The sequence below is a fragment of the Rhinolophus hipposideros genome (genome assembly GCF_964194185.1).
Source record: "Rhinolophus hipposideros genome assembly, chromosome: 2".
Lineage (NCBI taxonomy): Eukaryota > Metazoa > Chordata > Mammalia > Chiroptera > Rhinolophidae > Rhinolophus > Rhinolophus hipposideros.
The window spans coordinates 47,036,427-47,097,374 of record NC_138048.1 but is presented as its reverse complement, the minus strand read 5'-3'; the positions used below and the strand labels follow the sequence as shown (position 1 = coordinate 47,097,374).

Below are 60,948 nucleotides of genomic sequence, written 5' to 3'. Positions count from 1 at the left end.
AACCACTCCAAAGCCTAGTAGCGTATTTGCTCCCAACTCTGTGGGTCAGCAGTTTGGACTAGGTGTAGCGGGCGGTTCTGCTGGTCTCACCTGCGGTCACTCATGTGTCTGCAGTCATCTGGCAGCCAGAACACCTCATTCGCAAGCCTGGCAGTCAGTGCTGGGCTATTGCCTTAACCACTCTCTCCATGTGGTCTCTCATTCTCAAGGAGGCTAGCCCAGCTCCTTTGCATGGTGGCCTCAAGTACCAAAAAATGGACAAATCCTAAGGCACAAGCACTTTTCAAGCCTCTTCTTCTGTCATGTTTGCTATTAGTCAAAGTAAGATTCAAGAAGGTTAAAAAACAAAACAAAACACCATCTCTTGATAAGAGGAACAGCAAAGTCACATTGCGTACAAGGATGGGAGGAAAGTAGGGGCATTTTTTGCTGTCTGCCCCAGTGGGTTTATTCATTCACTCATTTACTTATTCATTCATTTGTTCTAGTTGCCAATGTTTATAACTTGGAGCATCATGTATAAGTCTCATCTGGAAAAATCACCTAGCCCACTTAACCATTTACATTTCCTGCTCCGTCTATGGCACTTGAGTTTGTGATAATAAAGACTAATTTACCAGATTGCTTTTGTGAAATTAAATGAAGGAATGTCTGTGGAAATTTGCATGTCTAGCTGGAGTAGGCATTCGATGTATGGTTTCTTCCTTCCTAAATACAATTAGCCTTGAAGCTGATACCTGAGCAGGGCTAAGAAGAATAGCCAAGATGGACAAGAAAGTTATGGAAAGGTGGCTGGAAAGTAATCCCTTGGTTTCTTTTTAGAGAAATAAAGGCATTAGGAAACAAGATTCTTAAAAAATTTATAAGAATTTAAGAAATGAATTAAGAGGAGAATAGTAAACATCCCAGTTTGTTTTAAATGAAGTACTTCAAGCTTCCATTCACCCAGCTCATCCCTGGGAAGCACCTATGGAGAGCTGTCTAGACCTGGTCCCCGTTACTGGCAGCTATGTGTAAACACCTGTGTCACAGCACAGTTAATTTTCTCACTGCTCTTCAGAGAGTGAACACTCTTTTCTACTCCTTCCCAACCTGAGTCAGAATTGAGTGGAGGAGCCTCGGCCACACCAAGCAGGAACTAACTACCACAGGTCCTTTCTTAGGGAGCTTTCAATTCTCTGCCTGTAGTAATAAGCCTCCGTCTTTTAAACAGAACAAATAATTAGGCAATCTTTACCTCTAGTGAAAAGGAGACCGGCCTCTGCAAACTTTTCCAGAAACAGCCTGGGGTTAGTAATAAACAAAGGCAATTGTGTAAGCAGTTAGTTACAAATAAGCATGCTGGACTTTCTCCCTACTTTATCAGTTAGGCAATTCTTGTGACTAGTTTGCAGGACCTGCTGAGCAGTCAGCACAGAGAAGTGGTGGGAATAAGAACATTCAGAGAGTGGTTTGAAGGAGCAGCAGAAGCATTTCGTCTTCATACTCTCTATGCGCTTGGGTTTCTTGAATTCATCACACCTGCAGCAGACAGAAAATGGCCACATTGAAGGTAAGGAACTATCTGGCAAGTTTGACATGGCTTCTTCAGCCAGAACTTATGGAAGCTTCTGAGAATTCCAGAGCATCAGAGTTAGAAAGGATTTCGAGAGGCCCTGGTCCAAACCCCTGTCTTAAGAGGCTTCACTATGCTATCTGTATCTATAGGCATGGCTGGGGCTGTGGGGATGATGGAGAGATGATAAAGAGAGAGAGAGAGAGAAAGAAAGAGAGAGAGAGAGAGAGAGAGAGAGAGAGGATGCTCTTACTGTCCATGCCTTGCCTTTGTTCATTTCAGATATTGTCTTGGGAATCTGCAGATATCATAAGAGCTCCCTCCCACTGTGGGCAGGCACATTTCTCACTATGTCCATTTCCCAGCCCCTACTCTCTGACACCTGCCTGTGGCTGTGGTTTCCTGGATTGACTCTAGCTAACCAATTAGATATGTTTAATCTACTCAGTTATTTTGAGGCTCACAGTCAGCCCTTGGCCAGCAGAAGTCCCAGCACTTCCTCTAGGAAATAACTCCTTTTTATCATTTATGTACAATTGAAGATTATGTGTGGGTAATGTGGCTATTAATGAATTGACTCATATTGTAATTGCAGGGCTGTAAAAACATACTTTCCTCCTACCTTCTAAGTTCTTCTAGCTGGGCTAATGATCAAACTAACAGACACAGATTAACAGGAGACAGTGTCCAAAGTTTATTATGTAGACATACATTCAGGAGTCCATAAGAATGTGACCCAAAACACACTAAGCAGTTGGGGCTTATATGCCAGGCTGGACAAAGGAGAAGAGGGGACGGAGTCTGAGATTTCAAAGGGGAAATGGGTATTTCACAGGTAGAGGAGAAAGAGGGAACACATGGCTACCAAATTCCTAGGCAACCCAGGAACAAGGGGACATAGTGGGGAGTCCAGTAGGACAAGCTTTTGCCAGGATTCTTCCTGTCTACCATACTTTATTCAACATTTCAAGGTGAATAGGCTAAAGTCCCCTTCCTGGAGTAGGCCTTTCCATCTGAATTCCCTTTAGGAGGAAAAGGGGATGGTCAAAGGTTTTTCTGAGTCTTTTGTTTTTTAATAACCAGCTTTAATCAATAGTACAAAAGGCTCATTTTGTGATGGCAAAACTTTGGTTCCCCTCAGAATCATCAAAAATTTGGGATGCAGGCACTCTTGTTTCTATTTAAACAGTACGGGAAGTAGAGAGATTAAGTGATGTGCTCAAGGTGATGGAGATTTTATTAGAAGCTGGGTTTTTCTGAATCCAAAGCCCAGGTTCCAAAAGGAGCCTTAGGAATCTACCAGATTCCAAAAGGAATCTATCAGACTGAGTGCCTTAAGACCAGGGAAAGGGAGTGTGTCCCTAGTGTCTAAAACCGTGCCTGATGTCCAGCCCAGGCTTTCGTGAGTGCCCAACACATGCATATGGAACTTCCCAGAACCTTGACTCAAACCATGTGGGCCAGACTCCAGGCTTCTTTCCAGAATGCAGGGTTTGAGTACCTCCCTAATGCCCTTCAACTGATGCTGAGTTTGATGAATCAAGAATCTCCCTAATTGACAGGGATCCTGAAAACACTCAATAGAAAAGTAAAAGTTGTTTTCCTTATCTTTGTGCCTGATCAAGAATTAGAAAAGTTGAGAAAACTCTCATTCTGTCATTCAGCAAAAATTGTGTTAGTATGTGATGTCACAGATCAATATAGGAGAGGAACTGAATCTGGGCTCGGTGGGGTCAAGAGAAACTTCGTGAAGGAGGCTATTTCTGAGCTGAGTCTTAAGAGAGACGTGGAAATGACAAGGTGAAAAGGGATGGGTGCCAGAGGCAGCCCCGTGTATTCTGGGGTCCAAAAGTGGTCCAGCTCAATTTGAGTTGCTGCAGGGACAGCCAAATTGAAATTCCCAGGAGATGGTCAGATGTATGGATCTGGATCTCAGAGCAGCAAGTAGGGGTAGGAGAATATTGGGAGGTCATTATATTAAAGGTAGTAGTTGAAGTTTTGGAAGAGGAGGAGTACACAAAAAACTGTGTTCCTGATGAAAATCCTATGGGAGAGCTCAGCAGGGGTTGGAAACATCCTTACCATTTATAAATAAATTATGTCTAAAATCCCTTCTGAAATTTTTAAGCAACTTATTATGCGCAGCCCCAGCACACCACTGTAAATTGCATGCTGGTCTTTGTTCTCAGTTTCAAAGGGATTCTTCCTAGCCTGCTGTCTAATCTCCACAAGGAAAGGTTAGCTCTAGAGATCGGATATCCAAACACAGAATGCCAGATTGCATCATTCTAATCAATAAGCATTATATAAGCTAAAAAATGTATTTCTCAGCTTTTATTTTTTCATTTTAATGGATATGTTAACACCAAGCTTCAGATGAAATCACATTTACATGAAAGCAGCACAACTGGAGGAAGAAAATTCAAAAGATAAAATAAGAAAATTAAATTTAAAATAGACCACCCTGTGTTCTTCTTGCTTTACTTCTACATGTCTTGATTTCCTCATGACTTGATTTCTAAAATGAAGAGCAGTTTCATATGCAGGCTTAGCGAACCAAACATTTTCATTCACTAGGTCCGGCTCTGAATTTAACAAACTTCTGGGGTGATTCTAATGATTAGCCAAAAATGGGTCCCACGGGCCTACGTAATTATTGTATTAGTTTCCTGTTTCTGCTGTAACAAATTACCACAAATTTAGCAGCTTGAAACAACACATATTTATTCTCTTACAGGTCTGGAGGTCAGAACTCCAAAATCAGTTTCATTAGGCTAATGTCAAGGTGTTGGCAAGGCTGCTTCTGCTGGGAGACTCATTTCCCTGCCTTTCCCAGCTTCTAGACGCTGCCCACATTCCTTGCCTTGTGACCCCTTTCTCCACCTTCAAAGTGTATCACTCCAATCTCTGCTTCCATCAACATATCACCTTTTCCTCTTCTGGAGTCAAATCTCCCTCCACCTCACTCTAGTAAGGATACTTGTGATTACATTTAGGGCACACTCCAAAAAGTCAAACTATCTCCGTATTTCAAGATCCTTAACTTAATCACATCTACAACATAAGATAGGCAAAAATCACATCTCTTTTGCTATATAAGGTAACACGCACAAATTCCAGGGATTAAGGCATAAATATCTTTGAGGATCATTATTCAGCCCACCACAATATTCTGCAAGTTCCCCTAACAGTCTGTATTCTATGTTTCCAATAAGGTTGATGAGAAATACTGGACTCTTTCCAGAGGAAAAATGGTAGCTGTAGCTGCATCTCTACCCTGATTTGTCTCTCTTTCCTTCATTCCCAATAAAAGGAAGTGAGATGCACCATCCGCTCAGGGTGTTACTCAGAATCAGAGTCAGGAGAAAACACCTCATAAAACTACTCTTGACAAATAAATCATATCCTGAGGACCAGGTGAGAATTTAAAAACTGTGTACTAGGGAGCCGCCAAAGAACTGATGGCAGTGAACTTACACGGAGCTCCGTCATTTGTTCTTTTATTTTAAAAGGATGCGGACAATTCTCTTGGAAAGAAACGAAATCATACTTTTATGTGAAATCAAATTATTCAGAAATCTGGACTGAAGAAAATATACAAACACACTTGCTAAATGTTAGGGGGGTTGCTTTTTGTTTTTTGTGTTGTTGTTGTATAAGGTAATTTGTACATAGTCACTGAATCAGCTGGAGTTGAAGGCTTGGATTTTTCACAGCAGATATAGGAGAGTTCAGATTCTGTCCTTGATCTCAAAGCCTTGGGAAAGCAGCTTCAGAATACTGCTTCCTTAATTCAAATACCATCAGCAGTGAGGGACATGGCATTTTAAAGCTCTAACAAACTCATCTGTAATTTTTCTCTCAGAGCGCTATGAAAACCAACTGATGTGAGGGTGACTCAGCAGTTTCCACCCTCCTCTTCAGCCACTGCACCACAGCTAAGATTGAGACACCAATTCAGGACTCACACCAGTCCCAGAGCTGGGTGACTCCTTTCCAAATAACCAGCTTCCTTTTCTATTTTTTAAAGCAGTCTGAAGCAAATGCTTCAGAACTCCATATACTCTAACCTATAACCTTGGCCTCTGTTTTGAGGCCAGCAGTTGCAAAGAATAGGGATAGCTCAGCTGCATTCCTCCTCACTCACCTCCCTGCCTCCTGCAGAGAGAAACAACCCAGCAGTTGAACAAAGTGAAGGCACTATAACCCTCAGTGGCTTCAGTCACAGATTGGTCTAAAATTCTATTTCACAGAATTGAAGATAATTGGGGTCATTACCATTTCTCAGCATCTCAAATTCAATATTGTCGATGGTGAGTAAGAACTTCATTTAGAGAGAAGAAAATTTTGTTCAGTGGAGAGTCAGAATGCTGGATGGTCTCTGCCATTTCCCCAAAGAAATCATTCCAAACTGCATGCCACTGCTGTTAACCAATCTGTATATAATAGAACTCGATGTTTTTAATGCTGATAGATTTTCAAATATACCAAGAAAATTGTGTCTGGAGGCAAAAAGAATCATTTCCCTTCCATTGCTTGCTCGGTCATAACATTTCACATTTGATATTCCTTCCAAATATAGACAGCTGTTGGTTTGACCATCACTCACACATGCAGGCGTGTTGCACCCAGCTCATTCTTCTCCATGCGGCTGAGAACTCTGGAGGGCTTACCCTCCACCCACTGACAGTCTTCTTGTATCTCTTAAAGACATGTGCTCAGATGGTAGGAGTGAAGCTGCACTTTCATTATCCTGGGCTAAAATTAAGTACTTTTATTAGGATCAGCGATGGAGGGAAATGACCATTTGTTTTGATGATTAAGTTAAAAAAAAAGGGTTGCAGGTTCTAATCCGACAGCACCAAAAATAGACTCACATTAGGATAAAATCGAAGTGAAAACGAAATCAGACAATGGATATCTATTGAGCACCTTCTATAAACCAGGCACAGGGCACATAGATGTATACAAGACTGCCATAGTTTCAGACTTCATGGAGCTTACAAACTGGCAGAGAAGTCTGACAGTGAACAAAAATTCAGAGGTGTGTTAGTGTTGTAACAATAAGTTTCACCGGTTCCACATACTTTCCTTTCTTGAGAAACCCCCCCGACTTTATTTTCTCTGGGTGTAAAGTAAACAGATGGCAATCAAAATAGACACCGTTTTGCCACTGTGGACAGATTCTGGTCTGGCACTTCTCCTGAAAGCCATCCATACCTTCAAACTTCCTTTTTATATGTATAATCCATAAATGAGCCAGATAATGTAGGCTTCTGCCTAAAGTTAGGCTAATTTGGAGAACTTTCTCTCAAGGGTTTTGGTCTAAGACTGAATCCACATGCCTCTTTACAGTTATTTGTTTTAGGGTATGGATGGGGAATGGAGCCCCAAACTCAGGGAGGTTTCGATCTAGGCCCAGCAAAATCCTACTAATCTGGAGTTGAGGTGATGCCTGAGACATCTCCCCTCTCAGAAACTCGCTGAAGGAACCAGAATTAAAGAACCTGTTCTTGGAGTGAGATAATTAAGGACAAGCCTATAAATCGACTAAGTGCAGCGAAAGGTGGAGAGTCTACGCAATATCCAGCACTCTTCTCCCAACTAATTGATGGCCTTTAAAATTCACACAGAACATATTATCTTTCCTAAATGGTTCACATGCCAAGACATAGCAAAGACATTATGTATGGAATGTCATACAGTAGCACATGTCCATACAAAGATTTTTACTTTCGTAGACTGTCAGTGTTATGAAATCTCTTTAAATCTCATTAATGGTGGCCTTTGTGTCTTTGTCACGTGCAGTACATTTCCGGATTCGGGAACGAGTGTGCCTCAGAGGACCCTCGCTGCCCCAATGCTCTGCCAGAAGGACAGGTATGAGTAAATAGAATATTACTGTAGCTTAGAGAGCTCCGAATTGTAGGAATGAATGATCAGCCCTCGGGCCAAGCGCCTGTACCCACCACCGCTCTTGTAATTTAGCCTGTGAAGTGCCTAGGAGTTTGACAAATCATTAAGACAATCAAGAATAAGAACAATGACAATACGAAGATTAAAGTTGTTTATTGGTTACCTACAGCAAAGCAACCAACCTAAAATAGTAAGACTAAATGTAGGACTTTCAGGAGGGTGCCCTAGGTACACGGCCAAGGGGACTTCTTTGTAGATCCTCTGAATGGCTAAGATAGGACAATGATGGCAAAATAATCAGCTCCAAAAAAAAACGTATGCACAATGACGTTCACACTAGTGTGTTGGTTATAATAATAAAAATATAGCAAACAAAATTTCTTTCCAAAATTTTGAAGAATATTTCATGCATGAAAAAAAATGCTCATGATATAGTGTTTCTTCTTTTTAAAAAGTCCTGATTATTACAGGACTATACGTATCATAAAATCCTCATTTTGGAGGATAAGAATGGAATGAAACATATCAATATGTCAACAGTGGGTTATTTCTGGATGGTGAGATAATGGGTTATATTTTATAAGTTTTCTATAATAAGCATGTAATACTTTTCTAATCATGAGGCAGAGTCACGTAAAAAGTTATTACAAGGAGTATGTATGCAGTGGGGATGATCATGTGCAGTAGCCCCGAGCAACCCCATCCAGGACAGAATCCCCCAAGGGGGTGTTTGGTGGGAAGGTGGGATGCTTTTCACATTGGAGTGATGTTATTTATTGCTTCTTTTGTTTTAGAACAATCCTCAAGTTTGTCCCTACAATCTGTATGCTGAGCAGCTCTCAGGATCAGCTTTCACTTGTCCACGGAGCACCAATAAAAGAAGGTACAAGGATTAGATTAATTCCGACCTGCAGAATACAGGACCTATAACTAGTACTTGGTGCAGCCACCTACACCTGGCCCATAGCCTTCCAGGGCTGTCTATGATCCTGCTTCTGAACTGCTGTGCTCTGGGTCATAGTTGGGGGCGGATGGGCCTTGTCTCCAGCTAGAATCAAGTGACTGGTGGATGAAACTGAGAGAACAGCTGCACAGAGTCTGGAAACACATGTCCAATTCCATTTACAAATTCTCACTTGTACTCAGAAGAAAATGTTCCCAATAGTCTGGCCTCCACCTAAAGATTGTCCAATTGAGTTTTGGATTCTGGTATACTTGTTTGTTTGGGTTTTTCAAATAATTAACTCAAAAGTATAGAAGATTCAGCACAATATTTTCCTTAGTTGACTGTTCTTTGCATGAAAAGGTTGGATAATCAAAGCTTGGGTAGTTGAAAGGTCATGTGTTACAGCCCCTTGTGGTTTGCATTAATAAGGTTTTTATTCTTTGGAATCTGCCGTTGCTGGAAACCAGTACATTCATTAGCACAATGTGTCGTATTCCATGTTTGCTCTAATCCTACAAGCCAACGTCAATGAACTCACTCTCTTGATTAACTCCTACGAGGCAGGTGGAATGCAGTATGTGTTGTGATTTGGGGAGATAGTAAGTGTTGTGATTTGAACAAGTAGTGTCTAATTATAGGAATTTCAGGCTAGGGCATCTGTGAAGAGGGCTGCTACTGATTTTGGAGATTTGGGGAAGTCAGCAGGTGGTCATGTACTGCTTAGTGGAAGGGACTGGGTTTATCTCCATGAAGCCCTCCTAAGAAGCAAATGAGATACTAGTACAGAAGCATGACGGAACACACAAATGACAGATCTGTCCCCTGAGTGGTTAATCATGACTACTCTATAGTCAAGCCCACTGAGCTTCAGTCCTGGCTCCTTCTCTTTCCAGCTATGTGAACTTGGGCAAGTCATCTACCCTCTCAGAGTCTCTGGTTTCTCATTTGTCAGAAATAATACCTATTTCATAGTTGTGATGAGGACTGAAGAAAGGAATGTATGTAAAGTGCTTAGCACATTGCCTGGCACATGGTGAGTGCTCAATTGACATTAATTATGAGAATCATCATTATTGTCACCATAGCAAAGTTTCTCCCCTCCAATACAGAGTATCCCTAGGAGGCTCTCAGAGAACTGAGTGTGAGATATGACAGGTGTTATACTACCACGTCAATATCATGGTCAATATCATCTCTCAATAGATACAGGCATGGAGGGAGGAAGAGATAGTTTCCCATACTCATCAAAAATCAAGAGTTAATTCTACTGCTATTTAATCTCTCCTCTCTCTCTCTCCCTCTCCCTCTCCCTCCCCCTCCCCCTCCCTCTCCCCCTCCCTCCCCTCTCTCTCTCCCTCTTTCTCTCTCTCTCCAAGCCCAAACAGTCAAGGTAAGGCAAAAAGACAATTCCTGTCCAATCTAATTTATGACAACCTGGCCTCCATGACTATGTTCTTCACTTTATGTCCCAGTTACTAACAGGACACCTGGACTCCGGATTCTGCTGCCTGCCCCATTATGCAGCAATATCTTCTGCCAGCAGGAGCTGAGCTCTGATCCAGGAGGCTGAAAAGGAGCTGTTGACATTTCATTAAGAAGCTGGCACCATTCCCTGAATCAGAATTAAATCTCTGTCCAGGGCAATGTAGTGCTGCCTGGGGAGTTTTATAAACTCAGCTAAAAAATAAGGGACACTAGGCATGGCTCACCCATCTGTTTAGAACTCTTCAAAGGTATCAACAAGAATATTATGAAAATGACCAAAATCCCCAGTGGGAAGATGGAACTAGCTCCATTCATAGATGAGCAAGCTGAACTTCTTAAAGTTAATCACTACTCATTTAAACTACAGAGTGAAGGGCCCCCACAAAACTATCAGAGATTACCGTGTTTTCCCAAAAATAAGACCTAGACAGATGTCAGCTCTAAAGCATATTTTGAAGCAAAAATTAATATAAGACCCAATTTTATTTTAATATTTAGTAAGGTTAATATAATGTAATGTAATGTAATATAATATAATATAATACTATTTATAATAGTATTATAATGTAATAGTGTTATAATATAATACAGGTCTTATATTAATTTTTGCTCCAAAAGATGCATTAGAGATGATGGTCTGGCTAGGTCTTATTTTTGGGGAAACATGGTATATCTATCTAGGATTAATTTTAATCATATTAGTTAACTGATCCCTTAGGTCCTGGGAAGGACAGAGAATGTGGAATCATAAAAACCCAGATGATTAGGGGTGGACAGACAATTCAATACACATTTAATAAGTGAGCACCCACCGTGTGCCAGGCATTCTAAGTATATAAACTCTGAATCCTCACAACAGTCCTAGGAGATAAGGATAAGGAACACAGGATCAAGAAAGTTTTGTAACTTGCCTGGGATCACACAGGTGGTTCTAAGGTACACACACACACACACACACACACACACACACACACACACAGACGCACGCACACGCACACTGTCAAAAACATATACTACTAGAAACTAGAGAGGCTTAGTTTTTCATGGCCTGAAGTCCAAAGTCTGAGGTCATATCATCTAGAGCTGGAGAAATCAAATGGAAACTGAACAAATCTAGCCTTTTCAACTCCCAAGTGGTTCGTGTGTGGTCAGGCCAACTCCACTCCCGAAGCAGACTATTCTAGGGCTTCAAGGGCCAGAGCCTGTTGTAACAGGTCTGATCTCCCATTGTCAGAAGTAGTGTTCCTCTTTCCTCTGTAGTCTGTCGGGGTAATGGCCTCTGAAAGGACTTGGGGCCTTCTTAATGAGTATCAGTGTCCCTCTCAACTTCTCTGGCCTCCTGGTGTCCTTCATGTTTCCTTCATCAGAGTCTTCTTCTCTTTCTGAAGCCCGAGATCTGAGTCCTGACAGGAAGATCTTTGGCTCAGACCTTGACCTCTACAGATAGTAAACTTTGAAAGGAAGGAAGGAAGGAAAGAAGGGGGCCATAAGTGTACTATAAGAAAATATGGACAGATAGTCTTATAATTTTAGAGCACAGAAATGTTAATTTTCTAAACCTCTTACAAATTAATATCAAAAAGACAAATAACCCAATAGAAGAATGGTGAAGGACTTGTGCAAGAAATTTGTAGAAAAATTATAAAAGTCTAATAAACATACATATTCTTAAACTTACTCACAATAAAGAAATGCAAAAGTAAAATGAAAGACTATTTTTTACTTGTAAGGTCAAATTTATTAATAATACCCCATATTTGTGCAGATGTGGGCAATTAGGCACTCACACATTTTTGTTGTGAAAATAAAAAGTGGTACAATGATTTGGCAATTTTGCTCACATATGTGTTGAACATAACCGAGAGAATATACAAGAAAGTTTTTAAGCTCTGTTAGCCTCTGAGGATTAGCCCTGAAGAAACTAGAGGAGAAAGCTTTTTACCTTTCAGGGTTTTTTTAATTACTTGAATTATTTTTTACCACTGGCAAGTATTACTTTTATAATTTTAAAGAAGAAATTGATTTATATTTCAAAAATAACAAAGAAACCACCCATAGCCTCTCAACCTATGTAGGATTCATTGTCCTCAGCTTCCAGAGCCAGGATTCATGTCCGATGACATATATAAGCTAATGTTCTTTAATGGATTTTCCTGCACAGATGTCCCTCAAGGTACTTCCCCTTCCTTTATCATTGTCGTTGGGAAAGACAATTCTTCATTTTTGTCAATATGGGAATAACCAAGAGCCAGAGCCTTAATGTGAAGAATAATAGGTGGAGTGGAAAGGGGAGAAGAGGCCAGGGTTATGGGCAGCAGCGGTTATTAAGTGATGCTGTGTCATCGCTTCTCACATTAAAGCCCACAGATCGTTGTTGACTTGAGTATCTTCCTGATGGTACTTCCTGAGCCAGTCTGTATATCTATCACTCATAACACATCACCATAAACTTATGTGTCCTTCTTTCCCCCCAGTTGGCTGTATAGGATTCTACCTTCAGTCTCTCACAAGCCCTTTGAATCCATTGACCAAGGCCATGTTACTCACAACTGGGATGAAGTTGATCCTGACCCTAACCAGGTAACTGGGTCCTGTGAATTGGAGCATACCATATATCCGAGGCCTTGAATAGAAATGTTTAAGTCAAGCTTGAGTGTTGGAGAAATTAAACAGTTTTAAAAAATAAATGCTAAACGTATCTGTTCTTTGGCTCAAACTTGGGTAGGAATTTTGGATTCGATCAGTTATCTGCATGCACACGTATATGCATGTAAGCTTGTGTTTTTCTAGCCTAATGGCTTCTAATAGATAGGCACAGAAGTGGTTCAGACTTGGCAGGAGTGCCAAGGTGACTTGGATGAATGGAAATTATATAGGCTGGTGAAAATATCTTTGTGCCCATAGGTTTGTTTATGTGTTCGTTTTCATCTAAATTTACCACAGAATATAAAAAACACATTCAACACTTACATATCTAAAAAGAGGCCTCTGATATAAGGATGAGCTGGATTCTGTAAGTCTATTGTGGTGACAGATTGTTATCACATTCTCTGCAGACCTAGGGATTTCCATTCCTCGCCTAAGTTTCCTCCTTTTGGTTGAGTGACCAGTGGGATTTTCCTCTGGGCATTAGTATTATTAATATATTCTGCTTTCACTAATGAGACAGACCCAATGCTATAATGAAGTGAGCTTTATTTTGTTTTCTTTTATTTTACCTTCTGAGAACTCCAGTGTACTTATTCCCTTTGTCCCTCAGCTTAGGTGCACGTCACTGATAACAAGTATATAATACAGGAAAGAAAAACAGACCCAGGTTTGCATCTCTACCTTCCACTACCTGCTGTGTCCTTGCGTCACAGTGTTTTACCTGTAAACTGGGATGGTCAGACATCTGCCCCGCAGTGCTGTTGTGAAGATTATGTGAGAGAACGGGTGTGAACATGCTTCACACAGTGCCTGGCACACAGGAGGCAAGAACCACAACTCTGATGCAGCCATTTTGATATCTTCACTTAAAGGCAGCGATAATACATATAAATCACAGAATTTATATCCACATAAATCTGTTTTCTCATTTTATATTAATTTTATTCTGAGGTCCCCATCTGCCAAATTGGCACAAAATAACTTTGTCCCGGTCTGCCTGGGAATTGCTGGTCTGAAAAGGTGCCAAAGTAGGAGAAGGGGTTGGGCCTTGCTGGTTGGTCCCCCCCACTGGGTAGTGTTGAGACGCCTATTGCTCTGCTACTAACATGCCAGGTTTGGGCATGAAATCAGCTGCAAGGCCACGTCTGGTCCTCTCGTCTTGGATATACCACTGGGCCATTCCCTCGCTCTTGGAGTTGCCAGGTCACAGGTTCAAGATACCCCAACACCACCACCATTCAAAGTTCCCTCTCTTTCTTTCTTTCTTTCTTTCTTTCTTTCTTTCTTTCTTTCTTTCTTTCTTTCTTTCTTTCTTTCTTTCTTTCTTTCTTTCTTTCTTTCTTTCTCTCTCTCTCTCTCTCTCTCTCTCTCTCTCTCTCTCTCTCTCTCTCTCTCTCTCTCTCTCTTCTCTCTCTCTTTCTCCCTCCCTCCCCACTCTCCCCTTTCCAAAGCCCAAGGAAATCTGCTGCCTCCAATACCAAAATACCAAATCCCCTTCCCCTCAATGACTGGATTTTTTTCTGTAGAACCAAAGCCAGAATAATCATAGTCACTTTTGGATTCCTGCTCTACTCCATCTCTTCCCTAATTATGGAAACTCAGTGAATTAAGTATCTGCTTGAATGCTACTCGGGGACAAAAAGGGAGGCATTCAGAGTGGGGAAAATGAGAGTTAACAACTTAAAATATTATCCGCATCACAGCCATTTTGAAATCTGGATACTTTGTCTAAACTTCCATTTGTGTGAAGTTTAATGCGTGAAGCAGACATCCTCCCCAGTCCACCATGAGCCTATATAGTGCCTTTGAGCATATCAGAAAGTCAGCCCCTGCTCCAACCCCCAATCCTGCAGGCACAGTCCCCTGCCGAGACATAAGGCCAGGCTTTCAGCTCCTGCCCCTTTCCTCTTCTGCCAGTCAGGGCCCTTGTGTGGTACACAATTTGTATAGCCAACCTGAGGACCCTGTCTTCACTTTGTTCTTAAGTCTCACCTGGGCTCCTAATCCAACACTATCTCACCACCTTCTCTTCCACACTCTGGGGTGAGGAATGCATCTGGCACTCCATCCTCATTTAATCATTTGCCTCACTCATTTAACCATTTACTTCGCTGCTGGTCTCATAAAGGGCCATACACCACACCCGCCAAAGTCACTGCTCATTCTCTGAGAATCTGCTTGACTCTTCAGTGGGTTACATCTCAAATTCTTTTTTTAAAAAATTTATTGGGGTGACAATTGTTAGTGAAATTACATAGATTTCAAGTGTACAATTCTGTGTTACATCACCTATAAATCCCATTGTGTGTTCACCACCCAGAGTCAGTTCTCCTTCCATCACCATATATTTGATCCCCCTTACCCTCATCTCCCTCATATCTCAAATTCTAATTTCTCTCTTAGAGTTAAAATGGCCACACTTGTTTGATTTTAATTTAAAAATATACCTGACTGCTTAGTAATGTAACTCCATCTTCCATTAGAAAATGTAAAGGATGGATACCTATACTTTGGTAGGATTCCTGGTTGGGATAAATAAATTAAGCATTTATTATATACTTTGGAAGGTTGAGAGCGTATTTGGATCACAATACGTTTTCTAATTCTTTTCTTCAGGTGGCACAGAGAATTCCCACTTAAGTTTCTGACAGTTCTCTCAAGCAGAGCCAAATAGCATATTAGGCAAAGGGTGGTTGTAAAATCAGCAAGTAAAAGAAAAATTAAGTATAAACAAAATTATCTCTGAAAAATCCCTTAAATCACCCTTCAAGTGTAGGGTACATGATTTTGTGTGTGCTGCCTTGTATGATAATTCTTAGGTACACTAAATTTGAGAAACATTGAGCTGGACTAAAGAAGGATTACAGGAAAAGTCCATAGGCAGATGGCTGGGAATTCAAATCCTGGAACCTTTAAGATGACTATTAAATGACTAGTGGTTATTTAATAACTAGGGTTGGAGTGGGGAGTCCCAGTGGCCCTACCTGCTCACATCATCCACTCCCGTCATCTAAGACGCTAGAACCATAGTACATTTTTATAGATTTGATTATGGTTGTGTGGGCAACAGAGGAGCCTCACTTATTTCATATCATTTTATTTAGCTTGTGGGGTTAGGTTTGAAACCTAATCTTTAAGAAAAATGTGACTCTACTGTGAATGTGGTATGTAATATGCTCAGTAATATCATTTTATTATGTATTATTATTTCTATGACTGCTATTGTTACATTTTATTTAACATGAATATACCCTTTTATAATGATTATTTTGGAGTATAGGTGGATTATTGATGGAAGCTAAAGTTGTTCTGATAGAATTTTTTGATTTTGTCTTATTATGAAGGTAACAAATACTTATAAAAACTCAAATGATGCAAAATTATCAAAGTAGGAAATGGAAGTCTCCCACCATAGGTGGGAGTCAAGTATGCCATCTGGGCATGTTAATTCATTATTTCACAAATAGTTAACGTACATTTTGAGAAGAACGTTTGAGGCAGATGCATTAAAAAAAAAAAAGAACGTGAGTTAATACAGAGGCATCAAAATAGCTACATGAAAAGTTCCTGCTTCCTTTCCAGTAGACCTTCAATACATATTTATTTCCTCCCTGCTCCTCCATGTTTCCCCTTCTAAACTTTCTTTGCATTTCTCCTTGAACTTGTTACCTTTCCCCAGTTTGAATTCCTTCAAACACTTTCTATATGGTGGCCGCCAAACAAATTTCTTCTCCGAATGTTTCCCCAGCTCATTTCAACCTTGTGCTCACACACTTTGGGACCGATGTGCCCCCAGAACTCAGTACTGCCTCTATGAACACCGGCTCCATCAACGCAGTGGTCTGTCATATTCCTGCTATGTGATCTCTGTCACCTGCCATCCTGCTTTCCTTGTCCTGATACACACACTCTGGTGGTTCTTGCTCCATCTATGCTTTTGTCTTTTCATTAACACCTTCTTGACAAGTTAATATCTCTTTCCAATTTTATGCTTAATTAATAACCACAGCAATCTGCATTCATCACCTGTCCCCACTCATAACCTCTTCCAAATATATATTGCAGACTCCCACTGAGAAAGTCTGAGAAAATTCTATTTAGGTACCTATCTGACAGTTGAAGCCTGTATGATAGGTATGTCTTCACCTGTCACAGATCAAATCAAATAATTCAATCAGCTTCACCAACTCCCCACATCTCTGGGAATTTGAAGATCTGGGAATTACTAATGTTTCCTCCCAGAGAACATCATGGCATATGCTATCGTCACTGTTATCTCTTTGATACCCTCCCAGGAAGATTGGGGACTATACCTACAAAACTTCATTTTTATTTATAAATATATGTAATCAATTGTCTAAGAATTAATGCAAACTCTTTTAGAGTATATTTAAATTCAGCCTGTGGACATTACAAGTTCAATCCATTAATATCTCACATAAGGAATATCCCTAATTTTGTTCATCATTCACCTTCCTCTAACTTCTGGAATCTCAAAATTTAACAAATAAATGTGCATCCAATATAACTGTGATTTTACAGGTTTCAATTGGCATCCCTGAATCAGCAATGCTCTTAAAGATCAGAGTCCTTTTTAAAGTTTATCTTTTGTATTACTAAATCCCCAACCTCTTGATTGTTGGAAAGTCAGACTCTTGACCTAGTTAAGGCTCAGCTGAGGAAATTACCTTTTAGTTCTCAACCAGTATAATTTGGACCAAGTGATAAACACCTCAGAGCTAATTAAAGACTACAGCAAAAATTCCCTCTGCCTCCAGGACATGCAAATTATCAAAAATGTTTCAAAACAATACACCTTTACAGGGTATTTGCTGTCTAATTTGACGAATTGTTCAGGTCTCACCATCCATCCTAAAAGCTCTTTCCCTTCAAAAATGTCTTGGGTTTCCCACCTCTTTAAGCTTTTAACCCCTTGCAATTCACCCTGCCCCAACCATTCTATTGAAACTATGTATGCCTTCTTTAAACAACAACAATGCACCCCTTACCATGAATACATGTTTTTATTCAAAATTTATATGGAAGTGTCAATCAGTGCCTAATAATGCCTCTAATGCAGAGTTAACAACTTCTAATGTTTTGGTTTCTTTCTTCCCAGTCTTTTTCTTTGTACATATATGTAAATAAATAAGATCTGGGGTTCCATGCAGCCAGAGACCAGAAGTAATTGAAAATAATTTCAACCTTCATTTGCTTTTCCTGAAAACATTAAAGAATATCAAATATATGGCCCACTACACGTTCTAGGTCCTCTTTCTCCGATTTTTCCCAGGCTCCAACCCTCTCACACCTTGAGAGCTATGTCTCCGTCATCTTCATACGACCTGCAGTGTCCTGCACACGCCTTCTTCCACATAGTAGAATCACAAGTGTTTGTGGAATGTATTCCCTGATACTGCAGATCCCATCAGCCTGTAAATAGACTGGATTCCTTTTCCCTAAATGCACTCACTGGCGTTTGCCAGCTTTGCAGCACACATTGCCCCTTTCAGCCCTTTTGACAGCTTTCTGGCTCTTTTTATAGTACATCTCCATCAACTAACATTTTATACGCCTTGGAAAGATGTTGGAACTGTCTGCAAACCAGATGATTTCATTGAGTCTGTCTCTTATTTTCCACGTATAAGAATGTCAACTGGATCCTGTGCGAGGACTTATTCCTGAGGGAACATTGCTGTTTATATTTCTCTTCCAGAGTCATTTCTTCTTAACCATTTCCTCATTTTTTCCTATCAGAAAGTGTCCACACTTCCAGGGTTATAGGTTCCCTGAGGACAGACTGTCATGTTCACCTCTAGCACCTAGCATAAAACCTGGCACACAGAGAGGTTCAATAAATCATTTGAATGAATTCATATCAGGAGATTGGACAAGAATGCTAACCCTGAAGTACTTAGCAGGGAGGTCCCAGGAGTCAGACTGGGCCAGGGCAACTTAGCACTGGAGGAGCAGTAAATGAGGTCAGATGGGAAGACCAAGGACAAGATCACGAAAAGGAGGCAAAGCCTGGGTCCAGGAGCCAAGAACATCATGAATGGTTTGAGAAGCAGATCAGGACAACCTGGGAGTAAAGAGCTTAGCGTGCACGTTATTAAGAGAGGCTGAGAAAGTGTTGGCATCAGTTCTTAGTTTAAAAAAAATAAAAATGTAACTGCTCTAAACCATCCATGTTTTCACGTTTAAAATGGAGAGAATAATCATAGGAGTTTCAGATGGTTGTTGTGAGAATTAAATGTCATCCCCCAAGTATTTACTGAGTGGCTACTAAGTTTCATGCTCTATGCTAGGTGCTGAGTAATGGATGTAATGTCTTCAGCTTTATACTCAAGTCAAGGTCAAGTGGGAATCGAGGTTTCTTTCCATGAAAAACTGTTATCCAAAACCCATGAAGGCTCACCTTTGTTTGTAGTATCATGAAAGACTTTTGAAAGTGACTAGAATCCTCCTTACCTGTGCACTTGCCTATCACCTAAAAGAACTCCAATGGGTCTCTCAAAGCATGATTTCTCTCCACACCAGTCATTTTCATCAAATTGCTAGATTTGCTGAAGAACTCAGTGATCCACTATTTTATTTTAGTCACCCTCCACTCCCCGCACCCCACAATATACATACATCTTCCCAAGTCTGGACTGAAATTTACTGTAGTGGATTACCCTGGGCCTTTCCTAGCCATAATTGGACTAATAATTGCTGACATAATGGAATTTCTACTACAAGTTACTTCCAAATTCTTGGGTAGATGGTAACAACTTCCAATGATGTGTCTACCTCTAGCCAGCCAATGTTGTTGAGAGAATCTAACTCACCTAATCTGGCTGAGTCCAAGGCAATTTTGGAGGGAATCTCAGTAAATCAAAGAATCTCAGTGTTCAAGTTCAAAAGGATACTTGGGTCATCCAGTCCAAGCTCCCGATCTTCTGACTATGGAAATAACTGAGGTCAATTCCCTGGTTTCCTTTTCATTCCTGAGCATGACTTTCAAATCTTGATTATTAAGTATTGCCACTGATTCTCTGTCTTTCTCCTTTGGTAATCTTAAATAATTTTTAATTCTAACTTTGGACTCCCTTTTCAAATTATTTTTGACCTTCTCATTTCTAGTAACTAAAAATTTATTTTCCAACAGAATTTACAGAATACAGCTGCAAAATAATGTGATGCAATGATAAAATTGAAAAGAGAATCAGATGGACTCCCAATTATAGTCAGAATCTTCAACACCTCTCTCCAGTTGATAGAACAACTGGACAAAAAAGTCAGAAAGAATATGGAAGAACTAAGGTTTTTTCCCATGTATAAAGAACTGACTTACATTTTAGAAATAATCTTTGGACTTTTAGAAACAATTTGTCAATTTACTAGGTATTGCCTGAATATCATTTTGACTTCCAAAAATCTCACATTTGTTTTTCAGTCTTGTTCTTTGAGATATTAGCAATGTTCTCAATGCCTTATATTTATTTATTCATTCAATCATTCAGCACAGATTTGTTAATATCCACTATAGTCAAGACATTTCATTGTGTACTACAATTGATTTCATTATTTTTGAAATCTTTTATAATTAAATTCTGTTTATGTCCTATATAGCAATACTATGTAGTTTAATAAAGTAAACTGTTAAAAAGTCGTAGGACTAAATCAGTTAACAAGCACCCTTTGTTACTTTCAAAAGTTCTTCTTAGTCAACCAATCCTATTCTTTATCATGATTTGGTTTTTGCAATGCTGACTTCAGGCTCCTATCATGGGCAGGGTGGGGGGAATGTCTGGAAGAAAGGGCTGTCATCCTAGGGCCCCAGAAACATGGCCTTAATATGGGGCAGGATGGTCTGATAAACCCTCAGTTGGGTAAAGCCCAAGACAGGTCTCTAAGTCAGCCAAGGATGTCTATAGACCTCTGCCCAGTCTCTGCTCGTCTCCAGCCAGGCTCCTCCAGGAAGGGCAAATGCTTGAATCAATACTGGAGTCTTTTCTGGTGAGAAAAATGCCCAACTTTTGCATCTAATTCTGTACTTACAGCTCCAAGTAAACTCTCCAAAATAGAGATGTAGATTGCTCACAAAAGCCTTTTTCCACAGAAGCACAACAGGCTAAAATGCAGCAAAAGGCAAGCAACAGAAAATTCACTCTGGGATTTGTCACTTGGCTGGGTTAGCTGAAGGTAAGGGAAAGTAAACTTGATGAAAAAGGGACAATCCAAAAAGAAATTGAGGCCTCACTGGGAGAAGGGCACAAATATTTGGTTATTATAGAGCAGTGTCTTATCTCATTTAATCTTTCCAACAATCCAGTGAATAAGATATTATTATCATAATACTCCTGATGAGGAAATTCAGGTTTTTGAAAGACCGCGGACTCTCTTTGGGTGTCTCTCCTTTTTCTTTTTCTTTTTCTTTTTCTTTTTCTTTCTCTTTTGTTGCAGGTTTGTAAATCCTTAGGCTTCTATTATTTAAACATCCTTGCTATTTGGTAATTGGTATGTCACACCACATCTGGCCCAAGATACCACAATTTAGTTGACTGATTAATGGTTTGTTGGTTGGTCAGTTGGTTGACTAAGTAAACTTTTCTGAACATGACGCTTAACATAATGGAATTACTACTACGTCTACAAGTTACTTCCAAATTCTTGGGTAGATGGGAACTACTTCTAATGATATGTTTACTACTAGCCAGCACCCCATGGTTATATGTAAGAACAAACACAATCCAGAGGAAGAAAATGACTTGTCGGCGGTCACAGAATAGACGAGAAGCATCAATAGCAGAACTCAGGTCTCTTGGCTCAATCTAATGCACAGCCCCCTTAGATTGGCCTTGGATCAGAGCATGTAATTAAGCTGAACATATGGATTCAGCAGATGTTTTTACTCTTCACTCCATGGATTCTTCCTGTTTATCCTCTCCCCAGATCTCCCTCCTCACATTTAGCAAGATGTTACACCAAAGCTCCTAACCAGAATCTTTTGTCTGAAGATTCAAAGCTGGCTTCTTCTTGTGGGTACTGCGTTTATCAGAACCACTTTGAGGTCTTTATCATCTGTCATCATATGCTAAACATAAGCCCTGTACAATCCACTGCCATCAGATCCAGCCGACAAACTACTCCTTTCCCTATAGCATCTCCATTATTTGAAGGGTATCCCTTTTTGCATTAGGGAAGGTTCTTCAAGGCCATTGCCTCATCTCTCTCTCTCTCTCTCTCTCTCTCTCTCTCTCTCTCTCTCTCTCTCTCTCTCTCTCTCTCTTTTAAACATGATGCTTAGTTTAGAAATACAAGAATTTCTGGGTTGGGTATGCTGATTCTTAAATTGTAGCTGCACATTAGAAGAGCTTTTATAAAATACTGATGCCTCGGCCCCTCCTTCACAGATTCTGATTTAATTTGGTCTTGGGTCTCAAAGACTGTCCAAGTGATTCTCAGGGGTAAACAGAGTTCAGAATCTATGGATAGATCTACAAGGTTGCCCAGCCAACTATTGATCTGATATTTAAATCCCTTCCATTGGGTCTAGAATGATGACTCTTCTGGAACCAAGATCTAGGTGGTATTATCTTCCCATAAATCTTCCTGGGTACACAAACTCTGCACTGCTGCTATAGAGGGAAATAGCAGGGAAGGTTAGTAGGAGACCAGAACATCCCCTCCAAAAGCCAGCAGTGCTTAGCTGTGGCCCTTCCTGGTGTCAGGGGAATATCCTCTTAAGTCGGTGGTTCTCAACCAGGGGAAATTTGTCTCCCAATGCAAAATGTCAATACTGCCAAGATTGAGAAACCCTTTCTAGATCCTTGCTCTCAGGTTCACTTTTCTCCCCCAGGAAATACCATACTCAATTAATTAGTCCTTCTTTCTGAAGCATAATTTCAATAGTGTTTTTCAAATCAACATTTTACATCCTTTTTAAGTAGTCCCAAAATGTGATAATCCTGTGTTGCTTTTAAGAAATAAAGGCTGCTATCTGAGTGTATGTCAGAGAAGGACAATCCCAGTGCTGCCTTTTCCACGTTCTTCTTGCATTGCCCCTTAGCTGCCCCTCTGAAATACAGAATGAGCTGAGCCCCACGACCTAATGGAGACCCTACCGAGCCTGCCTTAACCAGGCAGCAGTGGAGCCATTCCTCAGGGCTACTCCATGAGATATCCTGAGGCTACTGGGTTATCAGCTGCCAGCCTGGCTGGGTCAGAGCTGCTGCCAAGTTGACTACTGAGTACCAGGCTGACACTTAGAGTAGGGCCCAGACTTGCTTATTTTTCTCCCCACTTCTTTACATCATTTCATTATTAAATTAAAGATTGTTGTGATTTAAACTGAACCATCAGGCAGCCTGGGGACAAACGTGGGGTTTGGTGAAAAAAATTGAAGCTGGTACTGCATTTACCAAATCCAATCCCAGCTGGGTGTTTTTCTCTTCAAGAAATAATTCAAAACTGCAAGGACTAGAAGTAGAAGTAGAACCTTCCCCTGCAGTGTCAGGAGCCCACACAGAGAGGCTGGCATGCCAGGAAAGGGAGCTGATTATAAATAGCATTAAAAGCAGCATCAGTCAAAACTCACTGCTGTGCCTGAGCAAAATGTTAAAAGAAACAAACAGCTTCTGAAATAAGAAGCAATGATCTTTTTCTTTTTTTCTTTTTGTAGTTGAAAGTGCTAAGGAACAAAGACAATATATATGCACGTAGGTTATACACACACACAGACACAGACACACACACACACACACACACACACACACTACATACACACACAGAACCCAACTGAGCTCCTTTAAGGAAATGACGGATAATTATTACATTTAATATAACAAAATCACAAGTAGTCAGAACCTCACAGGGAGCTGCTTTCTTTTTTCTGTATAATTGATGTTATTTATTTAGAAAGTCTATGATTTCCCTTTGTGAAATAATTTTCCTGTATGTGTATTTTTTTTTCCAGCTGAGATGGAAACCATTTGAGATTCCAAAAGCATCTCAGAAGAAAACGGACTTTGTGAGTGTAAGTCAACACGACCCACACCTTCCCAATACTCTCCTTTCTTTCGTGGTGAGTGATCCAGCCATTTGCAGGCTGACCGCCAAACAGAAGCAGCCTTAGAGGCAGGCAGCCGACACAGCACCACCTGTCTCTGCGTTGGGACGGCAGAGGGATGTCTTACTTACGCGCACCATATGGCCCCTGACTCCAAAGGGCACTGGTGGGCTATTTACAACATCTCCAAACAGTCAATGGAAACTGAGCTTTTACCTTCCTCAGGTTTGTTTTTAGAACAAAGACTCGCTTGATAGTCTGGTGAAGCCTATGTTTTTAAATACATACAATAAATTACATAAAATGACAAAGAAACCGATTCTATTGCAATGCAATGATAAAAATATTAAAATAAATTTGGTTTGGTGTATAATGATAATTATGCTTCCTTATTATTGCATTGAATCACAAAATCTATGAAAAGGTCTAATAACTATGATTATTAGAAATATGAGCATAAGTGGATAAATGACATTTTGGGATATCTGTAACAACTATAGCGTGATATAAAAATATCCATGATTTCTATCAATGTCAAGGTGAAGGGCACTTTTAATACTGCTGTAGTTTGTTGCTTACTTTCACATTAATTAAAGGAAGTGATAAATTTCAATCAGAGATTAGTGAAACAAATATATAATTTTTCCCATCCAAGTTCATGAACTGCCCTAAATGGACCCTTGGGCTAGAAGAGGATCAACTCAAGGTAGCAACTCTAGTTAGTACAATGCTCATTAAAAGTTCTGCTTGGTAGTTATAGGTGCTGAGAATACTGGAACACCTATGCTCAGAGCAAGGACTATGTAGGGAACGAGGAAAGGAGCCACAAGGATATGGGACTCAAAGAAGCTCGTGGAAGATTCTGCAGACCAACCACAGTTGGTGGCTTACTTAGGTAGAATCCAGGTGCCCAGCCACAGGCCAAATTTTTGGATTATGTTGAACTCCTTATCCATACTAAGTGTTCCAAACCTTGTGTAGACACGTCTAAATAGATCCCAAACTTGCAAATTGAGTTAAAATACAAGAAGAAATCCCCCCACCCTGTGTGAATTACGGCTATCTGGAGGAGCAGAGTTCCCTCCTCGGGGGCTCTCCATCTGCAGGTTTGGGGCTCAGGGCTGTTTGGAGGAGGCCCATGTGTTAAGATTTCCTGGACTATGGATTATCAGCAGAGAGGACTATAGTTGGTCAGAGTGCTTCCCTCTGTCCTGTTCTGGAGAGATTAGGGCTGACCCTAATCATTAGCAGAGGGCTGCCCACATTCTGTGGTGTATTTAAGGGCATTACCTGGTCCCTAATGCTGCAACCTTCCTCCCCAAGTCTCCCGGGTGCCTGCTTTTACCTCCCATAAAAACTCTTCTTCAGGTTGATCTTAACCACGAAACTGATAAAATGTCCAGTAATTAAGTTATGCTCTGCAAGGTCAACTGATGCAGCCGTTAAGACAATCCAGATCTAGGACCATGGCTGGCCAAAGGTGAGCCACCACCTACCAAACATAAGTCAGTCCATTCCGGGTTCCCCAGAGGTACCGTGGATCCTAAATGTCCCACTGGTTCCAAGGTCCTAGTACCAAGACCTTGCCTCATGAGGTTCAGGGATCTCGGGGACCAGGAGGAGGGCCAGCCTCGGGCCCTATCACATTCACCCTTCCCTCTCCTGCGGGTCTCTCCCAGGGTCTGCACACCTTGTGTGGAGCTGGAGACATCAGGTCTAACAACGGGCTCGCCATCCACATTTTCCTGTGCAACACCTCCATGGTGAACAGGTAAGTGGCTTAGTGCTGGGGCAGAAAACTCTTGTTCCTCGGGAGTTGTGGCCAGAGGGTAAAAGCCACGTGGTTGTTTTTCTTATTGTCTTTTCCCCAGAGCAATGTTGATATACATTTATTAATAATAGTAAATGAGCATTTCTATCCTGACTGACTGCTGTGACATGAACAAGAATGTCACGTCACAATGCAGTTAGAAAAGGGACATTGGGACACTGGAGAGCAGGAGTAGTCCAAGAGGCATTTTGACTTTAACCAGGTTTGGGTTAGAATATTCTTAATTTCTAAGGTTCCCCAGGGCTATTCTTGAGTCCAACGTCACCCTGCATGAGCAGCCATTAGGGCCACCTTCTGGTGACAGGTCAGGCTGACAGACTTTGGTTTCAGTTAATAACTTTGTGTGAGCTTAAAATTCCTAAATAGAGGAGCTTACATATTAGATTTTTTCTAAATCAGAAAAATATATGTGAATGGCATTCCTGCCTTTTCTTTAGGAAACAGAATATCAGAGCGATTTTAGAACCAGACGGTTGTATACAAAGGCAATTCCATTCTTCCTGGTCGAATGAGCTTCTCTGAGTCATGAATCAGGGCCAAGATCATAGCCCTATGACAAGGCACAGGAGATGTTCCTTTGGGTCCAACCTCGTATCAGGCACCTCCTCTCTCTTCTCCTGAGCCACACTAGCCTTTATTCAGTTCTTCCAAAATGCCATGTGTCCTCCTGCCTCAGCGCATTTGCACATACTGTTCCTTCTGCCTGGAATATTCTCCTCCCTCCTTAAACACTTGCCTAGATGATTTCTTCAGATCTCAGGTCAAATGTCCCTTTTTCAGAGACGCTTTTGCTGGCTCCTCAGACTAGATCAGGTCCATTATTCTTTCATTGCCCGGGACCTGACTTTCACAGTGCCATTATACTGCGCAACGGTATAGCTCTGCAACTGTTTGAGTGCCATCGGACTTCCTACTAGACTTCATGAGGGCAGAGGGTGGATCATTGTGCACATCATTTTATACCCAGAATTAAACCTGGCACATAGTGGGTGCTGGACAATAATTTGCACACTGAACTAATTTGTCTGGATGGTTTTAAAACTAAACCTCACAGGAATTATTCTATATGTTTCAGATGCTTTTACAATTCAGATGGGGACTTCTTGATTGGTAAGTTTTGAAGATTTCAGGTCCCTTCACAGTGAATTGGGCCCTAGACACAAGCTGCTTTTTAACTTTACATATATTATTTTCCTTCATCCTTCAATCTGTCTCAGTATAATTTACAGACTGAGGTCTAAAGGCGATTGGTGGTCTGGAAAAGATTCCTAGTGTACCTCACAGCCCCAAATCTATTTTCCAATCTGTCTGTCTTTGCGCATTTCTGCTGGATCCTTCTAATATGGGAGATCTGGGTAGCTAAAATGAAATGAAGAGTAATAGTAACATGTGATTAACTTATTAATATAGTTCTACTTGAGTTCAAACTAACCCAAGAAAAGACTACCTGTCACTAATTTCTGCAATTTAAATACAGATTTTCATGAGAGCGTCTAAAATGGAATCTCTGTTAGAGATTTCTCTGGTCTGCCATTCTTTTTTATGGTTTTAGTACTGGTATTTTGGAGTGAACATTTTGGTGTAGACATTAGACGTGCAAATGCCAGCCTCCTGTTGGAACTATCAGAAATGGGTGGTTTTCTATCCTCTTTGGCTGGCCTCTTTGGTCAATCTATAGAATTGTGCACATACAAGCTCCTTACCTGACAACTAAAAACAAAACAAAACAAAACAAAAAACAGTTCATTCATGTTCTTCTCGATAATAAAATAGCTAACTTAAGTTGTCAGAATATACATTTTTCCCTCTGAGACTCAATAAAGCTCTGTTCATTTGGAATGAAAAAGCAAATGCAGTCTTTTAAGCCTCTTACTTTTCATGAAGTGATTCTTGCATGAAAAGAGTTGCTCACTGCTGCCCTGTCTTATTTTTAGTTCCCCAGAAAGGGAAACTTCTCATCTATACAGAGTTTGGCAAGATGTTTGTGCAGCCCAATGAGATCTGCGTCATTCAGGTGAGGGATGTGTCCCCCTCTCTCTGCCTCTCTAATTTGGGAGCAATCAGACATGGCAGCTGCTATTTCCAACTCTAAATTTTCTCTGTCATGTCTGGGCATTGGGAAGGGAGTTTGAGTTACACAGAAGGTTCCCTGTGCAGAAGGGTAAGCAAGCTTGATTGCCTGCTTTGTTTAAAATAGTGCACAATCAAAAGCACAGAGCATTATCAGTTCACTTTCCTAAATATTTATACACACTCTGAATAAGGCCCTGGATGTGGGTGGAGGTGCAGTGAAAATGAATTTCTTAAAAATTTGGCTAAACCAGGGCATAGTTGTCTGTGAACCCAATAAGAGAATAGACTAGAATTGGTTTGGGTCACAGATGTGATTAGGAGTTAAATTTTTATTTCTAACTCCTCTTGGAGTTGGTCATCTCTCAAACATAGCTCAATGGAATCTAGCTTTACTTGTGCACATGGGGCTGGCTGTGGCTCTGGGGCTTCTTTATAACTACAGGTGTGATTTGAGAGGACACACTAGTGTCTGCTTCCCATTCCAGAGAGGAATGCGGTTCAGCATAGATGTCTTCGAGGAGACCAGGGGCTACATCCTGGAGGTCTACGGCGTCCACTTTGAGTTGCCTGACCTGGGACCGATTGGTAAGTCTTCACTACAAGCCTCTTAGCCTGACTTGAGATATAAGACACAGACACTTGCATGAGAGTTAAACATGCTTCTCATTATCTCATTCAAACTTCAATTTTCCTCTCTAAACAACTTCTTCTCTTGACCGAGTGTAGTTGGGAATTTCAGAGACCTATTAGAACTCTCTGAGCAACATTCAGACTTTCTTTTCAGACCTCTAGGTTCGGCGGCTCCATGCAGTCTGGCTGACCCAATTGTTGAAATGAAATCTTCATTAATTAGCTCATTGGTGTATCATTCCATCAGCTTGTCTCAGCATCCAATTGTGCTCAGGGGAATGACAGGAACCTCATCAAGGGTAACACAAGCATCTTCCCATAAACTACACGCTTAACAGAAAATGATCCAAGACAACCCATTATAAAGTTCTCTCTAGAATAGCACATAGACCATTGGAGAGCAAGACGGTATATAATAGATTTCTGGTTATATAGTGTACACTTTATATAATGTATAATAGAAGTTTGGGTTACTGTGGGCCAGGTCACCAGGAATAGCTTCAAGGAAGAGATGAGATTTGCCTAATTCTTGATGAAAAGTTCACAAAAAATAAAGAAGAAAGGGAACAGCTTAAACAAAAGCATACAGTAAGCAGGAATAAGCTTTGCAACTAGAAGAGAGATCATTTTCTTAAGGTAATTGGTTGTGTGTAGACAATAAAGTGAGGAAAGCCATAAAAATCTCTGGGGCTATATTTCTATGCAAAGAGGGAAAGGACTGAGAGACACATAATATATGAATCTCACATTCCTAATGACACACTCCTCTCCACAAAATCTACACACTTAACAGTCAGAAAAGCTACATCACGCAGTGCTGTGAAGGAGCTAGAAACCACAGGCTCCATGAGGCAGATTAGAATTTTCCAAAGTGAACTAAGACCTCCCCACCCCCGATTCTTCAGGCAGGCTGGAGCCAGGAGACACAGGAGAGAAGTAAGGGTGGTCGGAGCAGTTGTTCTCAAAACATGTCTTGGAGTGGAAAGAGTGGTGGGAAAATTGGCCCTTGGTTTCATCTCTGGCGTGTTTGCTAAAAGTGGTGGCCACACCTCCTAGTTCTTTCCTTGCTTGTCAACAGCTTTTTTAGAGCAAAACTGGGACTGGCCAACATATGCCTTTTGGGCACTCCCCTGGGAGGATCCAAATAGTCAGAGGAAGGTGGGAGGCAGCCTAGAGGCAGCTGGAGCCATGGTGGGCCGTCTGTCATCCTGCTCACCACGCGCTCTTCCCACTTTGGTCTGGCTTCCTGCTGCTCTACAGTCAGCATTAGCCTCCAGGTTCACGTACCCTCCGGAAAATATGTATAATTTTCTAACCAACTTGGGGCTTGTTTTTTTTTTAAAACCCCAGGAGCTGGAAATGATAAAACACTCCCCAGGTCTCTCCTCTCAGAGTTAAATTATGTTTTTGCACTTATGCTTTTCATTTTTGGTCTTCTGATTTATTTTCTTTCTCTGGAGGAAATATTCACAAAGCAAAGGTAAGCAGGCAAGTCGTGAATACCTTCTCCCAGACAGATTTGTCAGGCTGGGCAGCAGTTTTACAGACTTGATTGATTCTGAGTTCTGTCTGAGGAGCAGAGGCATGCCTGGGCAACAGTAGGTAACCCTTTCTTTCTCAAGGACTATAGATGAGTTCTAGAGTTCTCAGGGTTTTCTTGGAAAGAAGAAGCTCTAGTATTCTATCTTCCCTTGTCCTCTTTTCTAATCTCTTCCTCTTCCTCCCTCCTCTCACATGTAGTGATGAGATAATGCACATAATGTGGTTTTATAAACCATATTCACTCTACAACTTTAGGAGGTGACACTAGAGATAATGATGATAATTTTCATTATTTTTTTTCCTGATCTAAAGGTACCAGACTGGGAATCCAATGAGCCTTTGAACAATAAAAGCAAATTGTGAAACAACTCTTGACATGGAAGAAAGCCCTTTTTCTTTGTGCAACCATGGGCATCTTTCCTATGTGACTTCAGAAGTATCTAAAAGATGTTTGGGTCATTGTTTTCTAGGAGCCAATGGCTTGGCCAATCCTCGTGATTTCTTGATACCTGTAGCCTGGTATGAAGATCGCCAAGTGCCAGGTGGTTACACTGTAATTAATAAATACCAGGGCAAGTTGTTTGCTGCCAAACAGGTAAAATAAGAGGGTCGGTAGGCACGGGAGGGGATGAATAGTTATGGAGCACCTACTGATTTCCAAGGCCAATGTTAAATACTTTACACATATTCTTTCATCTTTAGTACACAATTAAGATGCTACAAAGTATTATTTGTCTTATTTGTAGTCGTGAAAACAGGCCAGGTAGTGCAAATAATTCATCAGATGTCACAATAAATGGTAAAACCACCATTTGAAGCAATATCTCTCTGACTCCCAAAGTCATGATCTTTCCATTCACCAAGCAACAAAAATCCTAGGAAAACGTAGTTCTCTATAAATGGTGGGGAAAATATAATATACAGACAGGGTAATATGTTCTGAAAAGGAAGATGAGTTAACAAGCAGATCATCTGAGATTTGTATTTATCAATGGATGCCATGTTTCAAATACTAGATAAGATTGATACAAAACCAGTAGAATTCAATTAAAATAGCTTGATTTGGTTTATAATGCCAACCTGGTAAAAAAAGATAAAGAAAGGCATAGATAATAATAAAAATAATACATAATCTATAATATAATATATACTAATATAGTATATAAATTAGTATATATATTAGTATGTAATATATAGCATATAATTGGTATATATTAGTCTTTAATATACTTAATATACAATATATTAGCATAAAGTAATTATATAACAAAAATAATCCAAAGATCTCTTCTGCTTACCAATACTTGTTTGCTTTATTTTTGTCCATTTGACTTATTGCTTGTATTTTGCCAAGGCATGTTATTGGACAGCATTTAGAAGGTATGCTAACCAGTAGAGGCCAACCAGTTTGGCACTTAATTAATCCCTGATGGCTAGTTGTCACCCTCATTGACACATTGCCACCCTCATATTATCTGGGTCAGGATTTCTAAAAATGTGGTTCAGAGACCATTTGCATAAAAAATTCTCAGGGTGGCTTGTTTAAAATGCAGGTTCTTAGATACTATTCCAGCCTGGCAAAAATGATAACCTTTAGGAGTGGGATGTAGAAAGCTACATTCATTTTAAGCATGTTCTCCATATCATTTTGACATACAGTTGATAGAGAACCATCATTCTAGAGACAGCTAGCATCTCCACTGGTTTCTACTTTCCAGGTGAACCCCAAATGGCTATTCTCTGTGTGAACTCCCACTGATCTATTCTCCCTTTTCTGCCATGATCTGAGCCCTGGGAGGTTGACCTATACGGACTGTATCACCCAGGGTCCGTAGCCAGCTGGACTTTGGTTGGGTTCAACCTGTGGCACATCCTTACGGGAAACTGGAGGGCACGAGGAAACACAAGATGGGGTTTTTCTCCCCCTGCTTTTTCCCTGTTTGGGACTCCATCCCTCCATGATCTCCTTTTGGGTATCCCCAGAGGCATGCTGGGACCATCTCATACTGATGATGATGACAAGACTTGATATACACATCTCTTCCTAGCTTTGTTTTTGGTGACATCACATTGGGAGCTCACATCCGATCATGGTGAGAGTATGTAGACCCCAGAAATCAGCAAATGCTACAAATCGGAGTGTTTTGGGTTTTTCTTCCCCAGAGAGCTAGTTGTAAAATATTTATCAGCACACCACTGAGCAGTCCCCTTCTGCGTGTTTCTAGCTCTGTCTGGAGTCCTGTAACAACATTTCCTTCCCATCTCCCACAGGCCTAGGAATGGCAATGTCTTCACACTATTGCTAGGTGCAGATACCAGACCATCTCTAATCAGTACATAACACCAGTCACACTTCTGTAAGTTGTCCTTTCAGTAAAGTCTTTCAAACATTCTGAATTGGATGCTGTTTCCAGCCAGACCTACATCTGCAGTGGGGACAACCTCCTGATAACAGAACACGATCTTCTACCCAGGACAGGCCCAAGAAACATCTCCTTAGGATTGCTCTGAAATCTCACGCATTGGGAGCTGGAACTCTTAGAGACCTTCTTGCCCTCCTGCAGTCACCACCCAGGCACTATGTCTACTGGAAGCTTCTCTGGGTAGCAATTACCTGGTTAACAATCATAGCTGGTGCCTGCCCTTCACACCAAGAAACCCTGAGGTGGTCCAGATAGTCTGAGAATTGCTGGCATCCACATATTTTCACAGTTGTGTTAAAAATTGTTGAAAAGGCACTACTTAGAGAATATGCTGTGCTTCGGCTGCACATGTGATCAGAGGCAGCTGCAGCTTGTGAACTGGAAAAGTAGGGTTAGTGGCTAAAGGAGGGATGGTTTGAGTGTGTGTGAAGCAACCACAGAATGAGTAATTCAGGGTTACACTTCTCCCAAAGGATGCTATTATTAAATTATTAGAACCAAGTCAAATCAAAAAAGAGAGAGCGATGTCAAGTACAAACTGTGGAATCATAGCTACAAAAGCATTAGGTGCTGAGATCACCCTTTCCTGCTTGTTTTGTGATCAGGATACTTCTCCATTCAATGTCGTGGCCTGGCATGGAAACTATACCCCCTACAAGTACAACTTGGAGAACTTCATGGTCATCAATGCAGTGGCCTTCGATCACGCAGTAAGTCTGGACCATGGAGGGAGTTAGGGGAGGGGCCAACCCTTGGAAGAGAGGGGTTTACAGTAGACCCCTAACATTCACAGATCTAACATTTCCAGTGTCACCCTTGGAAGACTGAAATACAGTCATTTGTCATTGTGCTGACAGGAATTTGAATCACCTGCAGCAAGGCTTCAGTGATAGAGTAAATAACACAGCTAGTGAGGGAGCCAGGCCAGACACTCAACACTCACCCATGAACACAGCTCAATTCTCTACATACATTAGTCAGAGTAATTCTCCTAGACAGCTAAAAACTTGGTTTCTTCATGGAAAGTTTATCCCAAAAAGAAAACCAACTGCTAATCTTAGTGATGGAGGAACACTGACAAAGGAACATTTCTGGATTTGGAAAGTTCTCTGTCCTGCCCACAAATACCAAGAGTCTACTTGCTCCGGTTGTGTACTCCAGAGTCTCCACGCTTGGTTGTTTCTAGCAGTGATGGAGCAGACGGCGCTCTTCTAAAGTTACTCATAATGTTCAGTGTTTGAACTTAAACCAAAGAAATTCTAGAACTCGATCACATTTTTCATTCATGTAAGGGCCGTAAATAGGTCCCTGGTCCACACTGCAGGCCCCTAAGGACCCATATTCTCAATAAAGTGCTAGTTCTGGGATCCTGAGGGAAAGTTTCCTTTGCAGCCTAGTTCATAATAGATTAACTTAACTCACAAGCTGGAGAGATAATTAGAGCAGAAGCCAGAGAACTGGAGACAGAAAGATTACTCTGAGCCAGTTCAGCTTATCTCTGGGGGGATGAAACTAACTTTCTGAAAAGCAGCAACTCTGAATAAAACCAAACAGGAAAAGAGAATAAGGCATCAAGCCCAAAACAGCATGAAAAAAGACCCTGAGACACTGACAGAGCTTTATTTGATCCTCACTACCTTATCTTTAATCGTTTAAGATCATTTCTCGTGACAGATGAAGTATTAACTCTCACAGCAATAAGAGTTGGTTTTTTGAGTTGCATTTACCCAGATTCAATCTCCTCTGTACTGCTGCTATAGTTATTTTTCCAAAATTCAGACCTGATCATTCTACCACTGCATTAGAAAACCTTTGCAGGCTCCCTGTGGTTTAGGATTAAGTCTGAGCTCTGAAGCGTGGTATTTGATGCTCTTCACCATCTGGCCATGGACTCATTTTCCATCGCCATTTCTTGCCCCTCTTCCTTCTGCCAATGTGCTTTAGCTTTCTTGCCTCTTAATAAAATCTGTGTGAATTTTGATGTCTTTCTTATTTTCTGTGCTTAAAAATGTTTTTCCTTTCTTTCCCTTCTTCCTCACGTTTCCTTCCTTCCTTTCTCTCTCCCTCCCTCTCTTGCTTTTTCTTTCTTTTTCCTTTCATTCTTCAGTATCTATCTCAAATGTCACCTTTTCTTTGAAGCCTTCCCTGATCCTCTCAGGTAGAGATAGGCACTCCTTCCTCTGTACTCCCTTGGATCTCTATTTGTAAAGCTAGATTGCCCTCAGCACCTGGCTGTGATTAGTTCATGCACCTGTTTTATTACTCCTTCAGTGTACCTATACCCCACCCCTCCACCAATAATGCTAAAGGGGCAAGGAATAGATTTCAATCATCTTTAAATCCAAACCCTAGCATGGCATCTGAAAGCAAATATGTTTATTGATTTCAATTAAATTGAACCTCAGTCTTTTCACTGAAGGACGGTCAAGTTCTTTTAAAATCGGAATAGCGTCCCCCAACCTATTTCCCTTTACACTCCCACCACTCAAACCAGTGATGTAACTGGTGTATTTTAGACCTGAGAGTCAAACGAGAGCAAGGAAGCAATGAGGATACCATCTGAAATCTCTGTGATCCCTCAAAGAGAAGCAGATCCTACATCTATACCAAAACTTGGATGGTATTTTATTTCTATGTCCACCTAACTCTAAGGATCCCTTCTGTCAAGAGCACCCTGTGGCCCAGCTCAGCACTGGTCACCCTGACCTGAGTGTGGGAGGCAGGCACCACTGGTTCTCAGAGCCACCAGGCAGTGCTCACATGAAATGGGACTCCGCAGGGTGAAAAAGCAGCTCCAAATCCTCTTAGGTGGTGTTAATTCATTTTGCTTCAAACACAGCAAGAGGGGACAGTCAGATGAGTGATTATTACACCTCAGTGACAAGCCCAGACTTCTTAGTCTGGCCTGTGTGGTTTGATCAGAAATTTGAGTGTCACCTTAAAACCCCTTCATGTGTGGGTGACATGTGTCATTGTGCAGTCATCTCCCTTTCCTCGTGTATTCAGTCTCTCTTTGTGCTCTCATAGGACCCATCCATTTTCACAGTGCTGACTGCCAAGTCTCTCCGTCCCGGAGTGGCCATCGCTGATTTTGTCATCTTCCCACCTCGATGGGGGGTTGCTGACAAGACCTTCAGGCCTCCTTATTACCACAGTAAGTCTCTCTTTTGCCAACACATTCGGTATTTGGAAACCAAAGACACAACAAAATGATGAGCATCGCCACCGGGAATAGTGCTGGAGGTGTTTCTGGACGCCCTGCCCTGGCTGGAGTTCAGGATCCTGCCTCCCGAGGCCTGATGCGGCTTAGTGGGCAATTTGGGCATTTGTAGGGGCCCTCAGAACAGAAGGCCACTTACTGGCCAAATCCCAGGACCTTTCTCAGGTGATACCTCTATAATTGAGAAAAGGACACAATTAGAAAAGCACACTAGATGCTTTGCGAATAAAGTTGTAACACCCTATGTCCTTTCTGAAGAGTGTCATGCCCATCACAGGCCCAGTTGTCCTCTTGGAACTTAGTCCCCTAGAGGACCTGTTGAGGAGAGAGAGAGAGAGAGAGCTGCTCTGGCTTAGAGCCTGTACCTCACATGCTAGTCCTTGGTAATGCACTGTATTGAGGTTTGAGAACATTAAGGGACATAAAATCACTTAGAATGCCTTTTTTTCAATGTTTATTACCAGGGCCCACCCCCAGAGAGTTTAATTCGTTGGTTTTGAGGTGGAACCTCAAAATCTGCATTTTGAACTAGCAAGTCAGGAGATTCTGACGCAGGACGTGTACAGAACACGTATCAAGGACCTCTAATTGCCTGGGGCTGTCTCCCCACCCAGGAAGAGGGATCAGAGCAGTCTGACTGGGGCGAGTCTGCTACTGTGCCACAGCTCTCAACCGGCTTCTTGATCTTGGTTTGTAGTTCAGATTACCTGAAACAAATGGCCTTGTGAAATGCTTCTTAGAATTTTTTAAAAGACTCGTAAGTAAATTTGGCCCAGGACAGATAGATCTCAAAAAAGGTATGATTGCCCCAAGTTAGTTGGAAAAAATCACAGAACCCCAAGTTAGAAATATTTTTTACCAGAGATATTTAAAATATTGCTTTAGCAACAATCAAAATCTTTGCTACCTTGATGTGACTTTGTAGAAGTGGAGAATTATTTCTGTAGCAATATTGCCTCCAGTCATCTTAATGCACCTTAGTCAACTGGATTCAGCATTAATCAGAAAGGCAAAGTCTACTTTCCCACTGTCCTTTGAAATATAGAAAATGATACAGAAATGTCATCACCAGACTCACTGCTACCTAAATTCGTATTCATATCATAGCTGAATTCTGTCTTGCTCTCTTCTTAAAATTAGGCCATGAAGGTGACCCTGAGGACACATACTGGAGTGAGGAGTGTGACAGCATATTTAAATCATGAGCAGAACTGCTTTTAAAATAGAGACACTTTCTGCTTACAGTCACTTCTTTTCCTCTATTTCTGCTTCGTGGAGAAGCAAGTAAAGCCCTGACCTGGGTCTTACCTTTTCTGCAGGGGCCCTGAAGCAGCACTTTGTTTTCTGGGCAGGGTGGGTATGGCTACTTCATCAGTTACAGAAGTATTTTGGCTTCTACATGTAAGGGAGAGGGGTGGGGCATTTATAATGCCTAATGTGTGGCTTTGCAAGGGTCTGTACTGCCATATCTCTCTATTCTGTTCATGGTTAGCACACTTAGCACTCCCTTGGGACAGACTATGAGTAACTTTGGCCCACAAGCTATTTCTTATTCATCTCTATCACAGTACTTAGCACAGTGTCTAATTATGTGTATTAGATGGGTGGATAGGCAGATGGTTGGGGTGGGGAATGGACAGATGAGTAGATGGATGGGTAGATGGGTAGATGAATGGAAAGGCACTTAAATTTACTCAGGTGTTATATTCCTTTAATTCCTGCTCTAAATATATTGCTATTCTAATAAAAAGCTTTGTTTCAATAGAAATATAAGATTGAAAGAGTGAGAACATGGTGATTTTTGTCAAATTTTGTGTGACTCCAAAAAGCATAACTAGCACCAATATATTTAACTTATATGAAAGTAAATTTCCATTTAATATGAGAGACCTTTTTAACACCCCAAGCTTTGTTGAGTAGAGAGCTTAGGTAGATTACAGCTCAGGTAGCTTTGTTGAATAGACAGCTTCCATTCACAGGAGGCATGCAGGCAGAGCCCAGGAGACAGTCTGTCAGAAATGATATAGAAAATTCTTCTGTACTGAGTAGAAGTGGGGATCCCTTCTAATTCTAAGATTTTAGCATTTTATGAAGAGAATGTCAATGGAAGTAGAAAGAAAAGAATGAATCTAAGAGACATTTTGAAGAGTGGAAGAATAAGATGATATCAGATTTCGATATAGAGGATGATATTTGTTAGAACATAGCATTTATAGACTTGGTTTTATAAATACTAAGATTATTTCATACAGATTAGCATTTGATAATGGACCCCAAGTCCAGGGTTCTTTCCATTATATCACCCTTCCATCAACACACACACACACACACACACACGCACACACACACCACTTTAGTTTTCTGCATTGGGAACCAAAAATATAGTGATCATGTACTTCCATGAGGCTATTTGGGAAGGGGTTCAAATCACAAAAGAAGATAATTTTGATGAGGCTTGTCAGCCTAAATGATGGGTGGAGTACCTCCATTCTTTATTATAACTTGCATTTTAATAATTAAAATTCTTGTCTGGGTCCTGATTTTCTTTAGATCTAGCCTAATTTCTCTCAGACAGTGGAACACAAGACCTCTGATAACCCACATGGCCGTGGAGGAGAGCTTTCCCTACCAAGAATCCCACACCAATAAATGTTTTGTGACTGTTCTTCTGTCCATCTGTATTCTTTCTCAATCTTATAAATGTATCAGATTCTCCTATCTTCTTGTCATTCTGTGGAAAGGATGTTCAATTGTGTTCCTTTTTGTGTCCAAAAAGGAACACAGTTAGTGTTTATGGGTCTTACCTTGGGTAATAAAACCAATACTGCTTCCACCTTCCCAGGGAACTGCATGAGTGAATTTATGGGACTCATCAAAGGTCACTATGAGGCAAAGCAAGGTGGATTCCTGCCAGGAGGGGGCAGCCTGCACAGCACGATGACTCCCCATGGGCCTGATGCCGACTGCTTCGAGAAGGCCAGCAAAGCCAAGTTGGAACCCGAGAGGATTGCCGATGGCACCATGGTAAGCAAGTTAAATCCCAGGCTCTAATGAGCTCCCCAGTCTTATTGAGAGAAGTGGCTATTTTTCATTTCTCCAAAGTCATAGAGGAAGAGTCAGGAGAAGAGAGTGTGTATCTGTGTGCGTGTTCCCATGTATGTATGCACATACCCTTGTGTGTACACTAGACTCCTGCTGTAGAAAGAGCTTTGGACTTTGGACATGGAGTCAGGCCTGGGTTCAAATCCTAGCTCTTAGCTCTTATGTGACCTTGAACAAGTCACTTAATTTCTCTGCTTCACTGCACCATCTGTAAAATGGGTATGGTATCCAACCCAATAGGTGACTATGATTTAACCTTACACCCTGTCCAGCACTGTTCAACTATAAGTGGGTATTAGTAATACTATGGGAAGCGTCTCCCCTTATCTGCATGCAGCCCTGTGTATTTATGCCTTGTCTCAGAGTCAGCCACTTTTTGTAGTAATCCTCTAGGGCCACAGTAGCAGAGGATGCATGATATCACCTTCAGCCCGTTTCTCAAGCCAAGGAGAGTCAAGAAGGCTTTGCGTCATTATAGTCAGAGCTGTGAGCAGCAGTTCTCTGCAGTTTTTTCATTTTCTTTTGCTCTCCTTTGGCAAGGGATGAAACTGATGGGATTTAAAAACCTGTTTTGTATTCCTCCTGTGTCAGGCTGTAAACACTGAGGCTGAACACAATTGCGGACGGCTGCGGTACTTGATTTTATTTTATTTTTGCATTCTTGGAGGTAGAGTTTATGGACCACAAGGAGTAATTTTATGCTAAATCATATGCAAATTTGCTTTACATTTTTAAATAAATGCCTTTGATCTGCCTGACTTTAAAATCAGTAACACAGACCTGCCTGTCTCCATGCCCAATTTGCAAACAACCCAAGCAGCGAGCATTATCTGTCCCTCTGTCCAATACAGTTTGCTTTTCATCCCAACCCCAGGACCAGAGTTGGTGGAGCTGGTCTGCAGTGGGAGGGTGAGAAGAAGCCCATTTGCTTGACCTCAGCCTATATCGCCCCTTGCAAGAGCCTCTGCAGAGTTTCTGCAGACCCCTACATCTCTATGAGACATGGTTTGAGCATCTCACTTAAACTATTGCTTCCAAAGGCTCCTGGAGGGTCACCAGGGTTGCCATTCAATAACGTCTGGTTTCCAAATTGGCCTGGGATAGTCAGTGTTACCAGGGAGCTGTGTTCTGCATCAGCCAGGCACAAAACAGGGCTGTCTTCATGAGATGCAAGACTTTGGATAACGTCTAGGGCCTGGAGCACTAGTGAGAACGAGCCCTCCTACATGGGGTCTTGGGGGCCAGGACACCCTGGGTACCCTGGGAGCCCAGACAACCTGATGAGAGGGTTCAGCACCTTACCTAGACCTAACTTTGGGTCTCCCTCACTACCGTGTTTTGCCAAAAGTAAGTCCTAGCTGGACAATCAGTTCTAATGCGTCATTTGGAGCAAAAATTAACATAAGACCTGCTATTATATATTATATTACATTATATTATATCATTATATTATATCATTATATCATATTATATCATATTATATCATATTATATTATATAAGACCCGGTCTTATAGTGAAATAAGACCGGGTCTTATACTAATTTTGTCTCCAAAAGATGTATTATAGCTGGTTATCCGGTTAGGTCTTATTTTGGGGGACACACAGTATTTCCCATCATATAATTTGGATGCAGGCCTTTCTATATGCCTTATCCTTATTCCAGTTTGGAATAAATGAATTTTATACAATACTGCCTTTATAGCTCACCGGGGAGGGAGTTTTGTTGCTTTAGTGAGACCGCAAGACTCCTAAGAAGCAGTCAGTAAAGAGACAACAATAATAGCCACAATAACAGCTTATATCTGAATAGTGTTTTGTAATGCGCAAGGCACTTCCACATGATTTCATCTGGTCCTCACATCAAGCCTGTCATGGGAAATCAGTCAGGGATAATCATCTCCATTGTTTTAAGCAAAAGAAGTTAATGTATATTAGACAGCAAAACATTAATGTGGCTTCTCTGGATTATAGCACAAAAGAATTTTTATTTTCCTTTTGTTCATCTGTATTTTTAAAATTTCCAGCAGTGTAAGCGCATAAGAATTGTGGGGTTTCCTTTTGGTTTTGTTTTCTTTTTAAAAGCCACATTGGGTAGAAAACTCAGCAAGCAGTGAAGCTGGAATGTCCAATACACAGAGTACTTGCATATTCTTTCTGTTGCAGACAAGAACCTGATCGCAGTGGGACGTTCACCCTTCACACCCTTCTGGATTAGAACTTCTCATAGGGCTACAGCCATTCCTGCCTGCTGATTCCCTGCTTCTCCTCCTCACGCTCTCTTTGCTCCTTTTCCTTTTCCCAACCCGTCTCTTGGTCAGAGTCCTGAAAAAGATAGGCTCAGATCCCAGCTCTTGCCACTTCTTGCTACCATCACTTTAGACAAGTCATTTCTGAGCACAGCTCTGAGCCTTAGTTCCACCTCTGCAAAGTGGGGAGTGTGCCTCCCTCAGAAAGACACAGCCACAGTAATTAATGGCCCTCGAGAAGATGAATATTACTAGAACTCTCCCACCTCTCCTTGGATCTAGCAAATTTAACTCCATAGTGCTACAAGGACAACGTGAGGCTTGTGTACCCAATTTCATTTTACAGAGTGAAACTTAAGGCTCTGAGAAGTTAAGGGTCTTACACAAAGTATCACCCACTTACAAGTGGTAGGGCCGGAGCCAGACCCAGGGCCTGAGCCTGCTCGCCTCACCCATGCTAACACACAGGACTTATTATTCAAAGATTCTGCCTACCTACGTCGTCAATCCTGACATCTAATCAAACGTGTTTTGTTATCTACCTCACCTCTTCTTTCTCTTCATTTCCTACAGGCATTTATGTTTGAGTCTTCTCTGAGTATGGCCGTCACCAAGTGGGGGCTCAAGACCTCCAATTCTTTGGATGAGAACTACTACAAGTGCTGGGAGCCTCTCAAAAGCCACTTCACCCCCAATTCCAGGAACCCAGCAGGACCTAATTGAGACTGGAGAATTGCTGCCATCGTTGGGAATGGATATGTGCAGTTTCCTTTAGAATCTTGTGACTTCCGGCAGTAATGGGGGAGGGGGATAGTTAAAATGAGAACTTACTTTTTTATAGTCAAGTGACTCAGACAACTGTAGAAATTTATTTGAAAAGTTTTATGACTGTCAGATTAATGGCTCAATAAATACTTGCTGGTGTGGTGTAAAAGTGGCAATTGGTCATAATCAGCACTTGATGGAGCAGACCAGTAGTGGCCAGGACTGGGGGTCCGTGAGGTTGGACCAAGACCAGGACCCCTTCGGATGTGCTTAACCGGAGTGCCTTTATTCTAGAAACACAAGCCCAGGGCAACTGCCACAGACCACAAGATCAAGCCCCAAGGAAGGACAGGCCATTGTAAGCACCATGAGTTCAGGTGGAAGGCAAGGGCAAGGCCCCCAAGTCAGTTCAGGCACAGGGAAGCAAAGGGGGTCAGCAGAGCTCCAAACAGCTAGTGTCCACGTTAAATAGATGGGCAGCCAGGCCACCAGACTACCTAACCTTGGCAGTCACATAGCAGCCAAGGTTAGGCTGCTATGTAACACGGTGATAATGGACAAGAAGTGCAGCCACTGAGAGTGAGCGTCATGCACGAAGGGTACCCATTGCCCTGACTTTCACAGTGAAAGCCCCGCATCCCAGGAAATCCCTCAGGCCTGGCCCAAGCAGGGCAGTTAGTCACTCATTTATCAGTCCATTTGGTCACTTTGCATTGCATCTTCACTATGTGCCAGCCACAGAGTGAGATGCTGGGTATGCATGATTGAAAAGGACCAAGTCGTCTCTTCCTTTAGCAAGCTCACAGTCTGGGGAGGTCAGGACCAAAGAAGAGCAAAGGCTTCTGTGCTCGGACACAACAAAACAGAGCAGTGCTGTGTGGGGAAGCTGCTCCTCACAGCTCCCTTCCGGGGGCGGGGGGCCGTCCTCCCCAGAATACCGGGCTGCCCAGGACTTTGGGGTGAGTTGATTAGGTTCTCCTGGAGTGAGAAGATAGGCACATCAGAACAGAACAGAATGGGAAGTGGTATTTGTCACTGCTTTAGTTCTGTAGTTTTAGCACATTTTCCCCACTTTGTTGCCATAGTAGCAATTTTGATAGGCTGCTACCAGATTTTCATTTAACAATATGTAGTGAGAGTCAGCCGCGTGTCAGGGCCTAGGGAGTCAGGTTGCCAGATAAAATACAAGATACCCAGTTAAATTTAAATTTCAGGTATACCCTGAATAATGAAATATATCCTTTGGACACCCGTATACTAAAAATTATTCAGGGTTTATCTGAAATTCAAATTTGACTGGGAAGCCTGTATTTGTATTTGCTAAATCTGGCAATCCTCTGAGGGATAGGGTGGTCAAGGAGATAGACATGGTCCTTGCCTTTACGGAGGTTACATTCTAGAAGAGGAGGCAGACAAAATAGACAAACAAAATAATTACAAACTGTGAAACATGCCAAGGAGTAAGCAAATAGACACTGAGTTGAGATGACCAGGTGTTATGGGGAGGTGTTTCTTGAGAGAGAAAAGTCTTCCATGAAGATGTGACACTTAGTCAGACATAAAGGATGGGAAGGAACAAGTCATTGGAGGAGTAGGGGTGGATTGGGGAGGAGGAGCATTTCAAGAAAAAGCTTTGTGGCTTCCAGGAACCAAAAGAAAAGTGGATGTGGGGAGCCTAGGAGGAGTCATTGCAATAGTCCAGGCAAAAGACAACGTTGTCCCAGACTGAGGAAGTGGCAGCAGAGACAGAAGTGGATAAATTCCCAAACATTTTGGGGTAGACTTGAAAGAACTTACTAGTGGACTGGATGTAAGGGGTGAGGGAAAGGGGAGCTGAGGACAGCTGGGGTGATGGCTGGGTTTCTGACAGTGGTTTTCATGATCTCAGACAATAAGGTGAAGGTGTCTTTGAGGGGTATAGAGGTTGGTGTGCCTTCTTAATGTTCCTTACTATAAAGAAGTCTTTATTAAAAACTAAACATCGTTAACTAGTAAAGAGGTTAATACCGTTAAGTAAATTTTAAAATTGACCACTGTAGCAGAAGTTGCCAGTGTCCCCCTAGATCCCTCAGCAATCACCATCCAGTGCCAACTAAATGCTTTCACTTGCTAGCACCCCACTGGCAACTCTGCCTGAGGCCCAAACCAGAACCTGGCAAACGTGTGGAGGATTGAACAGCCCTGGACATAGCCCTCAGCCAATGACAAATGCAAATTAGTAGATAAAAACGCCAGCTCTCTCACCCCTACCTCTGGGGCTTGTGTTTAGCCCTGACTCTCTGTGACCTCCAGAGGATGTCACAAGTGGCCCCGGTGGTAATTCTGATCATGTACCCATTATTAGCTCCCTTCCCTCTTGTTTCCCTACTCTCTAGTGGTGCTACCTGGGCTCTTCTCCCAAATGACCCCTACTAAGACAACCACTAAAGTATTTTAGTCCCGGACCCTAGCCTTTCCATAATGAGCTTGTCCTAACCATACTCTTATTTGTGTACTTAGAATCTTACCCATTTGGGTTCATTCTATCATCAGTTCCGAAGGCTAAAGCAACATTCTGGGTTTACACAGCCATTTAGCGTCCATGCCCTTGTACTTTATCATCTTGGTGCTGGCAGGAACTCGTCAGCTGGAGACACTATTTCACCCAGGCCAGACTGCTCACGCTAATTAAAAAAAGATTTAGTTTCCTTCTTTCTTGCTTCAGATCTGCTAGAGAGATCTGTGTCATTTCCTTAATTCTCTATTTTTGAAGATACAGCAGGTCCTTGAATATCATCATTTTGTTCGATATTGTTTCATTATAACATTGATGAGATGTCATCGGAACGTAAGTCTTGTTTATATCAATTAGCCTATGGTAAAATTAGTTTTGTTATATCATTTCGCTTCAAGTCACAGAACCTATTGACAACATTAAGTGAGGACTTACTGTACCTTCCTCTCAGGCTCCCCAAGAAATATACCATGTCTTTGCTTAGAAAACCTTTTTAAAAATAGGCAACTTGATTTGGTTTCCTCCGATAACAGGAGGGTTTTCTGCCAAGTGCCCTTGGCATCTTTATATATTTTCCTGTTAGGTAGGGTGCAACAGAAGCCACCCTTGTCTTTTTTTCTTTTTGAGAGACTTCTCTCAGAGTTCAGGTTACTAGTGATGGCTAAAGACCAACGGTTCTCAACAGGGGTGGTTTTGCCACCTCCCCCCAAGACATCTGGCAAAGTCTAGAGACATTTTTGGTGGCCACCACTGGGGAAGGTACTACTGGCATCTAGGAGGTAAAGACTAGGGATGCAGGTAAACATTCTACAAGGCACAGGACCATCTCACACAACAAAGAATTGTCCGGTGCTGAATGTCAATCCTGCCAAAGCTGAGAAACCCTGCTCTAGACACAGTGGTTCTCAATTTCAGCTGTACACTGGATCTCCTTGCAGCTTCTAAAACTCCACGTGCCCAGGGTATACATCAGATCAACTGAATTAGAAACAGTGGGAATGGAACTCCAATGAGAATTTTTTTGAAAACTCCAGTGATCCCAATGCACAAACAAGACTGAGGACCAGTGTTTTAGAACTATCTTAAAATAACTATTCAAAACACCCTGTTTCCAATCTTAGGTCCTGACCCAAATCAGGGTTTCCTAGAGTCTACAGGAAAGAGGTGAAAAAAAATTCCTAAAGCACCCAACATTCTAGTAAACATTGAATAGGATGGGATGTGGTGTGCAGTGAGGGATTACCCAAGAGGCTACCAGGCCGTGGTGGGGAGGGTCACTGCCTCCCACCTGAAAGCATCAGCTCTGTAAAGGTGCCCACGTGGGGCACAGGGAGCATGGGGAGGAAGACAGAGAAGTTAGGAAACATAAGGCCTGATGCAAACTGTCTAGGAATTACAAGTTAATGTGTAGTTTCTGTATTGTGATTTTCCAGAGTGATGATAGAGTTATCACTTGTAGGTTTAAAGGAAATTTTGTCCTCCTGGAAAGATATTTTACTACTAAAATGAAAATAAAAATTAAAAAAGCTTGAAAGCTGACATTTAAACTTTTTATATTCAGTGATTAGCTAGACTTCAAGTTGACATAATCAACTTTATATAATTGCATCACAAATCTGAGATATGTCCAAAATTTATCCTTTTTTGAGGCAGTGTAGTTAAGACCACAGGTGTTAGAGCCACATTGCCTGAGTTCAAATGCATCCTCTATCCCTTCTTAGCTGTGTGACCTTGAGCAAGTTACTTAACTTCTCTGAGCCTCTGTTTTCTCAGCAATGTGGATGTAAAATTAGCCTCTGTTTTCTCAGCAATGTGGATGTAAAATGTGGATAATAATAATGCCTAACTCATAGTGGTAGTGTGAGTATAAAATGAGTTAATCTATGTAAACAGTTAGAATAGAACCTGTCACATATATAAGCACTGAAAAACAAGTAAGTATTATGCAGAGGGTTGTTTTTGTTTTTCTTTTTGGGGTGTATTTTGATCTTGATATGTTTGTTTTTTAAATATAATTATTAGACACTTATTAACATAATAGCCATTATACATGAATGTAATTTGGGGGGAAGAATAGTAATTAAGGAATCCAGGCTCTGGAATCCAGACTGTACTTTCATAGCTGAATGAGTTTGAGCAAGTAACCTCTCGAAGTTTCCTCGAGAGGAAACTTTCCTCACTTGGTAGAAGGAAATAATTTATTTCACATAGATTTGCGAGGGGGTGGGGTTAAATGAGACCAGGCATTGAAGACAGCCACACTGCTTTTGGCATATAGTGAACATCAGACATATTAGCTATGATTATTGTTATTGTTTGTTGTTGCTATTCTCACTCAGTGAACACTCATTAGTTCCTGCCTTGGGGACTGTGGTGCTACCTGCTGCAGTAAACACTAGAGTAAGCAAGCCAAAGTCTTTGTCCCTAAATAAAATAGTGTTTCACTGAAGATTATAGATGTACCATTTTGATGCAATAGTAACAGAAGCCCAAAGTGTGGAAAATGTAGAAGTACTACCTCCTTTTTGTCATCTTTTAGGTCTTAAAACAGCGAAACCATATGGAAGTTCAATGTAAGATCTCAGCAATGCACATTTATAGCTCAATTAAAGTGAAAATTAAGACAGAATCTAAAATGGTTTTGATATACAAGTACAGTAAGTCCTCAACTTTGTCAATAGGTTCTTGGAAACTGTGACTTGAAACAAAAAGACGTCTAACAAAACCATTTTTACCATAGGCTAATTGATATAAACAACAGTTTATATCATATGCCAATTCCTATGGCATATTTCTGGTCACAAAAATATTACCAAACTTCTAAATAAAGACCCAAACTCTTCTAATATTAAACATTGAAATAAATATGAACTATACATACATTAAAGAAAGATTAATAAAAACAAGTATGATCATTATTTTCCAACCAACTTATTCCAGTTCAGGGTCTCAGGCAGCTGAGGCCTATCCAGGCAGCTCAGGGGGCAAGGCAGGACCAAACCCTGGACAGAACCCTTCCATTGCAGGGTGCAGATAAAGGGATTTCCATAATTATCTTGAAAAATAAATCGGGGTCTATCAAAAGGAAAAAAAAGGGAATGTGGGTGACGGTGTGCAACAGCTAGCACCCCTCACGTCTACCTTCTGATGGAAATTCGGCAAGAATATGGGAGATGTTGGGTTTGAAGCTAATATCTTCACTTTCACAATGCCAGGAAGAGACAAATCTGCTAATATTTGCTTTACACAGAAAGTGCTCCAAACGTCTGCCTGATTTCTCTCCAAATCCATCTCTACTAAAACAACTTTTCAAGTCTGCTGTTTGTATGAGGAAAGGAGGTTGGCTGGCAATTATCTCAATTGTCCCAACAATCTCATTTCTAATCACAAACAGGTGACATGGGCAATCAGAACAGTAGTTCTTCATCACAACCTAAATTTCTAATCCTAAAATTGGCAGGGTTTCTTTAAAAATTAGGCAAGTCATTTTTGCTGTCCAAACCTTTCCTGTAGAATTAGGCTGTGAGACTGACAGATCTTCAAAGATCCTTCCAGCTCTACCATTCTATATAACTGTGAATGTGCTAGAAAACCTACAAGTGCAAATAGGAGTCCCTGTTCCCCAAGGTATTATCTCTTAAACCCTCCAGGCTGGATTAAGTGGCCTTCCTCAGCACTGGACTCCACACTGTATCAATCTTTATCCCTTTCAAAGAATGGTTAAAGATAGGCCCTTTGGAATCAGGTTGCCTAGATTTAAGTTCTAACTCAGCCCTTATTAGCTAGAGGACTTGTGAAAATTATTTAACTTCTCTAAATCTCATCTGTATAATGAGGATCTTTGAGATATGTTGGGAGGTGTGTAAAGCTCACACTTTAGCTTGGACCACAAATAAAAGCTTAGTAAGTGTTGGCTGCAATCATTTTTTTCTTTATTGTGAGTTCCTCCAAGAAGGAGTTGTACCTTTTTCTTATTAGTATCCTCAGTGCTTACTAAATGACTGGCGCTCAATAAGTGTTTGATTAATACAGAGGCAACCTGATGACCAGTGTCCTATTAGAATTCTGTAGGACACAGGCTCCTCCACCCCAGAGGCTCCAGGAAACCAATCATCCCCAGTACCTGCAGACCAACAGCAGCTCATTCTCCTTGCAACCTACAATGATACCTCCTCCCAAATGCCCTGATGGAACCAAATCACTTCTATGTCACCCCTTCTGTAGAGACGATTTTGGTGGAAAAGCTGCCTATCCAGCTTCTAATAGATGGCTTCAGGGTAATTGACCACCCCCATCTCCATCTACCCTCACCCAAGCCACTCCATATAAAATAATACCGTGTTTCCCCGAAAATAAGACCTAGCTGGACAATCAGCTCTAAAGCGTCTTTTGGAGCAAAAATTTATAAAAGACCCGGTCTTATTTTACTATAATATAAGACCGGGTCTTATTTTACTATAACATAAGACCGGGTCTTATATAAGATAATATAAGACCCGGTCTTATATTAGTTTTTGCTCCAAAAGACGCATTAGAGCTGATGGTCCAGCTAGGTCTTATTTTCGGGGAAATAGGATAATACACTTTGATGCTATATGTATAAAGTATGAACAAAAACCCTCTTTAGAAAACTTTGTTTTTAATTGCTATGAAACATATAATGTAACTAGGGAAAATAAGTGCTTAATTGTGCAGATATAGTATCAAGAGAAGTCTCCTACCACCTTCTCCTCCTACCCACGACAATTTCATATCAGATTGCAGCTCTTGAGTCCCTCCTGTATTGATTTCTGGAGCGGCCTCAGTCAGTTGCCTCCTTCCCCCACCCCCAAGATTATTATTAAATAAAAGATGAATGATTTAAATGCAATTGGTGATAGAAGTAAAACATTGACTCAGAACTGATAAGGTAGTACTCCTTGTTATTATAGGGACCATGAACTTGAACTCTAGTGCCAGGTTTGCTCCAGAAATCTCAGATATTTCACCAGCCATCCATCTTCAGCAACATTCAGAGGTTAGATGTCAGACTTTGAACTTGACTGTAATCCTATAAACCCGGTGATGAGATCAATAGACACTGCACTTTCTCGGGATAATGTCGGGCCTCCAGGTGAATGATACACTCAGTGTCTCTCCATAGTGGGTGTCAGCAGGAGGAGTCTCTATCTCAGTTAGAGAAATGGCAGTAAACAAGGCAGCCAGAAGTCAAACTATTGGAAGTATCACAATCATAGGTACAAATGGGTCCTCTAATAGAGCATGACAAAATTCTATTTGTTCACACAAACTTATAAAGTGACAGTGCAAGCTTTTCAGAATCTTTGACAGTATTTAGAGCATTATGTTTTTACTAATTTTAAAACACTATCCATATTTTTAATCGTGCATATTTGATCAACACGGTTTCTTGTAAAGATCTCTGATCTTCAAATTAATTGAATTAATTTGATTATCCTAAAGAATGTAGAGATAATCAATACTCTGTATCTCCCCCAAAGTTATAAGAAGACTATGTCAGGTGCCACCAGGAATGAGAAAAAATATAAAAGAAAATAAATCAGGACTGAACCTAATGGGATTTCGATCAGAGCATGAATGTAATCTTTTTTTTTCTCCATGAAGAATCCATAATAAAGGGTAAAAGACATAGTATTTAAACGAACTGGCCTGTTAGAGATGCAATATTGTTCCAGAGAGGGGAAGGGATATCATGCAAGGATAAGGAGTTATTAAGATTGGCTTCACATGCATGTACATAAAGGGGAACTAATTGAGATAATATATTTAGATTTTCATAAAGCTTTTGACAGTTCACATCCAAATGAGTCATCCTGGGATTGGCAGGGGCTGTGTCAAAAGTTGAAAATCATTTCTGGCCTAAAGTCTTACACAGCCTGATTACTGGTCACCCTCTAGCCTCTCTTGCCCCATCATCCTCCCAGGTCCAGAATGACGTTCCAGGAACATACACCCCATCAGGTTACTCTCGATACTTTCAGTGGCTCCCCTTGCCATCAGAATGAAGTCTCAATTTCTTAAGTGGGATAAGGGTCTTATGATCCGGTTCCTGATTACTTTCCTCAGTATACACTTGTCATGTTTGGGGGTTGCTCAGCATTTGAACCTTTTTCTTATGTTTGGGAATTCCTTACCTGCCTCACACTTTAGAGCAGAACATACTGCACGCTTGCATTTTCAGCCTCCTGTGCAGCTAAAACTCAGGCACATGACCTCAGCAAATTATATACCTCTGGTCTCAAGAAGCAAGTAATGGGACGATATAGAGATTTTGAGGAACTCTTTCCAGTGGCTGCGGTTGTAATAAGCTTGAGTTCTTGGGCCAAAAGAGGCAGTGGTACCAGTGGGGTATCCTATGCCCAATGCCCAGAGCTAGTGGCATCAGTCAGACACAGAGCAGCATCTAGTGCTCAGACAAGGTGGTAATTGCCGTTCTCACCAGACCACTTCTGGATGTGATACAGGGCATTGTTTGTGATGATAAAAAGAAATCTTTTAAAATTAACTTAACAACACATTGCTCAATAATTCTCAATGTTAAAAAGTATTTTAAAAAGTGTGACTATACTTCAATGGATACTGCCTTCTTTCAAAATATAACCATCAAAGATACACTGTAAATGTTTTTTCTATTACTAAGGTGTACTAGAATAATTCCCGATGAAAGAAGATTGGTATGATCAAGGACTAACATCTTTAATTTATTTTGTTTATGCCTTAAAATCATTAAGAAAAAAGACATTAATATGTAATCATCAGAAAAGTTGGCAGTGGATTTGAGCAAGCAAATAACAAAATAAATATAAATGGACAAAAATATATGAAAAAAGTTAGACCTCTAATAAATGAAGTGAAACAAAATGAAACAAAAATGTTTTCATCAATTAGGTTTGAAAAATAATAATAATAAACACTGAGATCTTAATGTGTGCATCTGTTCTAAATACTTTATAAGTGAATTCATTGAGCAATGAGTTTAACAACAATGTAAGCATTATTAGTATATCAATTTTAAAGATAAGGGAACTGAGACAGAATTTAAATATTTTCCATCTCACTTAACCAGTAAGTGATTAAGCAGGGATACAAAGGAAAGGAGATGAGTGGATGGGACTGAAAGTTCCAACCCTCTAACCACAAGGCTGGTTCTCGTGGCAACCAGCCCCCTTCCTTTGGTAGAATCCTAAGTCACCTCATTAACATAATGAAAGACACCTTCATCTATCTCATCACTCAGGAAATCCCAAGGGTTGTAGAAGCTCTGTGCAAGAAACAGAGTTAAAAATCAAATATATGTTTCTTATTATAAATCACAATATCACAGGATTTCACTTTAATCTGAAGCTATAACTATCTCCTGGTGATTTTGGACTTCTTGTACCTAGGAAACAGTAGACCGAAAAAAAAAAATCCACATTGGCAGCACTAAATGACCTTGATTACAAGGAGCTAGAGTTACTGCTACACAATGAGTGCAGGAAGGGATACGCCTGGTGTGTCTTGGTGATTCCATGCACAGTGATAACTAGAAACAGGCAATTGCTGTAACAAAGTCCTGATGATGCTAGAGTCACTATAATTTTGGACTTTGGAAATGAAAGTCCTGGTTACTCCATCAGGCAAGCAATCCAGACATGCTAAAGTGAGGGGAAGAAAAGGGAAATCTAGAAAGCATGGTGGTGGGAAACGATGAATATCAGGTATAGCCTCAGACTAATTGCAACAGTGTGAACTGTAGCTTATTCCACTAACCATCTTGTACTGAAATTACACCTAGTCACCACCCTGAACGACATGCTACAGATTGAACTTGATGTATGCATAGATCTAAACAGCACATGGAGTGGATAAGGAAATGCTACACCTCTTGTGCCTGCCTCTTTCTCTTGACTCATCTTTTTTTTTTTAATCCAATTGCTGCTGCTCAGACAATATTTCACTTCAGCTGTACAGCACATCACTTAACTTTATGTCCTAAGTTTCCTTCCTCCTCCATGTGAGATGCCTGTAAGAATCCAGTCAGCCATTCTAAAGTATTCCCATACCTAGAAATGTAAGGGAATTAACTGCACAAGACAAATCTTGACCAGCAGTAAGCTAGTGGATAAATATCTGTTTTTCCCATGTCTGGAGAGGAAATTCCGTGTACATTCCACAAGGCTCCTCAGAAGGTCCCTAGAATTAAGCCCATTAATCCCAGAGACAACAGGCCAATAGCACATACTTGATGGACTTTCTCTCTATGGCTATTTCACTCGTAGCTGTCTCCCACCCATTTAGATCACTTCCTAACATCAATTATCTGTACAAGTTTTCTCTCAGGCTCTGAGTTTTGGGGTACCCCAGGCTCATACAAGGGTCAAATGAAAAAATAGTTATAAAGAGATCCAAGATGGCGGAGCAGATAAACACTGTGCTTGCCTCACATTGTGAACACATCAAAATTACAACTAAATTATAGAACAATCAGCCTGGAAAACCAACTGAACTCTAGTGGAACAGAAATTTTATAGCTAAGGATATAAAGAAGAAGCCACGTCTGGCAGGAGGGCGGAGATGTGAAACGAGCTGGCCCACACCCATGTGTGGTAGTTGAAAATTGGGAGAGAGATCTCGGCCACAGCAGATCCCCACAATGGAGCAAAGGATCCCAGCTCCCCACACACATACCAGGCTCCCCAGCCCGGAATACTGGTGCTGGAAAGAGGAGCCCCCATAACATCTGGCTGTGAAAAACAGTGGGGATTCTGACCATTTGGGTGAGATGGAAGGATGTGGGAAACCCAGACATCCTCTTAAACGGCCAATGCACAGACTCACTCGCTCGCAAGCACTCACCTTGGGCTCCAGCAGAGGGATGGTGACTCTCCGGGCATCAGAGACATATGAAAAGAGACTAAGTAGTGGAACTTCAGGGCGAACACTGGAGGTACAGTCCCCATTTTCCCCGTGTGGGACCCTTTTCCTGTGCAGCCAGCAGGCAGATGCCATCTTTCCTGTGTTGAGCCCGCCCCCACAGGACAAAATCTGAGTCTGATTGGCTTTATGACCTCTACTGCTCCACCCTCCTGACTCACAGACCCTGCCTCACCCAACTAGCATACCACAGAGGCTTTATTAGCAGCTGAACCTAATGGGGGCCGGCAGGTAGCAGCAAGCCTCAGAGTATCCTGGCTTTTTGAAGAGCTATCCCAGACCAAGTATAGGAGGCAGCTGTCCTTGATTCACAGCATGGCCTCTCTCATGCGCCTCCAGGTAGAGCACAGGCAGTGACCAACTATGGCTTGCTTTGTATCTCCTACCAGGTAGTTCCCAGCAAGTCACAGGCAATGCCTGACCTGGGCCTTCAGTGGAGTCCCTCCCAAAAGGCCCCAGAACCAACATACTTGGAGGTTGGTTTCAGATCACAGCAGAGCACCAACCAGTTAGCCCCACAAGCAGCACACACAAAGGGCGGTCTCACAGGCTCCAGAGCCTGCTGGGGCAAATCCCACTCCATGGGGTAACCCCCCACACAGCAGCCCATATGCTGTGGATGTGGCCAAACCCCACAGCCAGTCAGCCTGAGGGTCAATCCCACCCACTGATGTGCCAACAGCAATCAAAGCTCAACTGCAACAGGAGGGTACACACACAACACACACAAGGGACACTCCTGGAGCATCTGGGTCAGATGGCCAGGGAGACTGTGCCCCTGGGCCCTGCAGGACTGAGAGACATGGCAACCCTACCTGATACATAAAAACAAAAACAGAGAAGCAGTCAAAATGAGGACACAAAGAAATACAACACAAATGACAGAAGAAAATTCCAGAAAAAGAACTAAATGAAATGAAGGCAAGCAACCTATCAGAGACAGAGTTCAAAACAATAGTCATAAGGAAGCTCAAGGAACTTAGTGAGAACTTCAACAGAGAGAAAGCAAGCATAAAAAAGGACATAGAAACCGTAAAAAAGAACCAACCAGAAGTGAAGAATACAATGTGTGAAATGAAGAATGCACTAGAAGGTTTCACTAGCATATAGATGAAGCAGAGGATCGAATCAGCGATTTAGAAGACAATGTATCAGAAAACACCCAAGAGGAACAGCAAAAAGAAAAAGAAGTCCAAAACAGCGAGGATAGTTTAAGAGACTTCTGGGACAACATCAAGAGAAACATTTGCATCATAGGGGTACCAGAAGAGAAAGCAAGAGATTGAGAATCTATTTGAAGAAATAATGACTGAAAACTTTCCTATCCTGCAAAGGAAATAGACATATAAGTCCAGGAAGCACAGAGTCCCAAACAGGATGGATCCAAACAGGCTCACACCAAGACACATCATAATTTAAAATGTCAAAAGTTAAAAACAAAGAGAGAATCTTAAAAGCAGTAAGAGAAAAGCAGTTCGTTTCCTACAAGGGAGCGCCCATAATACTAACAGCTGATTTCTCAACAGAAACTTCGCAGGCCAGAAGGGATTGGCACAAAATATTCAAAGTGATGAAAAACAAGGGCCTACAACCAAGGGTGCTCTACCCAGCAAGGCTGTCATTTAAAATTGAAGGACAGATAAAGAGCTTCCCAGAGAAGAAAAAGCTGGCGTTCATCATCACCACACTAGTATTGCAAGGAATGTTAGAGGGACTACTTTAAGATGAAAAGATAAAAAATATGAATAATAAAATGGCAATAATTACATTATCTATCAACAATTGCTTTCAATGTAAGTGCATTAAATGCTCCAATAAAAAACATGGGGTGGCTGAATGGATAAGAAAACAAAAGACTCACTTCAGATTGAAAAACACACACAGACTGAAAGTAAAAGGATGGAAAAATTTATTTCATGAAAATGGAAACGGAAGGAAAAAAAAAGCTGGGGTAGCAATACTTATACCAGACAAAATAGACTTTAAAGTAAGAGACAAAGAAGGACCCAGTAATCCCACTTCCTAGTATATATAAAGAAACCCAAAATGCTACTTTGAGGGGATGTGGTGCATCCATATGTTCATTGCAGCATTTTTCATAATGGCCAAGATGTGGAAGCCGCCTGGGTGTCCGCTGATGGAAGAACAGCTAAAGAGGTGGCAGATATATATTTATATATATTACATAACGGAATATTGCTCAGCATGGAAGGAAATGGGTTCTTGCCATCTGCGGCAGCATGGATGGATCTGTGCTGAGTGAAGCATCAGACAGAGAAGGACGATGCATTGTGATTTCACTTTTATGTGGAATATAAAGAAAATATATAAACAAAACAGAAATAGACTCATAGATAGAGAACATTTTGATAGTTGTCAGATGGGCAAGTTTGGGTGGAGGGTGAAAAAGGGTAAAGGATTAAGAAGTACAAATTGGTTGCTACATAGTCATGGGGATGTAGGGTACAGCGTATAGTCAATAGAATTGTAATAACTATGTACGGTGTCGGGTGGGTTCTAGATTTATCAGGGTGACAGACGGATTTGGGGGTCCACGTGAAAAATGTGAAGGGATTAAGTACAAATTTGTAGTTACAAAATAGTCATGGAGATGTAAAGCATGGGGAATATAGTAACAATATGGTAATAGCTATGTATAGCACCAGGTGGATACTAGTCAGGGGAATCACTTTTTAAATTATATGTTTAACCATATGCTGTACCTGAAATTAATATTGAATTTTAACTTAACTGAAAAATGTAAAAGGTGGGGGAAAGGTGCAGGGCAATAAATGGTCCAAATTTCCAGGTATAAAACAGTAAGTCACGGGGATGTAACGTACAGCATAGGGAATATAGTCAATAACATTGTGATAGCGTGGTATGGTGTCTGACAGTTACTGGACTTATCATGGTGGTGACTTCTTTAGGTATACAAATGTTGAATAACTATGGTGTACCCCTGAAACTGATATAATATTGTATGCTAACTATATTTTTAATAAAAATCTTAAAAAAGGAATAGTTACACATATGCTTTGAAAGTTAAAATCAATATACTGTAATCAGCCCTACAGAGCACGGTTCCTCCTACAGCACTTGATTTTACTCTGCCTTCATAGATGCAATTGTCACCCTACTGTTTAAGACTGAAATACAAAGCTTGGGATAGCTTTATTGAGCAATACTGTTATTTCATCTTCATGACCTTATGAGGTAGTCATTACTTTCTCCATGCTATAAAGGAGGAAAGGGAGTCCTGGTATTCCAACTGCTAAGCTGGAGCTAGACTTCTAGCCCAAATCTGACCTCCAAAGCCCAATACTCTAAACCATTTTACTTCTGTTCCTTACATGGCTTCCACCGCCTTGTCTTCTCACCCCACAGTGGCCCCCAATCCCGCCATAGCCAACATTTTGCCCTTTCGTGTTCCACTTTTGCCTTGTCAGCCCTGTGAACTTCAGAGCCTAGATTAAATGTCCTCTCCCTAGGCAGGACTGTTGCCCCATCGGCTTACCTCCACTGCTTTCCTAAACCTGTCATGTTTTTTACCACACTGTTGCATGTACCACTAGGGCTAGAGCTAGACAAGAGCTTAGGTATTAAGTAGTACCAGACACATAATAAGCACCCAAATAATAATTGTTGAGTAAACAGTTTTCAGAGTATGTACTCCTTAAGACAAACATGACCTAAGTTTGACTGTTACATTGCCAGCATATAGCACAATGCTTGGTTCATAACAGACACTCATTTATTGAATGAATGAATGAATGAATGAATGAATGAATGAATGAATGAAAACACATCTGTTTCTTCATTAAACTATGAACGCTCACAACATAAGGATTCTACAATGTCCAGCAAATGTTTGTTGAATCAAAGTAACATTAAGAGAAACTATTTAATCATTCATAGAAGATTTATTTAAACAATAATACATATAGTCATCATTGCCAGACTTAATATGAGATGTTAAATGTTCGATCCCATTTTCCTTCCCGGATAAGTTTTTCTTTCCTATCCTGAATAGACAAAAAGAAAAGGAAAAAAAAAAATTAAAAACAATGCATTCTAGCACACCCCATGCTACAATTCTAAAACACAGCAATAAAATGCTCCAAACCTATTTCCAATCCCCCACTGTCGAAAGCCTATGGAGTAGAGTGAGGAGGTAATAGTCTGAAGAAACGATAAGAAAATACTGCTATTGAAAAATATCTTACCCACATTTTAGTAAGTAGAATTGTACTATCCCACTAAAAAGCATACATTGAAAGCAAAATGCAAATATATTCTGGGTAAGTGTGCCCCACCTTTCTGTTAAGCAATAATTTATCAGATAATCAAAATATATACGCTCTAACAGGAGAGAAGATTGGATGCTTAAGGCACAGCTGGCTATGTGGGCTCCAGTCTAGATGGCAACATGAGGTCTGGGGGCTAAAGCTGGAGTTCTAGAACCAGACAGAGTAGTCAGCCTAGTGTCAAAGATAAGCGTGGCTTCCTCCACAATCATATATCAAGCCTTTGATGACAGTGATTCCCAGCACAGGTGGTGTTTGCTCTTCTGCTGTGAGGGTATTAATAAGTTTTAACGTTAATTTCTAAAATGTGACCAATATAACTAGAATTCAGGCAAATAGGGAACACAGTAAATGATTTATGTATGCTAATACTTAACCCAATAAATATCTCTTTTTAAAACACATGAATGAAACAAATTAAATACAAAAATCTGCAAAGATAACATCTACAGGTTAATTAGAACACGAAAGTTTAATTTCTGCATATCTTCTAATGAGAAAAAAAGAAATTAACTTTTTAAAAGTTACCTCTATATTCTCTTGCTTAATATTCACAGTATAATTTCCTTACATTATCTAAAACACACCAGGAAAACTCTTCCATGAGCTAAATTCAAGTCTTAGAAATATTAATTGACCAATTGATTAAATTCTAGAGCATCCATTAAACTTGAAAGACCCACAGACTACAGTGATTTTTAACAAAGCATATTTCTGTATGAGCTGAAACGATAAAGAAGTAAAACCAAATATATAATTCAAACTATATTTTATCTCTTGCCGGAAAGGAATAAAGGTAAAAGAAAGGAAGTGAAGGAAGAATGGAGGGCTAATCCCAGAGGCACACTGGCGACAATCAAGAGAAAGAGCTGCAGCCAGCACAGGGGGAGACCTATCCACAAATACTAAACCCAAGGTCCTAATACTTACTCTGTCACTTTTGAACACATAATACCAGAAGAAGAGAGGCCCAATTCCAGCCAGAGCTCCTAAGAGCGAGGTCTTGGGGGTGGGTCTGAAGTTGGGATAGACATTTGCTGATCTTGCATAGGTCCAACGAGCCAAGGCAGGATCTTCCTAAAATTAATAAAAACAAGTTACAGGAACTTAAGCAAGGCCACATCGAAAAATAATCTCATCAGGACTTTTGTGGAGAAGCATAAGAGATGCCTTTTGTTCTCTACTACAGTTAAGGGTATACTCTGAATATTCCTAGATAGCTTCAGGGAAGATCTTTCATTTCTTGTATTTGTTGATCTTGTTCAAATCCTTCAGAATTTAAAAGATTCTTACGAGTATAGCACCCTTCAGCTTTCTATTTATTTAAGATTTAAGAATCTTAATCTTTTTAAAGTTGTCAGAGAAGCCCTTTCTCTCTTTGATCATTTTTATCCTTATCTGGATTGTTTTTAGCTTCATTGTCTTTCTTGAAGTATGACCAACAGAAAGAACCACACAGTATTCCTGATGAAGACAAACAGATTTCATATGCTCCATCATGCTTAGTACTTTGTTTCCAGAACCTTTCTAATGTTTACCCCCACATTGGTTTTTCCAAACCATAAATAAGCAGAAGGAAAGTGAAGACTGAGGTAGGCTAATTATGAACTTTAAGTTTCTTAAGCTCACTTGGCTGGTATTTAAGAGCAAAATATTCCATTTCATACTATTAAAACAGTTCTGTAGAAAGGACAAGGCTGTTAAAGAAAAATAATCGGACTGTCTTGGCTAAGAAAAAAGTAATTGTCCATTTTAATATATTTATACTAGAATAACTATATAAGAATAGCAAATCTACTCCAAGTACATAATTAAATTTAACCCCCAAATGAATTTACAAAAAAAATAAAATAAAATAATTTGCCCCAATTAACTGACAGATAAAAATAAGAAATTGAAAACTTTAATACTAAGCTGTAAGGAGAACATTCAAGATCCTAACCAACACCAGGAAGTCACAACTGGTAGGACTAAAATAATTCAACTGAATCTTCCACAGTAACATTTTAATCCAAACTGTTTACAGAAACAGTAAAGGTAAAGAAACAAGCTATAGTTTCAAGGGGATGTTTGAGCTCAATACGTCCCTTCTGCTATTAATGTATTTGAATGACTCTCCCATGAATTCTCTGCCAATGACATTTTCTACACGTTGATAACTGACATGTCTGTCTTCCAGAAACAAATGTCATTTCATAAAAGTATCAATAGCCCGATGACCATAGTTCATTGAGCCTGGGGCTGTTGTTAAGAAAGGTTCCAAAACACGGGCCATGGGACAGGGTTCTCTGACACCACTCCAACGTCCAAAGAACTACCAGGAGCATCTGACATGGTGAAAACTCCTTCGTGAAACTATTTCTTCACTTGGCTTCCAGGGCACACACCAGCTTGGTTTCCTCCTAACTCTCTGAACCATCCCCTCTTAGTCTCTTGTGCTCTCTTCTTCCTTACTCCCCAATCTCTTAATTTTGGACCTCAGACCTCACTGGTCTTTCCTATCTACATTCACTCCCTGGATGATCTCCTCCAGTTACATGGCTTTACATATGTATCTCTGGGCTGATGACTCCCAAAATTATACCTGTAGCCCTAGACCTCAACCCTCAGCTCCAGACATAATACTCAACTGCCTGCTCAACACTGAAATGTTGTCTAACAGGCATGTCACATGCGATGTATCCCAAACTGATTTCCCAATATTCCGCACCACCTCTATCCCTGCTCTTCTCATTCTTTTCTATCTTGGTAAAAAGCAAGTTTACTCTTCCAATCGCTTAGGTCATGAACGTTGGGGTCATCCTAACCAGCTCTCTCTTACACATCATATCCAATCTGCCAATGAGCTCCAAGGCCTGGTGTGATCCAGTCCCAGGTACCTTTCTGACCTCATCCCTTTCTACTCCGCCCTCACCCTTCTTTGTTCGCCACAATGGTCTCTTCAGTATTTTTGCAATTAACCAGGCACGCTCCTGTCTATGGACCTATGCACTTGCTGTCCCCTTTGCCTAAAATGTTACTTTCCCAGCTCCCTCACCTCACGTATTTCAGATTTTTTACTCAAATGTCACTTTCCCTGAGCCTATCTAAAATTGCAGCTGTTCTCCCTTCCTACTAAATACACATACTCCTAATCCCCTTCCTTACTTTATTTTTCTTGTCACTTAGCAATATCTAAATGCTAAATGATTTCTAAACGATTTAATTTTTTAACTTATTACTTGTCTCCCACACTAGAAAACAAGCTCTATAAGGATAGAGGTCTTTGCCTATTTTGTTCTCCACTGTTACTTTAACATCTAAAACAGGGCCTGGCCATAACAGATCCTGAGCATTTATTAACTGAATCAACCATTCTTAAAGATTAGGCAAGTAATTTTCATGTATTGCTCAATATATGATTAAGTGTGAGGCATTCATTTAATGAACAAAACAACCAATGAGGCAGGTGTCATTACCTCTGTTTTACATGACAAAATTGAAACTGTCGTCGGTCACAGAACTGAAAAGAGAAAATCTGGAGCTTAAATCTCAGCTCTGTCTGGCTCAAGGCCTTATTCTTTTTACTACATCGTGCTATCTGGCACATCAAACCCAATCGTGTGAGTATGTATATAAAAAATGCCTCTCTCCACACCTTCTTCCCAAATAAACAAGGTTCTGGTACAGCCAACCGGTTTAGCAGATGCTTTGGGTTACACAGACCAAGGTTCAAAAGCTGCTCATCACTCTATGACCTACTTGTCCTTCCCATATTGTCTTCCCACCTATAA

The 60,948-nt window shown here is 40.9% G+C and overlaps 2 protein-coding genes across 3 annotated transcripts in view; one reads left to right on the top strand and one right to left on the bottom strand.

The window, feature by feature from the left end:
* The first annotated feature begins 1,094 nt into the window (after window positions 1–1,094).
* HGD (homogentisate 1,2-dioxygenase) lies at window positions 1,095–41,611 on the top strand. Of its 2 annotated transcripts, none has more exons than XM_081072192.1 (14): window positions 1,095–1,552; window positions 7,364–7,435; window positions 8,266–8,354; window positions 12,377–12,482; window positions 23,512–23,571; window positions 25,284–25,375; window positions 26,511–26,545; window positions 27,370–27,449; window positions 27,994–28,093; window positions 30,151–30,275; window positions 32,709–32,813; window positions 35,131–35,257; window positions 38,166–38,347; window positions 41,246–41,611. In XM_081072192.1, the coding sequence occupies exons 1-14, from the start codon at window positions 1,538–1,540 to the stop codon at window positions 41,393–41,395; spliced, it is 1,338 nt and encodes a 445-aa protein (XP_080928318.1). In that variant the 5' UTR covers window positions 1,095–1,537; the 3' UTR covers window positions 41,396–41,611. The 2 variants fall into 2 exon arrangements, with proteins under 2 accessions (XP_080928318.1, XP_080928319.1); XM_081072193.1 differs by having other exon boundaries at window positions 1,299–1,552; window positions 23,512–23,565; window positions 41,246–41,602.
* Window positions 41,612–56,778: 15,167 nt separating this feature from the next.
* NDUFB4 (NADH:ubiquinone oxidoreductase subunit B4) overlaps window positions 56,779–60,948 on the bottom strand; it is a 5,434-nt gene continuing 1,264 nt past the window's right edge. Inside the window, exons 2-3 of the mRNA XM_081025285.1 lie at window positions 58,106–58,252; window positions 56,779–56,893 (exon numbers count right to left, since the gene is read on the bottom strand). Of these exons, the coding sequence (XP_080881411.1) occupies window positions 56,831–56,893; window positions 58,106–58,252 (210 nt within the window). The 3' untranslated portion in view covers window positions 56,779–56,830. The remainder of the gene's footprint in view (window positions 56,894–58,105; window positions 58,253–60,948) is intronic.

Bases quoted from the DNA above. Each gene is read 5' to 3' on its own strand.
- HGD (XM_081072192.1), top strand. The intron at 23,572-25,283 runs GTAAGTCAACAC...GGTCTCTCCCAG, and splicing joins AGAAAACGGACTTTGTGAGT to GGTCTGCACACCTTGTGTGG. The intron at 30,276-32,708 runs GTAAAATAAGAG...TTTTGTGATCAG, and splicing joins AGTTGTTTGCTGCCAAACAG to GATACTTCTCCATTCAATGT.